We start from the raw sequence: 72,089 nt of genomic DNA, 5'->3' as shown, positions 1-72,089 counted from the left end.
TATCTCCACCATACACAACTTATATCATCACAAAACCACCATCTACACTTATAGCCACAGTATTGACCAAAGTCTTATCATCCTTCCAAGGCTCTCCACATAAAACAACCTTTGCATGATCTGACTGTGTTCATGGATAATTCAACTCCAAGCTCTTGCTCCCTGTTGTGATTTTCAGAAAATCTCTCAATGAAAGTTAAAAATACATCCAACAGCAATTAAGTCTGCATATCAAATCAGGCATACTATATATCCATGTAACTTTTTCCTCTTTAGACTTTAGATGAAGTTGCATAATATGAAATAAAAAGGAAAGTTGAAAGATCTCATCTCAATATGCTGTTTTTCCAATATTCCCAAGTGTTTGTCCACTACATGTGAAAAAATTTACAATCTTTAATCTAACAACCTATTTACAGATAAATTAATGTCATTGTAAATGGTATGGTCTTGTAGCAAGCTATTTACAGATGAAAGAAAATGCAAACCTTCAGTTTACGAAGATTAATTTCGTCAGCAACAAAATACATCTCCATATTCATTAATCATCAATTTTGTAGTCTCGGTCATCAATTTTTTCATCTCAATCCTACATCCAGCCGATTGCAAAAATGAACAAGAATCAAACAATATGAAGAAAATGAGATTGAAGTTGAATGTATACCTAAAATCGAGAGTTGAAGAAGAAAGTGCTCACCAGAAAACAATTAAGGAAAAAATAATTAGCATCAGAGGGAGATTAAGAGTTCATGGCTTTCTGATTGAAATCAAAGGTTGAAGAAAAAAGCCCTCATATGAGGAAGACGACGACATGGCACAGGAAGGCGTTGGAGGAGGTAGATGAAGGAGACGTCGAAGGAAGTAGGTTGCAGGCTATGAAGGGTCGATGGAGAATGAGAGCGTTTGTGATGTCGTTCACGATGGAGGCGTTCAAGGGCAAAATAGAGAGATTTTCAGTCAGTCTCTTTTTTACCTAGGACCGAGTCAGACAAATTTCTATGACCGAATCAAAGCATTGGACTGGGTCAGATGTGTTTAGCCTTTTATCAAACGGGCTGACTGGACCGAGTCACCCAAAAGTGCTGACCGGACCCAGTCAGCTGCATATCAAACAGGCCCTAAGTGACCTACTCGACGAGTCGGAGACTGACTCAGCGAGTAGGCGCTGTTTGGACAAAACCCTAAATCTGAGGGGTTGCACCCTATTTAAATGTCTTAATGCAGCCTCCATCGTCCCTTTATGCTCTCAGAACACCTCATACTGAAACCCTAATTGTTTTGTGAGATCTAAGGCCATTTTTGGTGATTTTGGTGGTTTGTGATCACAAGGAAGAAAGAAAAGCTTGAGGAGCCAAGAGGAAACCAAAAGATTTCGAGTTTGTGCAGCATCTACAGTTCCTTAGAGGTATAAAGCTTATACCTTGTTCATTCATGTTCTAGATCCCTTTTTGGAGTGAATTAGGGCTTTTAGGAACCACTTTTGGTGACCAATCATGAGTGCAAGCATGGTTGGGGGTTAATACTCCAGATCCAGGGTCCTTAGGGAACTACATGGAGTAAAGTGGCCACCTTTGTAGCCATAAAGAGCCACATGAACCTTTAGACCTCATTTTTGGGTCCATTAAGCTTATACTCCCATGCATGCACGGAAAGTTCGTAACTTTACGTGCTAGATCGATCTTAGAAGCCCAGATCTATCTTTTGGATAAGTGTTGTACATCAGAAATCGATAAATAAGACTTGGACAACATCGACTCGACGAGTCGTTCTTGGAACTCGACGAGTCCAGGGCTTGAGTCCCCAGTCTATTGAGGTTCAAAGGGACCCAGTTGAGTGTTAGAAGGGTCTTAGAGGGGTCCAGGGGAGTGACTCAACATATTAGACTTAACCATAGACCTGGGAATCATAGGACTCGGCGAGTGTATGAACAAACTCGGCGATTCCAAGGCAATCTCCCAACTTTTGAAGATGAACTCGACGAGTTGTTCATACAACTCGGCGAGTCGCGGACTGGACATGTTCATAGGATGAAGGAGAACTCGACGAGTTGTGCATACAACTCGGCGAGTCGGATGAAGGTTCATTCGATGATATTATAAAAGGGAACTCGTTGAGTCTTTGCTAAACTCGACGAGTAGAGTCGGGAGGGGGCCAGATGAAAGTAAAGGGACTCGATGACTTGGCGGCCCAACTTGGCGAGTCAGGTCAACTGGAAGTTGACTTTGACCAAGGCTTTGACCTTGACCAGGGGTAAATTAGTCACTTTACCCAAATATTAGTTAGCAGTGTTTGACTAAGTGTCTTTATGGGAATTACAGCCCGGGAGTTACCGGAGCAGCAGTCAGACATTTCCCGATCAGCATTTCAGCAGTCAGCCTTACGAGGTGAGTTACCTTCCAGTAGGGGTGGGTCTACGGCACCAATGCCGGCCCACCAGTAGGTGATTATGGTTGAGATGATTATCTTTGTGATAATTATCTGGTTGATATGATCGTGCTGAAATATGTGCTAGTAGTAGCAGGGCGCACTAGTCCCTAGTTACCGTTTGAAAGATACCGAAGACGGTTACCGGTTGAAAGATACCGAAGGGGTGGACAGAACCCACGCATGCATAGTAGTATGTTTATGATATGTTATTGTATGATTCATTATGCTTATGTTATGATCATGAAACCAATATATTTATGCTATGGATTATGTGATAGGGATAAGGGGGGAAATAGTCCCCAGATACCGGTTGGAAGATACCGAAGGGGGGGTTAGCTCCTGGGTACCGGTTGGAAGATACCGAAGGGGAGGGTAGCTCCTGGTTACCGGTTGAATGATACCGAAGGGGAGGATAGTTCCCAGTTACCGATTGAAAGATACCGAATGGGAGGGTAGCTCCCGGTTACCGGTTAAAAGATACCGAAGATTCTGTGTTATGGGTATGATGGGGGAACTCACTAAGCTTCGTGCTTACAGTTTCAGTTTTGGTTTCAGGTACCTCTTCGTCTAAGGGGAAGGAGTCGGCGGTGTAGCAGCGCATCACACACATACATGGTTTCTGCACCGGATTTCTGGGATTGTACTCTGATTTACACTGTTCTTGATTATATGGTTTTGAGACATGACATTATGTTTTTACAAGTAGTATGAGATTGATGATGTTTTGGTAAATTGATTTGTGAATTAAGTAATTTAAAAACGAAATTTTTGGCCTCGAAATTTGGGGTGTTACAAGTTGGTATCAGAGCCCTGGTTTGAGGGATTCAGACACACCCTCGGGGGTGTCTTGACTCAAACCGAGGGATTAAAAGATTTTTTTTGCAAAGAAAACGGTTTTCTAAAATTTATGTCAAGGAATTTGAGAAAGAACAAGGTGTGTGATGCGTGCGACTGGCCGAGCTCAAGTAAGTTTTCCCCAAGATACCCATATTTGTTATGTTATGTCATGTGATATATGAATCTGAAAACTGCATGCTAGACTAGGGCTAAGGATCTAGGAGGATGCCTTGTATGCCTGATATATGATTCTGAAAACTGCATGCTAGACTAGGGCTAAGGATCTAGGAGGATGCCTTGAATGCCTGTTGTATGAGTTGTATGCTAGGACAGTCTAATCAGCAGTGGGATAGCCCAGTTAGGTTATGCTTGATGTGGTTACTCAATGCACGAATGCTGCTTGCTTTGTGCTATAGGGGTCCTGACTAACTTTAACTAACTAGTGAGCGGATATGTAACAGTATCTGCAATCTTGTTAGGGAAGGGTGGTAGGGACTCCTAGTGCAGCTGATGGCGGAGAGTAGGTCGGAGAGTGCCCTAGGAGAGCCTAGGATGGGATTAGTTGGAAAGGGATATTGGTTAAGGGACTTGGCAAAGTTGAGGCAATCCTTGAGGAAAGTACGGATAAATATGGAAGGTAGTATGTGCCCGTACTACTGGAAGCAGAGGATTCGTACTCGAGTCAGGGAGGGCCGAGATGGAACCAGGAAACTTGGAGAGTGTGTGAGGCCTCTCTAGAATGTGTATGATCCTGACGTTTATGTGTTTGTTTCGGTATGGCTATCACATGACATGGAGCGGGAGGTTCAGGATCAGGATCAGGATCAGGCTCGGGTGCAGAATCTGAGCAGGTTGATGATGGGCTACGCGAGTTCATCGCGTCTGAGATCACGAGAGGCATCCTTGAGTCGACCCCGGTCATTTTCGGGTCGGTCAAGGAGGGGATTGTGGAGCTGATGGAGGATCGCCTCCGAACATTCAGGAGTGATCTGGCGTCTAGCCAGACGGGTACGCGCACACTGTCCTTTAAGGAATTCCGAGGGAGTGGTGCGCCGGACTTTCACGGGGTGAAGGACCCATTGCTGCCAGGAGATGGATCGCAGACATCGAGTCTGCGCAGTTGACGAGCTTCTGCCCGGAAGGGTCGAAGTTCTGCTTTGCCGCGGGATGTTTGAGGGATAGAGCTAGAGATTGGTGGGAGTCAGTTGGTGACTCACTGGGAGCCCCAGCCATCGAGGCTATGACCTAGTCAGACTTTATGACCAGATTCAGGGGTGAGTTCGCGCCAGCTGTGGAGCTTCAGCAGCTGTCCATGGAGTTCTTGGATACGAGACAGACTACGGAGACTGTGGCGGAGATCACCACCAAGTTCCGGTAGAGGGCTTTATTGGTGCCCCAGTACGCAGGAGATGAGGATATGAGGAGGACCCGCTATCACGACATGTTGAGAGCTGATATCAGGGAGCATGTCAGCATCTCGGCATGTTCAACCCTGGACTCCATGATTGCCAGGGCGCGGGAGAGGGAGATAGATTTGGAGCACCTCAGGAAGAGGAAGGCAGGGACTGAGCAGGTTACAGGGGTTTCGGGGAAGAAACCCAAAGGATTCGACTCTAGGTCGAAGGGCCAGCAGGGTCGGGACCGCTGTGGGAAATGCGGTCGGTCACATGAGGGAGTTTGCCGCACTGGGTCGGGTTCCGGCTGCTATAAGTGCGACAAGACTGGGCATTTCGGCAGGGATTGTACTGCCCCCGCCCCCACAATGCAGATATCAGATCTAATTTGCTTCCATTGCAATCAGAGGGGCCATAAGAAGGCCAACTGCCCTAGATTGACAGCAGCGTCAGCAGCAGCGCCAGCGGTGGCGCCGACTCCAGTGACAGCGCGGGTTACAGATGGCCGGAAGGCCAAGGCAGAAGCTTCGGTGGTGCGGAGCTGAGCATTTCAGTTGACAGCCGAAGAGGCACGCACCGCACCCGATGTGGTGACGGGTATGGTTCCTCCTCCTTATTACTTATTTTTATGATTGCTGCGATTTTGATATGTTATATGTATGTGCTCTGTTTAGGATCGTTCCATGTGAACGGTATCCCAGTTGAGGTATTGTTTGATTCGGGTGCTACCCGATCATTTGTCTCTCTTGCGCTTGGCAAGAAGTTTCCTGAGTCTTCAGGCATGTTGGATTGCACTCTAGAGGTCGATATTGCGGACGACCGGTCAGTGCGAGCATCAGAGGTCTACCGAGATTGTGTTTTGCGGCTGTTCGAGGAGCGTTACCTGGTAGACCTGGTTCCCATACCCTTGCGGGGGAACAAGGTTATTATTGGTATGGATGGGTTGACCCCCAATGGGGTGGTGATCGACTGCGCGAAGCAGTTGGTACGGATCAGGACCCCAAGTGGGGGAGAGCTGGTGATTCAGGGCGAGAAGCCACAGCGAGGACCAGCTTTATGTTCAGCAGCGAGAGCGAGGCGCTGCATTCATCAGGGTTGCGTAGGATTTGTCGCCTATGTTATGGATACCCGGGAGGCGGGTTAGGCGACAGTGGGCGATGTGCCAGTAGTGCGAGAGTTCGCGGATGTATTCCTCGAGGAGTTGCCTTGGATACCTCCGGAGCAGCAGGTAGAGTTCAGGATCGACCTAGTCCCTGGTGCGGCTCCGATAGCCAAGGCACCGTATCGGTTGGCTCCTTCTGAGATGCAGGAGTTGTCTACACAGTTGCAGGAGCTGTTAGACAAGGGATTCATTAGACCGAGCAGTTCACCCTGGGGAGCCCCGATTCTGTTCGTGAAAAAGAAGGACGGGTCGCATCGGATGTGTATAGACTATAGGGAGCTGAATAAGGTAACGGTGAAGAACCGTTACCCGCTTCCGAGGATTGATGACCTCTTTGACCAGCTACAGGGAGCATCTTGGTTCTCCAAGATTGATTTGCGTTCAGGGTATCATCAGATGAGGGTCATAGAGGAGGATGTGCAGAAGACTATGTTTCGGACGCGTTATGACCACTATGAGTTCGTGGTGATGCCTTTCGGGCTCACCAATGCTCCTGCCACGTTCATGGATCTCATGAACTGCGTGTACAGACCGATGTTAGATCGGTCCGTGATAGTTTTCATCGATGACATCTTGGTTCATTCCAAGACGCGAGAGCAGCATGAGGAGCATTTGCGAGAGGTTTTGGGTACTTTGAGGAGGGAGAGCTTGTATGCTAAGTTCTCTAAGTGTGAGTTCTGGTTACGCGAGGTGCAGTTTCTTGGGCACCTTGTCAACCAGGACGGGATATCGGTTGATCCGGCCAAGGTTGAGGCCGTGATGAGGTGGGAGGTTCCGAGGTCTCCATCTGAGATTCGGAGCTTCCTGGGATTGGCGGGATACTATCGGAGATTCATTCAGGACTTCTCCAAGATAGTCGTGCCCCTGACCAGGCTGACAAGGAAGGCCGTGGTCTTTCGTTGGGGGCCTGAGCAGCAAGCTGCGTTTGAGACATTGAAACAGAGATTGTGCGAGGCGCGAATCTTAGCCCTGCCAGAGGGCATGGAGGATTTTGTTGTATACTGCGACGCGTCCATCGCAGGTTTGGGCGCGGTATTGATGCAGAGGGGGCATGTTATTGCTTACGCTTCGAGGAAGTTGAAGCCTCACGAGGTGAATTATCCGACGAATGATTTGGAGTTGGGGGCTGTTGTTTTCGCCCTCAAGATTTGGCGTCATTACCTCTATGGGGTTCGCTGTACCATTTACACGGACCACAAGAGTCTGAGGTATCTCATGGACCAGCCAAATCTGAATATGAGGTAGCGTCGGTGGCTTGATGTGGTAAAGGATTATGATTGTGAGATCATCTACCACCTGGGGAAGGCCAATGTTGTGGCCGATGCGCTTAGCCGCAAGGTAGCACCGATCAGGGATATCTGTATGAGGATGAAAGTTGTGACTCCACTGTTGGAGCAGATTCGAGAGGCCCAGCAGGAGGCCATGAAGGAGGAACATCGGAAGAGCGAGCGAATTGTGGGTCAAGTTTCCTCCTTCGACTATGATAGCCGGGGATTGTTGACTCTTCACCGTAGGGTGTGGGTCCCTTATCATGGGGGTGTGCGCCAGGTATTGATGGCAGAGGCGCACAAATCCAGGTTCTCTATCCATCCCGGGGCGACGAGGATGTACAGGGATCTTCGTCTCGATTATTGGTGGCCCTGTATGAAGAGGGACATAGCATGGGTCGTGGAGAGGTGTCTGACCTGCAGGAAGGTCAAGGCTGAGCACCAGAGACCTCACGGCAAGGTACAACCGTTGGATATCCCACTGTGGAAGTGGGAGGATATTACGATGGACTTCATTACGAACCTTCCCAGGACCGCGCGTGGAGTGGATTCGATTTGGGTCATCGTTGACCGATTGACCAAGAGCGCCCATTTTATTCCAATTCAGGAGAGTATTTCGGCTGAAAAGTTGGCCGACATCTACATCAGAGAGGTAGTGGCGCGGCACGGGGTGCCAGTTTCAGTGATTTCAGACAGGGATGTGCGGTTCACTTCCAGGTTTTGGAAGAAGTTTCATGACGAGCTAGGTACTCGTCTGCATTTTAGCACCACTTTTCACCCGCAGACGGATGGTCAGAGTGAGCGGACCATCCAGACTTTGGAGGATATGCTACGGGCGTGTGTTTTAGACTTCGGAGGTAGTTGGGATACTTATCTTCCATTGGCAAAGTTCTCCTATAACAATAGTTATCATGCGAGCATCGACCGTCCTCCTTTCGAGATGTTGTATGGGAGGAAGTGCAGGACCTCGATATGCTGGGGAGAGGTTGGACAGAGGGTTATGGGGAGTATCAAAGTGGTACTCAAGACTACGGAGAGGATCCAGCAGGTCTGGAGCAGGCTCCAGACTGCTCAGAGTCGGCAGAAAAGTTATGCCGACAAGCGTCGGTCAGACCTGGAGTTCCAGGTCGGGGATATGGTGCTCTTGAAGGTGTCACCATGGAAGGGCGTCATTCGATTCAGGAAGCGGGGAAAGCTGGGCGCCAGGTATATTGGACCCTTCAGGGTTGTAGCCCGGGTGGGCAAGGTGGCGTATAGGCTGGACCTGCCAGCCGAACTCAGTCAGATTCACAGCACGTTCCACGTCTCCCAGTTACGGAAGTGCCTGGTGGACGACTCGACGGTGGTACCTTTGGAGGACATTCAGGTGGATGACAGCCTGAATTACATCGAGCGACCAGTGGCGATCCTCGATAGGAAGTCGAAGGACCTGAGGAACAAGAGGGTGGAGCTGGTGAAGGTGCAATGGCAGCACCGCAAAGGATCAGAGCGGACTTGGGAGCTGGAGGAAGAGATGATGGAGCACTATCCCGAGCTTTTTCCAGACTCAGCAGCAGACTTCGAGGACGAAGTCTAAAATAAGTGGGGGAGATTTGTAACACCAAGTTTCTGGTATGTATTTTATTTAAGAATTGGATGTATTTTCTCTTGGACTCGACGAGTTGATGGCCCAACTCGTCGAGTAGAGACGGGATCCGCGGGAAGTTTAAGTGACCTAATCGACGAGTCGGAGACTGACTCGGCGAGTAGGCGCTGTTTGGACAAAACCCTAAATCTGAGGGATTGCACCCTATTTAAACGTCTTAATGCAGCCTCCATCGTCCCTTTATGCTCCCAGAACACCTCATACTGAAACCCTAATTGTTTTGTGAGATCTAAGGCCATTTTTGGTGATTTTGGTGGTTTGTGATCACAAGGAAGAAAGAAAAGCTTGAGGAGCCAAGAGGAAACCAGAAGATTTCGAGTTTGTGCAGCATTTACAGTTCCTTAGAGGTATAAAGCTTATACCTTGTTCATTCATGTTCTAGATCCCTTTTTGGAGTGAATTAGGGCTTTTAGGAACCACTTTTGGTGACCAATCATGAGTGCAAGCATGGTTGGGGGTTAAGACTCCAGATCCAGGGTCCTTAGGGAACTACATGGAGTAAAGTGGCCAACTTTGTAGCCATAACGAGCCACATGAACCTTTAGACCTCATTTTTGGGTCCATTAAGCTTATACTCCCATGCATGCACGGAAAGTTCGTAACTTTACGTGCTAGATCGATCTTAGAAGCCCAGATCTATCTTTTGGATAAGTGTTGTACATCAGAAATCGAGAAATAAGACTTGGACAACATCGACTCGGCGAGTCGTTCTTGGAACTCGACGAGTCCAGGGCTTGAGTCCCCAGTCTGTTGAGGTTCAAAGGGACCCAGTTGAGTGTTAGAAGGGTCTTAGAGGGGTCCAGGGGAGTGACTCAACATATTAGACTTAACCATGGACCTGGGAATCATAGGACTCGGCGAGTGTATGAACAGACTCGGCGAGTCCAAGGCAATCTACCAACTTTTGAAGATGAACTCGACGAGTTGTTCATACAACTCGGTGAGTCGCGGACTGGACATGTTCACAGGATGAAGGAGAACTCGACGAGTTGTTCATACAACTCGGCGAGTCGGATGAAGGTTCATTCGATGATATTATAGAAGGGAACTCATCGAGTCTTTGCTAAACTCGACCAGTAGAGTCGGGAGGGGGCCAGATGAAAGGAAAGGGACTCGGCGAGTTGGCGGCCCAACTCGGCGAGTCAGGTCAACTGGAAGTTGACTTTGACCAAGGCTTTGACCTTGACCAGGGTTAAATTAGTCACTTTACCCAAAGATTAGTTAGCAGTGTTTGACTAAGTGTCTTTATGGGAATTGCAGCCCGGGAGTTACCGGAGCAGCAGTCAGACATTTCCCGATCAGCATTTCAGCAGTCAGCCTTACGAGGTGAGTTACCTTCCAGTAGGGGTGGGTCTACGGCACCAATGTCGGCCCACCAGTAGGTGATTATGGTTGAGATGATTATCTTTGTGATAATTATCTGGTTGATATGATCGTGCTGAAATATGTGCTAGTAGTAGTAGGGCGCACTAGTCCCTAGTTACCGGTTGAAAGATACCGAAGACGGTTACCGGTTGAAAGATACCGAAGGGGTGGACAGAACCCATGCATGCATAGTAGTATGTTTATGATATGTTATTGTATGATTCAGTATGCTTATGTTATGATCATGAAACCAATATGTTTATGCTATGGATTATGTGATAGGGATAAGGGGGGAAATAGTCCCTAGATACCGGTTGGAAGATACCGAAGGGGGGGGGGGGGTTAGCTCCCGGGTATCGGTTGGAAGATACCGAAGGGGAGGGTAGCTCCTGGTTACCGGTTGAAAGATACCGAAGGGGAGGATAGTTCTCAGTTACCGGTTGAAAGATACCGAAGGGGAGGGTAGCTCCCGGTTACCGGTTGAAAGATATCGAAGATTCTGTGCTATGGGTATGATGGGGGAACTCACTAAGCTTCGTGCTTACAGTTTCAGTTTTGGTTTCAGGTACCTCTTCGTCTAAGGGGAAGGAGCCGGCGGTGTAGCAGCGCATCACACACATACATGGTTTCCGCACCGGATTTCTGGGATTGTACTATGATTTACACTGTTCTTGATTATATGGTTTTGAGTTATGACATTATGTTTGTACAAGTAATATGTTGTTGATGTTTTGGTAAACTGATTTGTGAATTAAGTAATTTAAAAACGAAATTTTTGGCCTCGAAATTTGGGGTGTTACAGTGTAAACCCAAAATCACCCTATAATAGCAACTTAGTTTATTATTTCATCTCTTGGCACTTCGAACTACTCACATAATCGTGTAAGTGATTACACGATTATGTAATACTCCAGGATGGCCTAAAATACCATTATATTATTCCTTTTGTGTTTTAAGACCGTCTGTTCCACTTACACAATCGTGTAAAAGCATTTTTGGTCAATGTACTTTACCCCCTATACAATAGTCTTCTTCTATGCTACGTAACTTGCTCATACGGACTCAAATTTTGGTGAATTGTATATTCACGGAATTGTCTCGAAGTCAACTACAACTTTCCTATAGAAAACTTCCACCAAAATATTTTACATTTTTATTTACAATATGATAAACATAAGGATATACGGTACTTTTAACATAATAACCAACAAGTACATACTTTTCTATCAATATCTACCACAATCTAACGTACTATTCACTGTAACTACTAAGTCTTAATACGAGGTATTACAATTATGGATTAATATTTTAGATATTTAACAACGTAGTATAGTTTTCATCAATACAACAACTCTGATGGTTTTAGGACTAAAAGAGATGTGGATGTGTTAAAGCTGCTCACCATTTTCTCTGCTATATTTTAATATTTTTTTAATATATTGTTATTTTTCTCTAATAATTAATAGTTAACTGTAGGTTTTTTTAATTAGATGTGGTTAAATTTTTTCTATTTTGACATAAGATATATATATATATATATATATATATATATATATATATATATATATATATATATATAACATTTTGGTGTAGTGAATTATCTTGTCAAATTTGGTAGCAAGATTATGCATTGTCGTATAATTTGTGGGGTATGTTTGGGGGAAAGTTGTCTTGTTTTGGTAGTTCTGAATTATGATAATTGAGCATAGCGTAAAAATTAACTAAAAAAGGACATCATTTATGGTTAAGGGTCACCAAAGTGTTGGTTGGCTTCTTTTCAAGTTAGTAATTTATTGTAGCATTTTAATTATTCTTCTACATACAAATAATGTTATAGTTTTTGTCGAACTACATAATTTAAAAGTCAAAATATAAACATATCTCTATTTTATTATTTTATTGTTGTTCTTATTTCTTTTATTAATTAGTTCATTATATATTTTGGAAAATCTTCAGAAAAGTCTCAATATTTTGGATCGTTTACGAAATAGTCTCAATTTTTTTTTTTTACAAAAAGTCCTAAAAACCGGTAAAAAGTTGCATTCTAACTCTATTTTCTCAGTTCAGCAGGTAACAAATTAATTTGAAACTATTTCGTAATCTAACCCAAAATATTGAGACTTTTTTGTAAAAACCAAAATCTTGAGACTATTTCGTAAACGGTTCCAAAATATATATGGAAAACGTTTTTATATATTTTTACACCTTAAGAAACATTTTCAAAGTTTTTTTTCCATTTAAACGTATTTATACGTATTATTAAATATAGGTATAAAAATATTTAAATCAAAAAAGAATTTAATAAAAATACGTTTTTTTTATACATGTAAAGATAAGTTTTTATGTATTTTTAAACGTTTTTATACATGTAAAGATAAATTTTTGACGGTACGAACATTATGTAAGCTTATGTGAAGATGGTGATGAAGATTGATGCGAAGACACCATTGACGTTAAATGTTTTGAATATTGATCTTCGTCTGTCTACCGCACTTAAGAATGGTTTGGTCTGTTTGTTGTAGCTTTTTAGTCTATAAACAAATGAGTTAGGAGTTGTATAAATATGTGTTTTGCACCCGCATATGTTTTATACAGAAGTGACAATTCTCGACCCAACCTGTAACCCGACACGAAAATATAGGAAAATCTCCAGAAAAGTTATAATACTTTGGGTCAGTTTACGAAATAGTTCCAAATTAATTTGTTACAGGCTGAACCAAAAAAAATGGTCATAATACAACATTTTATCGGTTTTTAAGATTTTTTTGTAAAATAATAATAATAATAATTTGTGACTATTTCATAAAATATTAAGAATTTTTTGAAAATTTCCGTATATTTTTTAGATTATTGAGAAACTTTATTTTTCACTGTTAACATGTTTTGATATTTGTACAGAATACATGAAATACAATGAATTTTCATAAATTCATTGACTTAACTTTTTATGATAATCGAAATAATGGCTAAATCAGAAAAAATATAAAATGGTAAATAAATAAATAAGATTGAGCAACACATCTAATACAATTTTAATCGTATTTACTTTAAAATGTTACAACTTTTATTAAAAAAATTTATAGATATAAGCATCTCAGCATTTTTTTTCCCATGTTTTGGTTTTTGTTGAACAACATTTTAAGTTAAAACTCTTGGTTAATTTTGTGCTGAAATTTGTTGCTCATATTTGGTGTAAACATATACAAAATCTAAAATTGATGCTTACTTTGGAAATTCTCTCTCACACACACAAACAATTAGCATTTTCATAAGAAAATAACATCCACAACTTACTTTCATTAATTTATCAAAACCAAAAAAAGCCATTAGACAAAAAGAATAATCTCAAATTATTATAAAATAATTGAAGTAACTAAACTGATAAACCGATAAAAATATTTAAGGAATTAGGATTCATCTACTTGGCCCATACAACTGTATCAATCTCACATTGTGCAGCTCGATACAATTCCAATCTTTTTACCGTGTTTTGACGCCTTTGCGTTATCTCCGGATCTTCGTCTAACAATTTACCCAATTGTCTCCCCTATAAACAAAAAAAACAAAAACATATTAAAAAATTATATAAAAATCACATTTTAAATTTCCATTTATAAATTTAAAAGACTAAAACTCACCTCCTTCGCTCCCAACTCAGTAAAAAATCGATCAAGTAAGCTTCGTTTGGCCTCACGCACTTGACAATACACAACCGATTTGGGTATCGAGTGTCTCAAAGTCCCAACCACCATATGCACATACGCCAAAACATTTGATCCTAAAAAAATAATTTTTTTAATAATAAAAATTATATATATATTTATAAGTAGTCATTCATTCATGCATGCTATTATTTATTAATACATACCAACGCGACGAATATAAGCATCGTTATATCTATCATAAATGGAATGTGTTGGATTTCCTCCCTTCTCAACATCTTGCGGAAGGTTCCGGAAGAAATCAACTGTCAGATAACTGCACTCCATGTCAACTAACTGTAAAGCCGCTCTCTTGCTTTCGTTCTTCATTCTTTCTAATGATTCGTAAGCTGCATTCATAACTTCCACTTTAAGGGGTGGATAATTTTTCAATTCCTACAAATATATACAAACCAATTTATATTATTATATTATATATGCTTTCGAAATATAAAACATATTCCGAAAACATCATACTAAGTTACTAACCTTGGTCTCCTTAATTGACTTGCGAACCAGATCCCTCAGTATATCATGAACCTGAAAAGGAAAAAAATAGAAGTAAATTACAAAATCAGAAAGCACAGGGACCATTTTTGTAAATTACTTTGCATACGTACAGCATCAACAACTGCTTCAGTGGGAAGTTTGATGGTGACTAATGTGGATTCAATGAGGCGTCGGTATCCTTGTTCAGGGGCAATTAAATGAGGCTGATATCCATCAGCTTCTGTGATTAGTTTTCTCACATTCTCCATCGAAAGTTGTTTGTCAAACTGTAATCTCTTTAAAGCAGATGGAAGTTGATTCTCAAATACACCATACACTTTCTCGCCACCTGCTCGTCTGGAGGAGGGTATAATCGTCAATAGTTCAAAATATTAGAATAATTAAGAACATGGAATTACCAATTAGGGTATTAATTTGATAATACTTACATCCCATCGAGATGTTCTTTGAATGTTTGATCAAAAGCACGACATATTTCCATAATCATATATAACTTTCCCTGGAATTTTTTTTTTAACAAAAACACCTCTATCAATTTCAAAACAAGGGTAAAATGGTCATTTTGTAAAATTTTACCCCGGAATCAGCAGCAATGGGATTCCCAAGACGGTTTAATTCTGTTTCAAGGTCGAGTATTGCTTTGTTGATGAGAGACTGAAGACCTGGAATCCGAGATTTAATCAGGGATTCCAAATGCTGAAATTTATAAATTATGTAGTGAGAAAGTTATACTATGTATCTTTAAGTAAATTACAGAAATGGTCCCTATGGTTTTATAAAAATAGCAGGTTCAATCTAATTTCGGATTTTCTTGCATGATTTACCAAGGGAAAAATGGCCATATTTAAGAAACCAGGGACCAAAGTTGCAACAAAAGGAAACCGTGAGGACTGAACCTGCTATTTCACCAAACCACAGGGACCATTTATGTAATTCATTCTAAATATGTTTTTAAACTAAAGTGTCATGGTGTACCCTGGAAAGCACTTTGCCTAGATGTTCAGAGCCCATTCTGTTAGCAAGATGTGAGTATTCAGGGGAATTAAAAAAGTATTCACGTTCTTTCCTTCGAGCAGCAATCATGTCAATATTTTGATTAATATCAGCTTGAGATCGATTCACAACACCAATCCATGGAAATTTAAGCCTATGTGATCTTCCTTCTAAAATCTACAATTATATAACAATGTCAATGTACAATAAGTCATATATATTATTAAGTTAAAAAATCCAAACTGTAGAAGTCAAGGGCTACTAGCTTATAATTAAGCTTACATCAACTGCATCAGTACCCTTGTCCATAAGGTCAATCTTTGTCAAAACTCCAAAAGTTCTCTCCCCTGTATATACATAAGATTCAAAACTAAGATATCGAAAATATTAATTATTTGGAAAAATATTACCTTTTGGATCCACTTCACGTGAAATTTTTATAGCATCAGATGTTGCAAGATCCTGGTTGGCAGGAGAAACTGCTAGAATAATGCAGTTAGGCTGCAAGACAATATCCAAATGCAATTGAAAATGAATATTAATATTATTCTTCAATTCTTTTCAGCATAATAAGATTTGGGTACATTTGTATATAAATATATATATACCTTTTCAATGTAGGACCTCACCATGTTTTCAATATCTTGCACAATGCTATCAGACTGCCCCTCTACAAATATATAATATAAATCAATAATCACAGAGAGAAGTTAAGTTAAATTGCAAAAGATTATAAATGGTGTAAACTTACCAACAGCTATTTTTGTCAAACCAGGAAGGTCAATGAGGGTCAAGTTCACAACTATAAAAGATCAGAATTCAGACATAATAGATTGATTAGTAAGTTATTATGTTTTCTACATTTGATATGATGTTCATGAAACATAATTTGTTTATAATTATATATATCTTACCATTAGGAGAATAGATACTGAGATATATAGGAACAGATGAAATCTGTTTGGTACGACCTGTCACTCTGTCAGTTTCATCACCAATCTCCTTCCTCACAGCAGCTAAAAAAGTATATAAACTTGTAACAAGATCATTCAGAGTGATTGAGAATTACAAAAGGATCATAAAATTTTTAGTCATGATACCAAAATCAGTGAACCATTTTCTTGGAAGGTGAGCAAACTCTGCATATTCTTTTCCTTCTTCGATCTTATGAAGCTGTAGAACAAGAGGACGCCGAGTGACAATTCCTGCAAATAGATGCTGTTAATCATATTTTATATCCACAAATTTGAATCAGAAAATATTGAAGATATAATAATTACCAGAACCACGAGGCAAAAAATCCTTGCCAACGACACTCTCCAACACAGATGATTTTCCAGAGCTCTAAAAGCAATTTATGGAAATTGATTAGAGTGAAGTACATTTGCACGAATAAAAACTGCTTACACAATTTCTCACAGTTTTACACTTTGATCTAAATCAAGAAGATAAATGTAGTCGTGTCAATAGATATTAATAGGGGTTAGAATTACAGATCATCTTTCTCCAGACCGAAGTTGAAATATCAGATAAATACCAAAGAAACACAAACACGATAAACTATATTGAGAACTTAAATGCTTGCAACAAATCACAAGTGAATGAACGTCTTGAATTAACTCATTGATTGGATCAAAGAGCATTGAAAAGAAAAGAAATTATGATCGGCGATTAAATATCTGCATATTTATACCTGACCGCCGACGACGGCGATTGTAGGCAAGGCGTCCCAGAGAGTAGGAAGAGAGGATTCTTCACCGAAGTCGCCTAGGGCTGTGCATGCTTTCTGGAGTTTGTTGACGAGATTAATTAGAGTGTCCATTAACAATTACGATCAATAAGAGATGACAGATTAATCAAATACGATTGGGTGATTAGGGATTTCTGAAATTGCAGATGGAGAGAAACGCGGAAAAAGATGAAACAAATTCCAACGTCAATGAGTGGAAATTGGGATTATTGAGTTTAAAGTTAGTTTGTAGAAGAAACGCATTAGAAGGGCACGTATGCATGTGCGCGTAGGCGCGCGTGTGTTATTCCGTGGGATGTTTTTGAATACCATTCAAAAAATAGAGTAAATTATACAAATCTTGGTTTTAGATAATTTGTGTTGTGGTTCCTAATTTTCTGGACAAATTTTCTTTGAACTCTCGTGCATTAAACTTTATTTTATTGTGTATTAGGTTATATTTCGTGGTTATAAGGATGAGAAATTTAAAAATAATTTTAATTACATTATAATGATATAATGAATAACATTGTAAACTGGTTTGAATTTTGATTGATGATTTGTATTTATGGATATTTAATAAAATCCTGATTATGTAGAACGTAATATAAATTTCAATATAGTGAAAATAAAAAAACAAACACGATCAATCATAGAAATAACTATGTTTTATATTGAAACTAGGCTAATACCCGTACAACCCACGGGTGTTAATTTTAAATAGAATTAAAAATTTAATTAATTATGTAATAAAGTAATATATCATTAATTTAGAAAACTTATGAATTATAATATTGTATTTTTTTAATAATTTTCTGAGTTGTAAATATTTAATTACAAATGGAGATTTTTAAAACCCTTACTTTTGGTACATGATTATCGTTGAACATACAAAGATGATGACACAACCACAAGCGAGCGAGTGGGAAGAAAAAACATTTGTTGGCTAAAACCGTAAAACGCCACTTTTGCCATTATAACTTATCATCCCAATAAATTTTCAACTCCACTAATTTCGTGAGATTAATAAAAATTATTATTGTCTTCAGCAGTTTATTTTCAACATTTTATGTTGATTTACTACATCATGTGTTTCTTTTTTAGGCTTACTGGTCATAACCTTGAAATCCGTGCAATGGTGGTGTTTTTCTTTGGATATGTTCTCTATTTTTGATAACTTTGTAAATTTTAAGTATTTATTTAAATATATAAATCCACATATTTTATAAAAGTCATGACTTTATATAATGCAACATATGTTTGAGTAATGACAAAAAAAACCCAAAAAAACATCGTAATTGATTTGATACAAAAAAAAAACATGGCTGTAATGAAAATAACATAAAAAAAATACAATACGTAATTATAAATAAATAAATTAATTAATATGATGGATGAAGTGTGATTTGATAAAAATGATAAAAGGATGCTACAAAAAAGTTTGTTATAAATTGCGAAAAACTTCCTTATAAACAACATTGGAAGTTTTATTTGTGAGTCTACCATCTTTATCTAAAATTAATAATTTTAATCTCTCTCTCCTTTGAACTCTAGATAGGGCAACATACAATTACCCATGTGAAAAAACTGGATCTTTGAGAAACAAACCAACCTTCGATAACGATTGTCCTTGACTCTTATTAATAGTCATTGCAAAACATACGGCCAAAGAAAATTGTCTTCTTGTGAATTTGAAGAGAATTTTTTTTCTGATGGACTTAAAGACATTCTTGGAATAAAAGTCTGGTTTCCAATATTAGTTCCAGATATTATACGTGCCTCAATTATACGTTTGCCCAATGATATCACCTGTAGTCTTGTGCCATTACATAAGTCGTTTTTCTGATCAATATTTCTCAGTAACATTACTGGAACACCAATTTTTAAAACTAACTTATGATTTGGTAGACCGGATACTTTGAGACTATTTAATACATCAGACGAGAATAAATTTGCATCAAACTGATCATGGACAAATTCAGACTCACATAAGCTATCTGAACTTAAATATTCAACCTCATTTCCTGGAAACTTCTTAAGCAAACGGTCGTTTATTTCTTGAACAACTTCATTCTTTGGAGCAAGTATCGCTCTTTCTTGGAAATAATTTGTACTGCTATACTTCTCCAAAATTGAAGGATATACAAACTCAATTAATGAACCTATAGGATCATCTGGATCATTAATGAGAATATCATCTGGAATATCGATAATCGTTTCGCCATCGTTCGGACCACCGAGTTTGCCTTCTCCTATATCCAATAACTAATTTGCAAAATCTTTTATTTTTTCTATATCAGATTGATCACTTCCCACAGTTAGCCTCATGTTTTTTGTTAATCTATAAACTTTGCAATGTTGCCATAAATATGAAGAACTCAAAGAAGCATTAACAATGTTCTGTCTACTGCTAATCGGAACAACAGGTTGAATATGTATGAAATCCCCTCCAAAGATAATAACTTTCCCTCTAAATGGAATATTTGAGGTGCTAGAATTTCCACACCTTAATACATCTTTCAAAGTTCGATCTAAAGCTTCAAATGCATGCTTATGGACCATAGGTGCTTCATCCCAAATTATCAAAAAGGTTTTTCTTAATAAGCTAGCCAACTCACCATCTGGATTTATTTTACAAACATAATCCTATGTAAGTTCAAAAGGAAGTATAAATCGAGAGTGTGTTGTTCTACCACCGGGCAATAATAACTAAGTAATACCGCTTGAAGCAACATTTAAAACAATATTACCATCACATCTAATTGTTGCAGATATTGTCTTCCATAGAAAAGTTTTACCCGTTCCACTATAACCATAAAAGAAGAAGACACCTCCTTTATTTTCTTTGACAACGCTAATGATGTTAAGGAAAATGTTACGTTGCTCATCTGTTAATGCAAGAAACATACGATCAAAGTCATTCTTTATAACGGGAATGTCGTAATCTAGCTCCTCGGTGATAAGTCGATTGTTTGAAGAAGAAACTGATTCAACATCTCGGTAAGGCATCTTTGTGAACTTTTTTAGAGTGGAGCTGTTTCAAAGTAAAATTTGTTCTATTTTGAACAAAGTTAAGTTCTTAAGTTCATCTTCACCGAGTGATAAATCTGCACCATAAATATAAAATTAATTACAAAATACAAAATATGATATTTAATAATATTTTTAATAACTATTTAATGGGTGTTGAATAATAAAAAGAAATTATTTTAAATACAAATTAAGAAAAAAACTTAATACCTGTAGACTTGAACCTTTGTTGTTGGTTATATAGAATTTCATCCGCCAAATATTCCCATGTATTTTCCCGAACTGCCTCTGGTTTAGACATACTATTACACATCAACAATGCAGCAAATAAGAAGCGTAGATAAAAACCAGATGCATAATGGCTTGCTTCTTTAATTGCATCGATGTATTACTTGTCATCATCTAATAGTCCGAGTGCATAACAAACATCTCTAAAAGAAGAATGTGTTTCACCATTTACCGTGCGAATTTCATCAAATGACGTCAGACCTTTAACTTTATTTAAAAGAACCCTTAAGAAATAAGCTTCACCAAGATTAGGTGAAACCGAATGATTCTACCAATGGCTTTTCCTACTTTCCTTCGATTCCAAAACCGACCATTTAATATCCAAACAAACTTTGTAGGAAATTCAACATATGTAAGTTCTCGTGCTTCACTATTAATTGCATTACACTCCATCCAAGATGTGAAATTTCAAGCAGCAATAGAAGGTTTGTCCAGAACATCGTCAATATCATCATCTTCGCCATATACAATCTGTTGTTGATTAGGAAGATGAAAATGTAGTCTGGCCACAGAAGGATACCTGCAATGAACATCATATTTAAAAATTCGCCATGATGCTTCACATGCAGATAAATATCTACAATCGTAATATTCAGCTATTTCATCGACCACATCATTATTTTCATATTCATTGTTGGCTCGTACAACAGCAACTGTAGCTCTATCAGGACCCTTGTTTGTGTATTTAAACAAATACTTTATAGAAGATCCCTGATTGCAACATTCAACATTAATATGTGCCTGATATCTTTCAATAGATATTTGTTGTATGGAACAACATTTCTATTATCCAACTTGACACCCGATTTTTCTACAAAATGACCATCGTTTCTTTGCCTATATAACGAAAAACCATTTTGATCAACAGACGAATGATTACAAAATTGTTTTGGAAAGTTTTTTGAGCACTTTTTATCCACCATGCATGGACAATTGATATTTTCAGCTCCATGTGGACCATGAATCATAAACTCATTCACAAGTGAATACAATTTTGGATCTTCAATTTTGTCTGGTATCTCGGCGGAAATTATCGGATCGGTAAATTCAACAGTTGGTAGCTTGTTGTCGGAATGCATAAATAGACATATATGACTATGCGGCAAACCTCTCTTTTGAAATTCAATGGTATAAACATCTGTAAAATATTTTGCAAAAAAAAACAAAATATGATTAGATTGTAAAAACATATAAAAAAATATAGAATAATAAGAGTAATATTTATAAATAATGAAAAAATATAGTTTTAATTACATGCTTGAACTTTGCCGAAAATGTGATTCTCCCTTGAGTCTTTAATGAATGCATCAAGCTTGATCTTGAACAACCTACATAGTATATCAGGCCTATCTTCTGGTTCAAGTGAAGTATCCTTAAGAAACCTTTTAATCTCTGGCCATTTGGGATTACACGTAAAGGTTATGAAGAAATCCGTATATCCAAACCATTTACATAGTGACATGGCATCCAAATAGTTTTGCAGTATATAGCGTGCGCCACTAGTAAAGGACGAAGGTAATATGACACGTTGGTCGACATTGGAGATATTAGTGGTTCCTTGAGCTTTTTAGTTATGTAAATTCTCATAAGACTCGCATCTAAGGACATGTTGTTGCCTACGTATGTAGTACAATCTCTCTGTTTCCATCATAGTATAGGCATCTACCAGAAACTGTTGAAACAACCTTTTTGAATTAAGAATGAGAGAGAACGAATTATCTCTGTCTTGAATTCTATAAGCGAAATATTCTCTCATTGTACATTTGGCCCGCTTGCTGTTGGTCGTAAATGACACACCTCTATGAAGAATGTCAAAACTGTAACCATCATCCCATATGGAAATAGCAGTAGATAATGGAGAGGAAGGTACGAATGATGCAATTCACTGATACGTTGTAGAAAACCAGTTTTTGTTTGAACAACAATATCCCTCTTTTCAATTGAATCACAAATGTCACCGACAATTAAAGCGGCAACCTCAGAAGCAGTTGGTAGGTTATATGTTCTTCCATCTCGCTCCCTTCTCCCGATAAGTCGTAATTTCATATCAACTTCAGGATTTTTCAGAAAAGTATCTCTTACCATTCTATAAGATCTAACCAAGACATTATTTGAATCCAACATCAGCTTAATATCTTCAATAATATCACTATCAACTGATGTTGATTGATCCTTTTCCCTACTAAAGAAATTGACCTTATACATAATATTAGTATGTATATATATATATATATATATATATATATATATATATATATATTATAATTAATCATGAATAGAAAGTTTGAAAAAATACCCAAAGCATTTTTGTCTATTTGAAATTTCGTTATCAGTATCATAAATGTATAACTGAGAGAATTTTGGTTCCGTCCCTTTTGCTGCTAAAAGGCTTCCAATACTATGATAATTTTGACCACCCAGTCTGAAAATGTATGAATCGTTTCCTCTATTGATTGGACAATCAATTCTACCACCCATCGACGTAAAAGAAAACATTGAATTGTAACGTCAAATGTTTTTCATGAAGTGTTTACTTTTAGAATCTGTTTCTCGAAACATTCTTTCATAACTTAGGGGTGCTTTCTTTAAATCTGGAAGTTGAACTTTGCCATAATCACAACATAATGAATAGTCTGTGTTCCCTTTTTCTTTACCTCTAATGGATTCATTTCTCCATAACTTTGCATGACATGTTTGACATACAACATTTTGATCACCATGATCCAAATATTCTATAAAATAAAAGGCATAGAAAAAATATCAGTTAATTTTATAAGTATATACAACACAGTATTTGAATTGTAAAAAAGTGAAAATGGATATTATTATTTGATTACCTTTTAAGATACCAGCTATTACGTTTTCATATATGAGTTGATATATATTTTCTAAATCTTCTGTCAAATCAATCAACGGGATAGGGGATAAATGTTTTGACTTCCTTTTTAATTTATGACATCCTGGATTTAACTTCATTGTTGATGAAGAACCAGTTATTGTAGATGCATTTTTCGATGTCATATCATTTGAAACTACATAGTACTGTCTTTTGTTTGGTAGGTTGGAAGTGGTGTAGTTATCAAAACTAATATTATCTGAACAAAATAAATAAAGTCAGTATATATATATCCGGATTATATATAAATTGGATAATAGTATATTTTTAAAACAAAAAATTATTACAATTTGTAATGTTAGATAACGGAGTTCTAACATTTGGAAAAGAAGGAGAATATTGTACGGTTGTAATTTGGATTCCTGGCTATTTAAATGAATTGACATTTTCAGTTCGACGAACAACGTTGGTTGATTGATCTGTAAATAACAAAAACTTATGAAAATTGAAGACATATCATATAAAATAAAGTAATAAGATGAAATCATCTAGTATTGCAGGCTAATAAAAAAATTGAGTAATCATGTATTGTATATAAATGTAAATTAAGCGTAAAACATGGAATATAAAATAAGAATTTTACAATTATCCATGTTTTTTAAGAGATGTGATATTTATGTACTTCGAACGTTGGATCTTGTATTCAATTTCTTCGATCTTTTATTTTCCAAATATAAATTTTTTTGTCTTCTTTTCTCTCTGGCTTGAAAGTGGTATATGTTATTGTTGTTTTCTGCATAAACGATAATAGGATAGGTTATAAAATGTATAATTAGGTAAAAAAATATGTTTTTTATAATAAAATTGAAGAAATAAGCGTACCTTTGTAAACATCGGTAACCAGTGTCGAGGAATACTTATTTGCAGCGGACGAAAATTTTTCCGATTTATCTATTTTTTTATGTTAATACATGTGTATGTAATTAAAATATATATTATGTGAGTTTAAAAATATGAAATAATAAAAAAAATTGTATGATGAAACATACCTTCGTAAATCGATGTATTAACAATTGTAGTTGTTGAAGATAGATGTGTTGATGTAGTACCCAAATTAATATTATTTGTATTATCTAAGTAGAAACTATTTAATTTTCTAATCTTATTAGAAGAAATTGAATGCATTGTATGTCTGCAACGTTAACAGATAACTCGAATTACTTTATAAAATAAGATGCCTAACAGATAACAATAAGTAATTCATATATAATATTCATATGTTGAACAAATGGGTAGAATGTCTATATTGACAAAATATGAGTAAATTACAAATTACAAAGAAATAACATGTAAACCTACAATTTGGTAATATGTAATATGTAATTGCAATATTTTTATAAAACTTTATAATATGGCCCGTTAGTTTCACATATATACATGTTCATATTTTTTATACAATTAATATAACATAATAAAAAGAGTATACATATTAAATATTAAATTAGGATATGTTTAGGTATGTGTAAGTTATGTTTAAAAGTTTATAATGAAAATAATTGAACGTAGTGATATATAAAAGTAAATATATTATACAAATATTGTTATTATATCATATAAATATGAGAAATTAAATATCCTTCTATTTTTCCTCGTAATTATCTTCCTACTCACTTTAAATGATGACAAGTGTCTTAAAATATAATTAATTTTATCAAAATATGACACATGTCACCATTTCAAATGGGTAGGAAGATAAGTAGGAAGAAATGGTAGGAGGATATTTAATTTCTCTATAAATATTGTGATAAACAATTATGTAAAAGATATATAAAAATTTAAAATGCCTTTTATATTCCATTCACCGTAAGATTAGATTTTAGAAAGGGAATATAATTTCAATATAATAATTAAAAAAAGTATGTAATATTAAATTATACAAGAATAAAAAAATGAAAAGAAAAAATCAGATTTTATCGTATATAAATTCTTTGAAATGGAACCAGTTCCTAATCTACTCATCCACCATTAACAAATCTAACTGTTCACTTTCTAATCTAATCCAACATCACCAAAAGCAAAACTGAAGAAACAGTGATGAGAATGGCTCCTTCGTCGCAGGCGGTGGTTAAACAGTCGCGTCGTGGCATACACCGGTCCCATACTTCTTCGGAGGTTTAGCTGTCGTTTTGGGTCTCATTGCGTTTGCTCTCTTGATTCTCGCCTGCACCTACTTAAATATTACCGACGATGACCAGATTGACGGCGACGGACAGAGAGACCTTGAAGTCGGAGATGCCAAATCCGATAATCAGAAGATGGAACTCAATAAACTTTCAGACAGCCTAATTTCATTGCTTCCGACCACATCTCTTATTTTTTTTCGCCGTCGTTTTGTTTTTTTCGCCATCGTTTGCAGGCCAGCACGATTCCTCACTGAATCTATTTTCTCTATCACATTCATATTATCCATTTCGTCTCTCCTGATTCGTGAATTGGAACTCTCAGTCTAATCGAAAACCCTGGCATCCGTTTCATTTTATCTCGAAGGTTACTTGATCGTGCTTATAATAGTAAACACAGAAAGTATACTCGTATGTTACTTGTTGATATTATGACTTACATTGCTAATTTTTCATTTTTGTTGTTAAATAAGGGTTTTTGTTGATACTAATTGGTTCAATGAGAATGTTCATAGAGGCTGTTTAGGATTCTTTCTGTTTAGATTTGTTTGTTGATTGTACTCTATAGTCGCTCTCTTGAGCTAATCTTTCTTCATAGACCAACAATATAAATTAAATATATTTATAACATGTTTGTGTTAAACATTGACAATCACAAAGTCAGCCTACATTGTATCCGGAACTGGCCTTGAAACATCCATAAAATACGGTCCAAAAATTTCGTTTTAAAAGTCATTTAAGAAAACCGTAACCCATCAAACATCACAATAAAATCATAAGTTGTGTATCTCAAATCATCATACAAAATTTTGTATCAAAATCATGTCTCAAAATATCAGATTCTAAACATCTCAGGCTGCAAGAATGGTGTTTGCACTGCAATCATCCCGAGCTCTTTCCCTTACTACCGGAAGTACCTGAAACCAAAACTGAAAACTGTAAGCACGAAGCTTAGTGAGTCTCCCTAAACTACCACATACCATACACATAATAGCATACATTGGGCCTTCCCCACTACATCAGGCCACGCCCGGCATCGGGCCCCACCATGCATCGGACTGAAGTCCGGCATCGGGCCCCACCCGGCATCGGACCGAAGTCCGGTATACATATAACATATCAACAAACATATAACATAAATACATAACATAACATGTAAGCTAGACCTTCCTCGGGCTTGCCCCGGCATCGAACCGAAGTCCAGAACACGTAAACAAACACATGCAAGAATCACGAAGACAACAAGCATAGAAACATTCCTCGGGCTTGCCTCGACATCGGACCGAAGTCCGGAACATATAATCTACATCGGGCTAACCCCGGCATCGAACCGAAGTCCGACACATGCTAACATACATAAACGGGCCGACATTGGTGCCTTCGACCCATTCCTACTGGAGGAAAAACTCACCTCTCAAGCTAGCTGCTGAAATCTCGTGTGAGGAATCTCTGATGGCTGCTCCAATCGACTCCCCAGCTATCATCATCACAATAAGCACTTAGTCAAAAACTGATCATTCTTCTAAAGGTAAAATGAGCATTTTACCCTTGGTCAAAGTCAACATTCTGGGTTGACCAACTCGCCGAGTCGACCTGTCAGCTCGCCGAGTTCTTTAACTCAACAGTCCTGAAATCGCAGCCCAACTAGCTGAGTCGTCCCCCGACTCGTCGAGCTCTATCGGGCTGCTCATAGTCGCGATTTAGCGAATCAACCCATCGAGTCATCCTCAGACTCATCGAGTTCTACCATAATCAGTAACGGGACAACACGACTCAACTCGTCGAGTTCCTCTATGGACTCGACGAGTACCCCTGGTTGTTTGGGCCATCTTAATGGGTTAAGCCCTTACTCTTCAGATCTAAGCTTCTTATCCCTCATGCACACTGAGAATGTCCTTTTAAGGGTAAAGTTTCCAACTTTACCCATTAATACCACTACTTCATGGGTTTAGATCAACCCTAACCCTTTAGGACTTAGATTTTGGGTCCACTAGGCGTCCATACACCAAACTAATGCTTACTAACACAGATCTGGACCCAAAGCATTCCATGAACACGCAAAGCTTCTGCCTTTTTCCTCCATGCGTGGCCTTTTGGGCTAAAAACGCCAAAATGACACTCTATTGCTTGCATGGGGACTCCTATGGCATAAAGTTTGCACCTTTATGCCATAATAGTCCTTCAAGGTCCTAGATGTAGGAGAATACCCACTCGAGTCGTCCATTCTTCACATGCTAAAATACTTGGACCAAAACCCTCATAAAGATGAAAAGAAGAGATCAAAGGAACCATTGAGCAAGGTTGGGACTTGCTTACCCGAAAATGTAGAAAATGATGTGTAGTTTCTGGATCTATTCTCTCCCTCTTGATCCCTCTATCTTTCTCTTCTTCCACAAGCTTCAAAAACACCCAAAGATCACTCAAAATGGCTTACAACCTCAAGCAAAGCACTAGGATTTCGTGGATTAGGGTTTGGGACTTGGAGGTTGTAAATGAAGTTGATGGGTGGGGATTAAGATGCTTAAATAGGGTGCAAAACCCTGAATTTAGAGTTTCATCCTGGCAGCCCTACTCGTCGAGTCAAGTCCCTCAACTCGCCGAGTAGGTTACTTAAGATCCCGCATCAAATCTGATTTCTAATCGATGAGTTTGGGGCTTCCAACTCGTCGAGTAGCTCTACAAAAGTGAATAAAGTATAATTAAATGTGCACCAGGAACTAGGCGTTACAGACCTTGTATTTTGTTGATTGCATCAAAACAAACAGAGTTGAAGATGAAGACTGCTTGATACTGTAACTCCGCAATTAATTGAGATTTCTTGGCAAAAGGTTGCTGGAAATATTAATCTTCGATGAGTTTCTGAAAGTTATGCTGAGTTGGTGTCAAAAAACATAGGTAATATGGTACGTTTTTAAAATAAAAGTGCAAAATTTATGTTAAATGAAAGTACATTGCTATGAATGGTAAAAAAACAATTAGCATTGTTTGAAATGTAATCAAGAAAGAAAGACGCCGTTGATAATTTCAAATCATATTTACTAATCTAACATGTCTAAAATTTGGAAAGTATGAAAAGTATTAAGAAAGAAGACATTCTACTTTGAAAGTAGAATGTTATAATTGTAATGGTTTTTTATAAAATTAAACATATGTACTTCTATTTTTTTAACCATTAAAGGGAAAATTCTAAGGTTAATAATCTGATTTGCATATTTGGTCCCCAATAGTTGTTCCGAAACGATTTCACACACACAGACACACACACACTGTCACACCCCGACCGTCGACGAAAACACCGGGCGGTGTAACGTCATTTCTCGTATCAACTTCCTGAAAACACATGCAATTTAAAATTATCAACTTCCTGAAAACACATGCAATTTAAAATACGTCAACATAAAGTTGGTGAGTTCACAGGTTTTGACTCTAAGTAGAAATAGTACTTTTTCTCAATTCAAAAGTATAGTTTTGGAAGTATCATTTTGACTCTCCAACATTTAGTGTGTGTATATATATATATATATATATATATATATTGTAATGCCCGTGTTTCTAGGCTAGACATTAATATTGACATTATAGTCTAGGTTAACCTTTGTAAATCATTTTGAAGAAATAAAAAGGAATTATGTGAATATTATATGAATTATGTGTTTTATGCTTAATTATTAGGGTTTAATTAATTAAGAATAAAAATGAGCGTCAAAATTAATTATTAGATAAAGCCGATATCTATTAAGAAACTTGTAGTGGGCGTGACAAGGATTACAGATATATAAAGAATGCCGAAATCCGAGTTATAACGAAGAAGTTATGACATGTCGAATGTCGTAAAAAGTGAGTTTTTGATAAACTACTTTTAGGCCTTAGTGATCTAAACGAAACTCGTAGTGTTCGTTAAACCGAGAGTAGGTATAAAAAGAACGCCCAAATCTGACTTCGTATGAGGAAGTTATGATTTTTCGAAGTTTCAGCTTAGCAGTAGACAGCTAAAAACTTGAATTTTAGATCGAGTGATTTTTATCCGACACGACCTAAACGAGAATCGAAGGTCTCGTCATTAGTAGCACAACGGTAAAAAGTCTGACGAAAACGGACGTCGGATGAAGAAGTTATGAATTTTTAACGGATTTCCTGTCCCGGTCTGTTAAAAATAATAATATAAAAATTAAAGTCAAAATTAGCCGAAGAAGTCTAAATGAAAGTTGTAGAGCGTAATTTTACCTACGCGTGCATATAAAGAACGTCAAAAACGGAGCTCGTATGCGAAAGTTATGGATTTTAGAAGTTTTGGCACGAAAACCGAGAAATTTCGCATAGGTGGCTTCGGCCACGTCACCTTCGCTAAGAGCATGCCACGTGTCCGAAAAATGGCTGAGTCATCCGAGCTGCTGAGTCATCCGAAGCGGTCCAATACCTGTCCGACGCGTGCCCTTATCACGTGTCCGAAGCCCTCGCAGCGAGCCACGAACCCTCTACCTCGGACCACTAGGCCTCGGTCCAATCAGGAGCTGCCAACAGCCCCTTCGCACGCGCAGCCCATGTGCGAGCACCTGCGCATCCTCGCCTGCGGACCCCACCACCTGAACCGACTTCGGACCCTATAAATAGAAGGGGTATGCGAGCCTTCCCGGTTACTTTTGGAATTTTGCCATATTTAGCCCCTTTTTCCATATTTTCTTCATCTTAACATTCCCCAAAGCCCCGGTATCAATTATAACCCCCGGAATACGCCACGAAGAGCCCGAGAAGTCGGGAAAGTTTATCTTTTCGGTTTCGAAGCCCGACCCTCGCAGAGCCCGGTTTCTGAATAAAACTCCCGGTTTTATTAGAAACGAACGTTTTAGGAAACGAATTGCTGCCCGATTATCATCAAATCATGTGAGTGTATAGTCACCTTCATCTTACACCTAGATATGAAGTATTTTATATGAAATACGTGCTACGTGTAATTATATTAATTGTTTAACTGAGGTGACTGTTGAATTGATGTTTTATACAAGTTTTAAACTGTATATGTATTTTTATCTACAAATATGTTGGGTAAAACATGGGTAGATAGTGATGTGTGATAAAATAAAAGTGATGAGAGGCCTCGATGTGATTTAAGATCCAGTCATCTAGCGAAGTTTGGATGACGACCACAGACTTTCTAGATAGTCCAGTGGAACACTGGCAGGCCCGCAACCTGTAGGTGTAATGAACTAGAGTGTTCATTCGCTGTACTCCATCCCCCTCATGGTTGCCTTTAGGACATGTATGGCTGAGGAAACCCCTTAGCAGTAGTGTCCATCCCGATGATATTCTTTAGGCTAGGTCCCTTGTGATAAGTGTTTAGGGACGTAAGTGAGGATAACGGGAACGGGTAATCAGGGTTATTGTTGATTGGTGAACTTAATAAGTTTATTATTATTGTGGGTTGAAAACCCTATATGCTCACCAGGCTCCCAAGCCTGACCCACTCAGCTTTTTATGTTACAGGTAGTGGACCCCGAGCATAGTCGGAGGACGATGAGAGATTTTTGGATTATAGGCCAGTAGTTGTAAATAACTGTTGAAAGGCTTATAATGTCTTGTTTATGCTTTTGATCTGTATCGGAACATGACATCCCGATGTTTTGATATGAAATGAAATTATATATTTCTTAAAGAAAGGTTTTGACAAACTTTTATCATATTTTGTATTGGGGACCAATTCCGCAACATCTTTTAAAAAGATTTCTCTGATTTTATTTTAAAAAGCATAAATTAAATCGGTCTTTTCTGGCCGAGAAATTAGGGGATGTCACATATATATATATATATATATATATATATATATATATATATATATATATATATATATATATATATATATATATATATATATATAGGGAAAAGTTCAATAGAGAACCATTATTAATCAAGGAACTATAAAACCAATCCAAAGCGTCGGAATTTAAAGCGATCAACGGCAAAATGAATGGTTGTAAAATTTTATAATGGACGCACATGTACTGGATTATAACAAACCCACTTCCTTTTTTTCATTTTAAATTTTTTTAGGCCAAGTTTTTTATGGAAAAAAAAAACCGAATATATTGTTGTTTACGATTTTTCGTCCTCTTTCCATAGAGATCCATGATGATATATAAAAAACGAAGTTTTTTTTTCGAAAAAAACCTACTTAATCGTAAACAACAATATATTCGGTTTTTTTCAAATAAGTAGAAAAAAGTTAAGGTCTATTTTTTATAAGTCTCATACAAATGTTTGTAATCCCATACAAACTAAGGTTGTTACGTATAAATCTTATTTCAATTCTATACGAGTAAGTAGAATAGGTATAGTGGTCTCATACAAATTTACAAACTAAGGTTTCGGTTTGTCCAAATAAGTAGTATACCTATAAGTCTCATACAAATGTTTGTAATCCCATACAAACTAAGGTTGTTACGTATAAATCTTATTTCAATTCTATACGAGTAAGTAGAATAGGTATAGTGGTCTACTTAATATACAAGTAATATACCTACTAGATTCTTATACTTAGAGTATAAGTCTTTGAGAAACTTATACTTAACATTCATACTTGTATATCGACAAAGTATAATGCTTCTCAAGTTGTGCTACCGTGAGTCTGTAGCTGCGACTGTATGACTTAGTTTTATACCTCTTATTATTATTACAAGGATCACACCTTATGGTAGTTACAAGGATCACACATTGTGGTAGTTACAAGGATCACACATTGCGGTAGTACAAGGATCACACCTTGCGGTAGTTTCCGCATGCTTCATCGACGTCGGAAGGTAGTAAATTTGGCAAGTTCGTCACACGAATACCGTTGGGTTGGAGCTAGCAACCACGAGTGGGGTTGTCAACCCGTATAGATCCATATACAACTTCCTCGCTCACACGGGATTAACAGTTACAAGTCAGAGGATTTCCACTAAGATTTCCAATCTTAGTTGATGAATACAATAGCTCATGTAAACTTTGACGACGTTCTATAGTTCTAACAACAAAAGCATTTTCGTGTCTAAAACCCTAAGTTACTAGACTATGATTTTAAACATTACTCCTAACTTCATAACATTTAGGCAGTATAACAGCTATAACTTGAGGTAAAACCAGATTTTATCTTGACATAAAACCAACAATAATAACATATAACATACCAGGTTTTATCTTGACATAAAACCAACAATAATAACATACTTAGAAATCAATATATATAACTCTCGAGTATAGCATCGAGACTATATCACACATAGTATATATAGAACTCCCGAGTATAACTCAAGATCTACATTAGTATAATAACATGCTAACAAGTTTACGATAGTTGTATGTTTTAAAAATATCATATATACTTTAGGTATATATGAGGCAAAACAACTATATCCCGGTTAATATAACTATATATGTTGATACGAACATACTATCATATAAACATAATATTAAATTTTATTCAATATTTAGCATGCGTTTTCCCCCGAAAATATTAGAAAGTGGGGCAGTGAAACTCACCTTAATATCGTACTTTGACGGAATCTAACTGAAAACGTTCAGCGGTTCGCGATCACCAGGCTCGGGAAGCGAAACGACTTCAGCAAACGAGAGAGAGAGAGAGAGAAGAGAAATGGTGTAAGGAGAGAGGAAGCCGGACTTGCTATTTATAGGAAGATTTTGGCCCATTCACGTCATGAACATGATAGGTTCACGTCGTGAGTTATGGCAAGAGTCATCCCGTAGCCTTAACGCGTGTTTTCTAGCTCCGATTCGTGTCCTGCAGCGTCCTCACGTCGTGAGAAAACCTTGCTCACGTCGTGAGCTTTTGGGTTATCGTTCCGTAGACTTCTAGCTTCGAAATGTGGCATTTTGACTCCTCACGTCGTGAGTTTTTATGCTCACGTCGTGAGTCCATTCAGATTAGGGTTTCTGACAGCTGTATCTTCAGAAGGTCGTAACTTTTGCATACAAACTCCGTTTTTGACGTTCTTTATATCCACACGTAGGTATTTACGAGCACTACAACTCTCTTTTAGACTCCAATAGCTAATTATAAGTCTATTTTAAATTCCTCTTATTATAGAGATTTATAGTGTTCGGTTTATAATAACTTCTTCACGCGAAGTCAGATTTAGACGTTCTCTATATTTTTGGAATCGTATGGACGTATACTTTGAGTTGTATCATAAAAGTTCATACTTGTATTAGAATTTATCACGAATTACATAGTAATTTTATCACATTACTAGTTTAACAAAATCACATTACATGATTGGTATAATCACATGTGATTGTTATTGACCTATTTTTACTATTGTTACACACACACACACACACACACACACTACTTTGATAAACAGGTTGTTAAAAAGTTATGTGTTCCATAATATATAGCAAACACTAATTTGGAAATAGTATCTATATAGCATTCCACTTTTGAATAAATTAAGTTTTTTGGCATACCATTGTTGTTAGTATGAACTTTTATTGTAACGCCCCGTTCCTGGTATGTATTAATTTATTAAATGTCTTTTATAAAGAGCTACTCGGCGAGTAGTAGCCCTAACTCGCCGAGTAGATAACAGGTTGGACGCGGGTTTTAAGTGATCTACTCGGCGAGTCCGCGCTTGGACTCGACGAGTAGGCCAGTCTGGATGAAACCCTAATCCTTAGGGTTTGTACCCTATTTAAACGTCCTTATAGCCCCCATCCCAGCCTCCAGCACCCTTAGAGCGTTTCCCCCTCAAAACCCTAGCCCTCCATTGGTGAGTTTGAGTGATTCCTTCTTGATTTTGAGTGTTTTGGTGTATTCTTGGAGGTGTAGAAGAAAAGGAAAGAGAGAAGGTGCAAAGGAGAAGAAGGAGATCAAGAAGCTAGTTTCCATTTGCTACTTCATCTGGTAATAAAGCCTCTACCTTGTTCATTTTCCTAGTAGATCTTCATATATGCTTGTTTTGCCATTTTTGGGACATTTCAAGGTCCAAACTCGGGATTGGAGCTCCCTTAGGGTAGTGAGCTATAGATATGGACATCATTGTGCCCCAGGAGCTCAAAGTAGCTACCTTTATGCAAAGCAAGGCCTTGTTCCAAACCCTAGGTTCCCATTTCTAGCTTATTTTGGTGTTTTTGCTTCATACCTCTATGCATGTACGTAAAGTTGGCAACTTTACGTGTTATATCGGCCCTAGAAGCTCAGATCTATGAATTGGATGCACTGGAATCGATTAGAATCAACTGTTTAGTGAGGACATGCATAGGAATCGACGATTTGTTCTTGGACTCGGTGAGTCGGAGCGCAAACTCCCGATTTCTCTGATTTTAGAGTTGTGAGTTGAATCAGCGAGTGGAGGAGGACTCAGTGAGTTAGAACAAGGGTATGGAAGTAGAGGGACTCGACGAGTCTACGTCCCGACTCGGCGAGTCGAGTCGCGAGTTAGAGAAGTATGAGTCCGGGAACTCGGCGAGTTCATAGTAGGACTCGACGAGTAGAGTCAACCAGGAAGTTGACTTTGACTAGGGGTAAAATAGTCATTTTACCCTGAAAACAGTTATCAGTATCTGATTTAGTGTTTATGGGATTATAGCCGGGGAGTTCCGGAGCAGCAATCAGCCAGTTTCAAATTTAGCATCTTAGCAGCCAGCGTTACGAGGTGAGTTTCCTTCCAGTAGGAACGAGTCTACGGCCACAATGCCGGCCCGTTTAGTTAGCAGTAGTTCTGGACTTCGGTCCGATGCAGTAGTTCAGTGTGCTTGATGTCTTTGTGATTCAAGCATGTCTTCGTGTTATGTGTTCCGGACTTCGGTCTGATGCAGTATGTTTATGCTAGTAGTTATGATTATGCTATGTTATGTTCAGTCAGTTCCGGACTTCGGTCCGATGCAGAGGGCAATGCCCTGGTTAGTTCCGGACTACGGTCCGATGCAGTTTCCGGACTTCGGTCTGATGCAGATGGCAAGGCCCTGGTTAGTTCCGGACTACGGTTCGATGCAGTTTCCAGACTACGGTCCGATGCAGAGGGCACGGCCCTGGTTAGTTCCGAACTTCGGTCCAATGCAGTTTCCAGACTTCGGTCCGATGCAGTGGGCAAGGCCCAGTAGTTGCTTTATATGTTATTGTATGGTATGTGGTAGTTTGGGGGAGCTCACTAAGCTTTGTGCTTACAGTTTCAGTTTTTTGGTTTCAGGTACTTCCGCTAGTAAGGGGAAGAGCTCGGGATGATGGCATGGCACACACCACAACTTCAGTTTATCCTGGGAGTTTTATTCGGATATTTGAATATGTTTTGACATCAGTTGATTTGATACATCCGTTTTTACATTTTGAGACATGCGATTCGTGGTTTTAGTATATGATGATTGATTTCATGGTTTTACTAATGTTTAAAACAAAAAAAATTTGGGTTGTATTTTTGGGAGGTTACATTTATAGCGAATTGTTAGTATAAGATTACATTTCCATAATTGGGTAAAATAATGTAGATTATGTAGTTTATTCAAAAAACAAATTTTAAATTACGAAAAAATTGAAATAATTAAAGGGAATATATACTTTAATTGATTAGTTTATTACATCATTATACTTTAAATTATTCCAATTACAAAATTATACTTCAAAAAACTACACATTATAGCAACCCACTGAAATACAAAGCAATTTTTATGTTATATAAATACAAAAATGGTACCTGTTAAGAAAAGTGCAGAAATGGAAATGCGAAGATGAATAACAGATAAATATACACAAACAAACAAATACATATACACACCGAAACAAATAGATATACACACACACATAGATTAGAAGCCCAAGAATAGAAAGAGGAAGATGAATAACAGATAAATATACCGACACAAACATCTATATATACACCCGCTAACAGATACCTATACGCACACATCGATTAAAAGACCAACGGATGAAAGACGAAGATGAATACATCGAAAAATACCTTTCATTCATATGTTAAATAGACATACCAAAAAGTAAATCCAATATGCATCGTATTTAATAAAGAGAAGAAACAGGAGAATGCAGAGTAAACAAAACCCAAAAGATGTTATAAAAAAAGAGAGAGAAGTCGTATAGGAGGATAGATTATAGATTAAAGAAAACAAACCTTAAACCTTCTTAACAACGATTGAATGAAAACGATCGAGTGAAACGGATTTGAAATGAATAATCGATGATTGGATGCAGAGTGGTGTAGGAAACAGTGAATGAATGTAGTATTGAATTATATGGCGAGATTATGAGAGAATAACATGTAAGTTATATTTAGATAAAATGCCCCTTTAAAAAAGGAATTGATAACAACTTTTAGGAGATAATTAGGGATAGTAAATGAGGAATTCAATTTTGATTTATATGGCAGTAAATATTATTTAATGACATTCCATTTTAAAAAGTATTGCAGCAAAGAAACCAATTTCCTATTTGACAATTAAAATTTCAAATTTTTCGGATTTAATAAATTTCGTAACTATTATTTATATTTATTATGTCCTTTTCTATTTTAAAAATGGTAATAAAAAAACAAAATGTTATAAAAAAGTGTAAATTAGTAAGACACAAGTCTTGTTTAGAATTTATACTTTTCTATCGATTATTTAAATTTTTATTAAAACTATCATTAAAATGATGATTTTATAAAATGATGATTTTATGAAATTAATAAATATTGATTATTTAAAATTTTATTAAAATTATTAAATGTCTACACAATCACATGCATAAAGGTCTCTTTGCTTATCGTTAGGGTTGAGTTGTTGTTTAGTTCATATGTGAAGGCAATGAATTAAAAGTATCTTATATATTCTATCATCAATGAAATTATTCAACAAAGGTTTCCTAATAGGATATGAAATATGATTCACTTTTAAAGTACATTGCTATAACCGACAACAAGGAAGGGGAACATGCAAATTTACGAATTTGACCTCCTTTGGATAAGTTTATTAAAAGGTGTCAAGCGTCAACAGTTAGATAACATGACAGTTAGTAATGGCAAAAGAGTCAAATATTTTTTTCTCAAAGTATGATATGGCATAAATCTGAAATCTGAAAAGAAAAATAAAAATTAGAAATTAGAAATGTAGTATGGGATTAAATTTTTTTCTAATATTTTTTTTCTCAAAGTATGATATGGCATAAATATGTCATATCATGAATTAGTAGTGGAAAAACAATCAAATTTGCTTATAAAACTAATATACATAATCAGAAATGTATTTAGCATCAGTATGTAGTAAAAATCCATGTGATTTAATTATAGAAAAAAAAGGAATGAAACAAACCATTAAAAAAGCAATCATAGTATTTTTTTTTTTAAATTCCAAACCACAATGTGAAAGTACAAAATGACAAATAAAAATTTGAAATGTAATATGAGATTAATTTTTGTTCTGAAAGTATGATATGACATAAATATGTCATATTATAAATTAGTAGTGGCAAAAGAGTCAAATTTGTGGAAGTGTTACAGAAATGGTCCATATAGCACATTTTTTTAGACAAATTGTCATTTTTGTGATAAATTATTTTACAATAGTGCATGTGTCCTGATATACATAAGAGGAAATGTATTTAGCATCAGTATATAGTAAAAACCCATGTGATTTAATTATAGAAAGAAAAGGAATGAAATAAACCATTAAAAAAGCAATCATAGTAATTTTTTTTTATTTCCAAACCAAAATGTGAAAGTACAGAATGAAAAATAAAAATCTGAAATTTAATCTGGGATTAATTTTTTTTTCCTGAAAATATGATATGTCATAAATATATCATATCATAAATTAGTACTGCAAAAAACTCAAATTCGTGGAAATGTTACAGAAATGGTCCCTATAGCACATTTTTTTAAACAAGTTGTCATTTTTTTAAACAAATTGTGCAATAAGATAACAATAAGTAATTCAACAGTTATATATAAATATTATATATTGTTATTGTTAGGCATCTTAACAGATAACAATAAGTAATTCAACAGTTAGACCAATTAGAAATTTGTATACAAAAAATAATTGTATACAATTAATGGTCTCATTTAATATTTTGTTGATAAAAAAAGTTTACAAAATGATCAAAATGATATTTCCTATTAAAATACATGTTTATAATATAAGAGAAAGTTATAGAAACTGGTCTTTAAAATATAATGAAATAGTATAAATTTTCCCAAAATAAAGATACAAGTTAAACTTAAAAAATCAAAATAACCTTATAAAAATTAAAATCGCAGCATTAATTATATGTAGCAAACAAATCCTTTCAAAATACTTTCCAGACTAAAGAAATTTCAATCGGCACACACGAACCATGATTAAAGAAAAGAAATCATTAATCTGAAGTATTTCGTATTGTAGTGGTTGATGAACAGTTTTTCAAATGCTCTATCCTATACAACTAAACAAAATAGAAACTTGATTTATTGAATCCCTTATGTTAAAACATAGTAAACACATAAAACTGAGAATGATTGAAGAAGATTAACAAATATAGTAAACAGATAAAACTGAGAATGATTGAAGAAGAACACACCTTTTTGTTATGAAGACGTCGGTGAAGATTGAAGAAGAATTGAAGAAGAATAGCGTTTGCAAATAAAACTCAGAACCAGAATCGTGGATTATGTATCGTATGGATCGTATAGTCGTATAGATAGATGATTAATATATGCGTATTCATATATTTTCACCTGATTATTTGGGATTTAAAATTAAATTTCGAATTTGGTGCATTTCTGTTTTGTGAAGAGATTTACTTTCCTTTGCCTTAAAAAATTACGTGAAATTAATTGAAGACGTGTTCTTATTTTTTGGGAATTTTCAGGGATTTTCAGGGAAATGATATAAATTGAAGATTGAAGATTGAAAATCGTTTACAGGTAATTTTGTAAGGTAATAAATATAATTTATTGTCATTCGCATTCCTTTTATAAAAGCATCACTGGAAATCACTGGAAATTAATCAATTTCCAATTTAAAAAACAAACTTCCATATTTTTCGGATATTACCGATTTTGAATTACCGATTACCGATTTTGAATATTATTTGGATATTTATTGTTTATATGAATTGAAGGCCATTTTGGTAAAATCAGTTGAGTAAAAGAAGAGGGAAAATATGATTATGGGGGGCTTGGAGATTGACACGTAACGAATTAGTACTTATTTATTAGATTAGGGGATAGGGGATATATTTAATGCATGGTTGTAAAAATCGGTCTAGGCGGTCGATTAATCGGCGCCTAGGCGCTTGGCGGACTCCAACTGCTTACGAATAGCTGTTATCGGGTAAGCTAGTCGGCTATGGTCAATATCGGTCAAAAACGGTCCAAATCGGTCCAAATCGGACTAATTCGTCCCAACTCGGACCTAAAATCAAACCAAAATGACTCCAACCAGCAAGCTCAAAGGAGCACGCTTGCCCAAAATATAGTTGGGTCGGGTTTTCTTAACCCACCAAGTAGTTGGGTTTGATTTTTTGAAGGAACTAACTCTCCTTTTATAAGATATGTGTGTCTTCATCTATTATCCCACCAGCGATGTGGGATGCAAACACAAAATTTCCTTCTTCATTGGAAACACGAGAGATATAGGATACTAACACGAAACTTCCTTCTTCACAACTCCGTCGAACACCCTCTACACCACCCTCCATCTTCACTGGAAATGCGAAACTTCCCCATGATTAGGTCGAGATGGCATTCGTCAGTTCAGAATCCAGGATTAGGTCGAGATGAAACTTCCCCAGGATCCGTCGAACAATTACCTTGAAGATGATGATCGTCGACCATGGAAGTGTGGTGGTTGTTTTGATTTTGTAATTTCAGGCTTTGTGGATGCATCGACGACCTGATTCCAACACCGTCCGCCTATTGACCTAATTCCTGATATCATCGATGACTTAATTCACACTTCACCGCCTCCGTTTGACGACCCTCTGCCCCTACCGCCTTATTGGAAGATGTATTACCTCAGAAGAAAATCTACAGATCCCTGCTAGCAAATCTGCTACGAGGGTAAGCCATCTCTTACAGATTGGTTTTTCAATCTTAGTTTCATGTTTCTTAGTACTTCAATCTCGACACAGATTGGTTTTTTGGAAGTATGGTGGTTTAGATGATTAGGAAATCACTCGATTGGTGTATGAAACCATCTGCCCACCAAGTGTTCGATCAATTGCCTGAGTGAATCTTGTAGTCTTTATTATCAAATAGTCTTGATTATCAAATCAAGGTATTGGTATTCATGGGTTCTTGATTAAAACTTTAGCGATAAATACGTATTGGGTTTAACTGTTGTTGCTGGAATATATACTACATATAAGAATGGATTGGTTATGCATACAAACACTGATAGACAAACATGTAATATGAATTGATTGGTGAAATCATGCCTCACAAGAATGGATTGTGCATTGCAGGACATAAGAATGGATTGGTGAAATCATGTCTCACAAGAATGAATGTGTTAATGCTGATAAAGTGCAACAACATGCTGACAAGGTGAAATCATGCCTCACAAGAATGGATTCTTCCTGTTTTCATTTGATAACTTAGATCCAAATGTAGTAGTTGGTTATTTAGATGTGATGTATTAAGGATCAAAGAGTTTTTTTTGTAATCATAGTTTGTTGTTATAATGTTTGCTGTTATAATGTTATCTTTATTAATTTTTTAATAATTTTTTTAATTGATATAATGTTATATTTATTAATGTTATAATTAATGTTATATTCTTAGGATTTATTAATTTTTTTAATAATTTTTTTAATAATTAAGGGTCCCCGATTAATCCCCGCCTAACCGATTAATCGTTTGACCCCAATCCACCGCCGAGCGATTTCTGCAACCTTGATTTAATTTTAATGTAATGTAAAAACATAGATGAAGAAACCATAAAAAATATAAATTGCATGTAAAAAATGATGTATAAATATATATTATCGTTAATAAATATTTGACAAAAAAATAAACAAACTTTCATGTGTATTGAGAAATTAATATATATATATATATATATATATATATATATATATATATATATATATATTATTTTTCATTTAGTTTTAACCTTTTTAATCGTCATGTGTACAAAGTATTTATATACTCAAAATAAATATTGATTTTTTCTTTTTGTAATGATATATAATTTTTTTTATCAAAATAAATGAAAATATAAGTACAAAATGATTTTCAAAAGATAAACATATTTCTTTGTACAAGAGGTGTTTCAATACTTGTAAAAAAAAGCCAAAAAATTAAGAAATGACTCAAATAACCAAGTGACCAACGAAATAACATGTAGCCCTTATTGGGAGGCGATTTCAAATTACGAGCTAAGATTTCAACTTAAGGGTTGCGATTTCATTATGAGCCAATGGGCCAATAGTTTTAAGGTTGGAGAAATTGATCTTTGTTTTTATATTTTTAGTTGAGAGTCAAACAAAAAGGGTAAATGTCACTGTAGCCCTATGAAGTTTCACATTTTGATTTAAATGGTCCCTTTCGTTTTTTTTTTTGGCATTTAAGGGGTACAAAGTGTAGTTTTACCGGCTAAAATGGTCCATTTACCTGTTTTAAGAGGTTTCCAAGCCAAGTCATAGTCCATGTCATCTAATGAGTTAACTCTGAGTCAACTCGTCGTACACGTCACCGAGTTGAGTTGAATCACTTGCTTGGCTCCTAAGGGTCACTGTGGACCCAAGATATATAAAAGGGATGGTTTATTAAATCAAACCCTAAAACATTATACCCATTTTCGGCCAAACATCTACCGACAAAAAGGAGACAATCCCTTTCACGAGATTCACGAGATGACTACCCCACCACCGTCACCATATTCGATTTCCTTAAATTCTCGAGACCGGATGAACTTCAGTGACATACACACAATATTCTGCGATTATGGGGAGAGAATGGCGGAAACACAGGTGGAGATGGATCGCATTAAGGAGGAAATGGGGCGTGATTCTGTGATATGAAGGGTCGAAATGCTTGTTGTGCAGCGCCGATTAGACCGTAACGATAAGAAGATGCTAGCTATGACTGTTGTGGTGGTGACGATTGGTTTTCTCGTGGAGAAAATACACATGCTAATCTAATATTGAGTCCGGTGGTGTTTGTTCTCGATGTATTTATTTAGATTATCTGTGTTTTATGTGTTGATGTGCAATGTTGTCTATTAGGTTTAATGTGGATCGTTGTGTAACTCCTGAAATCGTTTTTTTTGGTGTAATCGTTTGGAAGTGGATGATGAAGTCTTGTCTTAGCAGGCATTTTGTATAAATAACTATGTAACCGCGTTTAATATAATGGAAATCATGACCTTAGTTAACATAACATTTCTCCAATAAACAATTTTAATAACACTAACCTTAGAATTGTCCCTTTAGTTACTGAGGACCTTGGGGGTATTTTCGTCCTTTCACATTGTAGTCTCCAATATATACCACTCAGATAGATCTGTTACCATTTTATCATTGTTTTTGCTTGCTTCTTCTCTCGTTGGAAATTGAGGGTATGAAGATGGAAGGAATCATGAAATCAGTGGAATGTTCTTGTGGGTATGAGGCTATAATACGAACCTCAACCACTCGAAGCAACCTAGGACGACCCTTTTATGCTTTCCCCAAAAAGGTAAAAAGTGACTGCAACTTTCCTTCAACTTTAGACCTAGATTTGAAAAGGGTTTTCTGCACAATTCGTTTGTTATTCACAAATATCTAATCTCAGGATCCACGAAAAGGGTTTATTTGTTGGGTAGATGAAGTTGATACAACGAGCACAAGTGGTGAGGCTTTCATTATTGCAACTTTGCTTAGGTCGAATAAGAAGCTTAAGTCCGATGTTAAGAAGATGAAAATTTGTGTATTTCTTAGTTGGGCTATTTTCTTTGTCATAATAGTGTACAAGTTGTAATGGGTTGTTAATGGTCTTTTTTGATGCTTTGTAATAATTTACCAATGTGGTTGTATACTCCTCTTGGAAATTAATGAAAATGCTCATTATCACAACACCCACATTATCACTATTATGCATGCTCATTTTTAATTGCAAATTAGTGCAATGGACCACAAAAGGGACCACATAGATATATAATAATACATGAAGTTATTAGAATAACCATGCACGTCCATTACATAATCATAAGTTGCAAACATCGTACCTCAAATAACATAACAAGACACAAACAAATTTAGTAAAAAAACATGCAACAAACATCCATACAAATATCCATACGTAAATCCAACAACTTAAACAGAAAATAAACACATTATCCTTATTCAATATCTAGTGGATTAGCACTTGTATTGCCTTCTCCATTTTTTCCTTCAACCATTTTAGCCATTTTTTTATAATCCTTTCAGAATATTTCCTTTTCCTTGTAGCCTCTTTTCCTTTTGGTTGTGTTCCACTGCCTCCTTCACCTCCATTACCACCTCCATTTTTGTTTGTTCTACTATCTCCTTCACCTCCATTTTCTTTCTTTCTCCTTTTGACCTTAAGTTTTTTGGGCTTGTCAACTTTAGGACATGTAGCTTTGTTATGTCCAACTTCTTTACACACACTGCATAAAATTTTCTTGCCAACCTTTGAGACCGTGTGCCTTGTAGTCTTTTCAGTTGGGTCCTTTCTTCTAATCACTTTTGGTCTGCCTGGCATTGTTCTTCTCAATGGTGGTAGTGGTGGACTATAGTTAGTACATGGCCACATATTGCTGCCATTCATCCCATGCATTGGATACTTGTAAGTGTTCTTGTAAACTGCTCCAAAGTACATTGTATCCACATAACTTCCAACATCCCTATTAAGAAAGGAAATGGTTGCAACTGAATGCACACAACCATACCCATTTAGTTGCCACACTCTACACGAGCATGTCTTCTTGTCTAAATCCACCACGTAAGCCTCAGTCAAGTTTCTTGTCTCGAACTGGTTTAAACTAGTTGGTAGAACCTGCCAGTATCTAGAAACATTGGTTGGAAGTTAGTGTATGTTTATAGTAATCAAAGTAAACATATTACATTATATTTACCTTTGAGCTTTTTTAGTTGATTAAGTAAGGTTGTAATTGCTGGACATGGTTTTAAATCAGGCCATGAACTACCTTTGTTGCTCAAATTAAACTGCCTTTCCATAACATACAATCTAATTTCCTCTAACATTGTGATGATTGGTTTTTTACTTGCATCTCTTATGACATTGTTAAAACTTTCAGATAATCCATTTTCTACTGTATCACACATCCTACCCTCCTGAAAGAAAGCTCTTCACCATGATTTAGGGTTCTTCTCTATAAGATATTCAAAGGCTGCATGGTTTAGGAGTTGTATTTCTTTCATTGCTGCATTAAAAAAGGCTCAGTAAATGCTTTGCATGCCCTCCAAAACATCCGCTCATAATGTACTCCAGTGAATCTTTTCCTAAAGTTGGCTACAATATGCCTTGCACACTGTCTATGTTCTGCAGTAGGCAAAATGTCTTTCACAGCCTCCAACAAACCCTACACCATAAAGGGAAATTATTAAAACAAACAACTACATTTAGAGTAAAATGATAGGATATGGTAGTTAACATACCTTATGTTGATCTGACATCAAAGTAATACCAAAACCATTTTCCATTCCTAGATCATCCCTTAAATTCTCCAAAAACCATTTCCAATTCTCTTTGTTTTCCACCCAAACAACTGCCCATGCAATTGGAAATATATGATTATTAGCATCTCTTCCAACTGCACATATTAACTCTCCAGTACATAAGCCTTTCAAGAAACACCCATCCAGATTTATTACTCTTCTGCAATTACCTCTCCATCCTTGCTTTAGTCCCTCAAAACATACGTAAAAGTTACTAAAATAAGTCTTCCCATCAGGCATACTATTGACACCAATCTTGACAGTTGATCCAGGGTTTGATCTTCTTATCTCTTCACCATAAGACCAAAGGTTTGAATACCGCTCAACAAGTATGCCTTCAATTAGCTCAATGACATGTTTCTTTGCTCTCCTACACTGTCCCATACTCACATCTATTTCAAAAGTTTGTTTCACCTCTTCCTTAAGCATCCTAACACTCTTTTTTTTTCTTATTTAAGAACTAAGTTGTAAAGTGGCTGCCAATCCAAGCATAGCTAACAATTGATCCCAATTTGAAATTTCTTGCACAATTGTGCTCATCTATGAGTGACTTAATCTGGAAAGATTGTTCTTCACTCATCCATGAGGCCCAAAGTCTAAACTTACACTGCCCAGAACAACATTTCACTAAAAGTCTCCTACTATCATTTTTCTTGTAGCACAACTGATAGCCATTAGCAACAACATAATTACAAACATATGTTTTAACTGTTTTGGACTTTCAAATCTCATACCTAGGACAGGTTTTTGTTTTTTCCAGTTAACATTCTCATTATAAGTTGTTACTTCCTCAACAATTGTGTCATTGTCGTCCATACGAAAATAACCGTCCTCATGAGGAGGACTTGATGGGATTGACTGCACCTTGGGGAATAACTTGCTCAAAAAAACATCATTTATGGTCTTATTCATAGGAGTGGAATCAACATGTCCAAGGTCGTCATGTACATTACCTTGCAAGTCATCAATGTCGTTCTGAAAATCTCCCATGCTATGTAACTCCTCATTGTTCCCCCTACACCCGACTGCTTGTCTTCAAGACTGCATACTTCCGCTTGGTCATCCACTATCCATTGATGGACATTGACACCAAGATGATCCATGTATATTTGGATTACACATCCGCTGTCGTACCCTACTTGAATAAAATCCTGGTAGTCTTTCTCGATGGCTATTATCCTCAATCCATCATGAAAATTCTATATCGGGCATGCAAAAGTACACATTCACACATTCCTCGTTTGCGAATCTTTTAATACACAGTAGAAATTCCTTCAAGTCCATTCCTGCAAAATCGACATCTTCAAAGTGTTGCTCTGCTCCATCTGAGTAACTTATTGCGGGGTACCTAGTAAAAAAGTAAGCAAAATGAAGATCGACCTTCATATACACTGCCATAGCAGCGATTTGGAGAGAAACAGTAAAAGAAGAAGAAAGGGGAAGAAGATACCGACGAGTGAATATGTCATTTACAAAAGGGTTAAGTAGGTCAAAAGGTCATTTATTGATGTGGCAACAGAAATAGCGAGGTGGCAATAGTTTAAATGACGTGTGTCTTCTTACCTCCTGACTAGGATGGGTTTAACCGGCCGACCCCTTCGCTTTCTATAGAATGGCTTTAACAATCGGTAAAACTACACTTCATACCCCTTCAATGCCAAAAAAAAAAAACGAAAGGGACCATTTAAACCAAAAGGTTAAACATCATAGGGCTACAGTGACATTTACCCAACAAAAAATCCTCTAATTACGGACGAAAACACTTAATTTGTAACTTTTCTAACATTCATCTAAAATTCAAGTTAGATAATCCCATATAAGTATTTGTATAGGTTATACGCTAATTTTCTTTGTACATTCTTATTTAAAGTTAGAGGAAATCACAATGAGGAGAGCTCATCTGCAATTATACACGTGTCTAATGCAGATGATTATGCATTAATGGTAGAAATCCTAGATGAGTTAGAAGAAATCTCAAATGAGTTAGAGAAAATCCTATATGAGTTAGAGGAAATCGCTAATGTTATAGGAAATCCCATAGTAAGTTATACGATGTCCTAATAGAGTTAAAGGAAATTGCAAATGATTTCCTCTAACTGATATGAGATTAGAACTAGATGGTTTCATAAACATTAAAATTAGTTACATAAACATTATTGAGGTAGAAGATTTTTGCTCGACTCTCAACTAGAAATATAAAAACAAGGATAATTTTTTTCAACCTTAAATACTATGGGGTTAATGGGCTCGACCTATGAAGAAATCGCAACTCATAAACTGAAATCTCAACCCAATAAGGGTTATTAGTGGCTAATTTGACAATTTCTTAATATTTTGGCTATTTTTTTTAAATGTTTAGAAAATTAAGCTAAATTGTCTTTTTTCTTTATATACTAGGTGTGAGGCCCGTGTATTACACGGGTTGATTTAAAAAAAGATTAAACATTAAAGTGTAACAGAAAATATTTTAATGTATTACTTTTAAATAAGAAAGGAAGAAATGTATTTCTTGCAATTTAATATAATACATATGATATTTAATACTTTACATATATAAGTATATGATTTTAATTTTAAAAATTGAAACAAACCAAAAATTGACAAGTCGATAATATTTATTTCAAAAATACCACAAAATAACAAGTGTCAAAACTCATGAGAGATTGACATGTGGCAAAAAAACCTTCATTTATTAAGAAAAATTACTTGCGAGTAAATGCACCAAAATCATAAAATCATGTAATTGCATTTAAAGTCCATAATTCATAATTAAGTCGACCAATTTATATGTGTAGTCTTGGTCTTTTCGGACATCAAGGCAAACTAGATAACTCATAATTACATGTTTAATGTTTTTCTTATGGCATACGAATAGAGCGTTTGATAAGAGTAACAATTCTCTTAGGCTGTTAGGTGTGGGAAACGACCACATGCGTTTTTAGAAGGAAACAACGTTTTTAGGATGTTGTGGTGGTAACGGGAAGCAACAGGTAGGCTTATAACGCACAAAAACGGTGAAGGGGGTGGTGTTTGTGCCGTCATAACGCACAAAAACGCCCCAACAGACGTTACACATACCTAACAGTCTTACAAATTACTAGTTTCAAATACGAGGTAAAGTAATTATAATATGAAATCAATATATTTAGAAAATATATAAACACTTTATGCTAAAGATCTAAAGTTATGAAAAAGACTCAATTCCTTATTGTTGAAATTGATGAAGAGTGATGACATCATGATTTTAGTAACATGTTTCATTCATTGACCCTATATCTATACATGTTTTTAGTGACTTCCTCTACGAATCATATGGACACACAGAGACTATTGAATTTTATAAAACTTCATACTCTAAGTATATTATTATATATATATTAAAGTTGTGGAAGAAAGGAATAGTGAAGTTGGCATACTTTGTCCAGGTTTGGTCCCTTATTTATATATCCGGTCTCTGTACTTCTTTAATTAATTTATTCATGTCCTTTTGTTTGTGTTCCATTCAACTTTCCATTTTTTTGGCAGAATTGGTCCCTGTATTATTGTTGGAAGTTAGGAATACTAAATTTGGATGTTTTTTTGGCAATTTTGCTCATTATTCTTTACCCATTTTGACACTTTTGGTCCTTGCAATCAATATTTTTACACTTTTTTGGAACCTTTTAATATTTAAAGTTTGGCCACAAAACTTTAACGGTTTGACAACTTTGATCTATTTTCTAAAAAGTTGGTAATTCCTATCCCTTTAATTCTGTAGCCATTTTCACACTTCTGGTCCTTGCAGTCAAAACTTTTACATTTTTTGTCCGGGGCAAAGCCCGGACTTTTCATCCTTGCACTTTTTATGTTTGTCATATTTATCAATTCGGAAACAACATTGAAAGCTTCTGGCCGCCGCGTAGCGGGGTAACCTTTCTAGTTTGGATTAAAACAATATTAAGATAAACAAACCTTTTAAATCCTTATATTGTAAAAATTTGGTCCGAGGAGTTTTTATTTTAAGAAAAAAAAACGATATCATATCGGTCATTAAAGAAAGCAAGATATTATTTGATTTGATTTATTAGTATTACCGACTCTTAGACATCAAGTCACTTGGACTTCAATTATACCATACTTAAATCTAACACTTTATATGAAAAAACGTCAATTTTTGGAATAAATTAATCATCACCTTTTGAATTATGTCCTAAGTAAATTTGTCATTTTATATTGGAAAAGTAATATAATTTTCATATGCAAATCTAAGTAACATTTGTTGTACAGTATAATTTAATGAAAATAAGTGTTTGTTGAAACTATTAACTTTCATATGATAAGAAAAAATCAAGAAAAATAAGGAATTAAGTCAAAGTTACAATTTTCAAATTGTGCTCATTAAATGGGTGTTTGGCATTATTTTTTTTTAGTAAAAATGTTTATTAATTTAGCTGGTGTCAAAAACGATATTTAAAAAAACATGTGCGAATCAGTTTATACAATATTAAAACATAACAAACTAATAAGTTATTTTTCAGTGCGAATCAGTTTATACATTAACTTGATTTAAAAAAAAAACTTTGATTTTTTTTAATTTTTTTTACCTTTTCTGTTAATAATATTTTCAGTTTCGGTTTCATTTTTTTTAACGTGTATAATTTTTTACGAAATTTGTAGACATCGTTTGCAGTACTTTCTTAATTTTTTTTATTATTATTTTTTTTACATTTTTTAAAATTAGTTTTTTTCTAGAATAAAGTTGTTAGCTTCTTTTATATTTTTGTAAGTTTTTTTTAAATAGTTTTATATTTTTGTTTTTTATATGTTTTTTTTAGTACTCTTTCAATGTTTTAATACTAGAATTATTAAAATTTCGGTGTTGAGAACTATTTTCAGTTTATAAAATTAGTTTATTTAAATTTCAGTTTACTGCAGCAGTCTGCAGATGTTAAAAAACAAACATGCTTCTTACTATGGACTGCAGCCGTTTGTTCCACCTCTTCTGCTACAGAAGATTGCAAAGATGGTCTGCAGACTTTATGAATTTTCGCTTCGAAAAAACAAACAACACCTTAATAAAGATGTAGAAAATATTTTTGTCAAATGATAGTTTGATGCATTTAATATGCAATTAAATAACAAAATAAAAAAATAACTTATTCAGTTATATAACAATAAAAACAGTAAAATGTTCGATATATAAAAGAAATGTTGGAATGAATAGATAAAGGTTCAAAACAAAAACACTCTTCCACACACTTTCTCCACCTCTGTTCCCATTTTATGATCTTCTTCCTCACCCACTATGGTTCGAGGAGATTCAGAGGTTGAAGCCATGTACGAACCTCACACTCACAGTCACAGCCACCATAGATCCAAACGGGGGAACGCTAATCTAGCTTCATGCATCGTAGCAACCATTTTCTTGCTCCTCATCGCCTTTGGAGTAGCCATCGTCTACTTCCTCGTCTTCAAGCCAAAGAACCCCAAGATCGCCGTCGACTCCGTTCAGTTCCCGACGTTTTCGATCTCCAACGGCACCGTCAATTTCACCTTCTTCCAGTTCGTCTCCGTCACAAACCCCAACCGTGACGCCTTCACTCACTACGACAGCTCACTTCAGCTTGCCTACTCGAATGCACCTGTCGGATTCATTTTCATCCCCGCCGGGAAAATCGATGGCGGTCATACACAACACATGTCGGCAAAATTCGCCGTTGAGTCTTTTCCTATTCCCGCGAGACCGCCGCCGGTGACAGCGGAGGCGATTGGTGGTGGATCGGAATTGGGAATGGAAGGAGCGACAATGGAGATCGAGACAAGGATGAAGTTGGTTGGTAGGGTTAGGGTTTTGAAGATTTTCACTCACAGAGTTGAAAGCGGGGTGAATTGTGGAGTAGTGATTGAGGTAAGAAGTGGATCTGTGCTTGGGCTTCATTGCTAGCTTAGCGTTGATTTCTGGTTGATTGATTCCTGTCTTTTGTGTTGATTCGGAATTAATTCCAATCCCTAATTGTATATAATGATTAAGAATCTGCTTTTAATGCCACTCAATCAATCAAAAAGTGTTGTTTCTGTGCATAAATCGAACCAAAATTCGATTGATTAAGACAAAATTACAGAAAAGTTGTTTATTCAGCTTCAGCTACAAGATCTGTGCATATATCAATTAGTCCATGTAGGAAGATCCACGTTTTAAATTGGAGTTCATGAAGAAGATTTGAATCCAAGTCAAATTGCAACCATTTTTGGAATTTTAGATGCGTTTTTTCTTCCCTACCAGGCTTGGGCCGGTTTCCTTAAAAAGAAGCAACAAGCTTTATCCGACTCGTTTTGAACTTTTGAATATGATTCTTCGTGAACTTCCAATTGAAACAGATGAATGTATGATTATGATACCAAGTTTACTGGGGTTTTCCAGATATCTTGATTTGAAACCTCTATATATATATATATATATATATATATATATATATATATATATATATATATATATATATATATATATATATATATTAAAAGTCCCCAAATTTGGTAGGGAAACCTAGTCATATTATGAAATTCATCAACTACTATGGTTTCATGATGAAACCGAAAAAATCATTCTGTACCAACACAAGGACTCAACAAAGAAACACACAAGTAAAAAATTGAAATTATTGAAGCACACTCCAAATCGAGTTGCTTCTTCTTCATCACTTTGGGGAAAGTTTTTTCCTTTTTCTTTTTGTTGTCGATGACAATGATACAAAGAAATATCATCAGTGGGGTTTTTGTGGGTTCACCGGTGGTGGGGTTGTTGTTGGTAGATTTTGAGGGAAGGAAGTGGGGATAAAACATCCGTGAGTAGGGAAGGGAGAGGTTGTGGCGTTGTCAATCATCATCAATGGAGTAGAATCATCATCAATGGAGTAGGCCAATGAGAAGTATGGCGGGGTAGGGATGGGGTGGTCATTCAGTTGAGTTTAAATGTTAGGGACATGAACCATAACTTAAGTTACATCCCATCCCAAAACCCACCCTACCCCTATCATTTAAACTCAATTGAATGACCACCTACCTCTCGATCGTATGGCCATACTAACAATGTCATCCCCAGTATATTTAGACACTACAAACAAAACAATATTTAATGGCACATACTTATGTATGCCCGTACTAGAGAACACTATGACAATATAAGAGAACAATACGACAATACTAAATTTTATCCGATGAATGGTATAACGGCCATACGAGACATTTTCTAAATCATATCATAAGGTGAAATGACAATACCGTGATTCTTCAAGCCATACGAGCCATGTTTTGGAAAATTTGTTATAGCCTTCATTAGATTATATGTAAGCTTTATATTCGATTGTGATGACTTATAACTATATGAGTGATCAAAACCTTTATTTTGACATTGTACTTATGTATTTTACTATTATGTACATAACTTGTTTGATATACAAAATGTATTTATTTGATGCGTTCATTAAATGTGTTGAGAAAGAATTTTGAAATGGGGAAAATTATTTGATTTTCTAACGAGTATAAATTATGATTATGTACATCTATTTATTTGGTGGGAAGTTAGACTTATGTTTTGCAATAATAGTGGAATATCTTTTGCAATGTTATCTCCATGTTTTGATAATTTTTTGAATTTTTAGAAAGACGGGGTTAAAACCTTTTATACATATTTGTTTGTTTCTTTTTGTCAAATCCCGATATATCTTACTAGGCATTTCATGCTTAACCAACTATTTTAACATGTTCTTACGTTAGTTAGTAGATGATTTAGTAGCTTTGAAGATGGAAGAGCTTGAGGAAATTTACAAGACTTTGGTTATGTTTGAAATAGTTAGACAATGTTATTATACCTTGTTTTTTTTATATTGATTGTGATGTCCTTGTATATTCTTTTGACAAATTATTTATTGTTATAATATTTGACGTTTTCAAGATGTTTTCCCCACAAATTATTTATTAATTGGTTTTCAAACCATTTTAAAAAATATTTCAAATTGTCCGTACAATGGGAGTATCATTGTGGTACTAGATTAGTTTCCTAAGGACCATGATGTTTATCGAGGTTGTAACCGATTACTTCACAAATTAAACGACTAAGCTCTTATTTAAGCACATGGTAAAGTATTGGGAAGTATACCAAGTGATAATAAGCAATATAGATCCGCTATTCACATGATGGTTTCAGATAGAGTTGTTTATACAAAGTTATTCAAGCAATTATGGATGATTTTGTCCCTGCGATTTTCCACCCTAAACAGACGACCAAACGGAAAGGGTACATTCTTTACTTGATCTATATTAGCGGAACTATGTCAGTGCCAACCAAATAAATTAGGCTAAACTTCTCGATGTGGCATACTTTTCATACAATATGCAAAGCAGTGAAGACCCTTAACCCCAAATATTTTGGTTACGAGATATGAGGATACTAGCTACTAGTCCAGTTTATAGTCGGTAAAAGAATGACACGAGCAAATGAACATTACCCAACTTCATATAGATAAAATAATCAACAAGATGAAGGTATCGGTGGATGAGAAAAGAATATATGTAGTCATGTAGAGACTAGAGTTCAATGTTTGGGGTTATCAGTTATGTGATGATGAAACTTTTTATTACATCGATTCAGTTCATTGTTAATGAGACTTTCTATTACATCGATTCAGTTCATTGTTGAAGGTACACGATTAACAATACGAATGTCCCTATCATTTTGTCTTACATGACAAGTAGTAAAGTTCATTATAATCCTTCTTTGAGTTTTTACTTCTTATAAAAATGGTAACAGTGCCATTTGGACGGCCTCAAACACTACGCTCTCATCGTGGGATCGACTTCCACTTATACGGGACAAGGAAAGACAACGTTCCTATATTCTTCCACAATAAAATTCCAACAAAGAATGTATCATGAAGTCCTACTTCAAATCCTTACCAAACAAAATTAATCCGGTTTTCAAAGTGTCCTTAAGTCGTATCACGAAGATATGAAAGACCGAAACGATGCATGTCCAAGGCACCAAAAACAGCGGCAATAACCTCTTTTTATTGAGAGATTGAGGAACCACCAAAACTCATAGCGCCTTGAGGAATACTTGATTAAGAGGCGGAATTTGACTAAAACTAAAACAAGGTGGGAGCCGCAAGAATCAATGTGACAGTTTGTGGACAAGATCAAGAAGTAAAAAAGATAAAGGCACGACAAGGATGTCGGCATGTTGCGAGCTTAGGTGAGGAGATGCCTTGGGATTTCTCTCACCTACTTCTAGAAGGATAATGATTAATGAATAGCCAATATTATACAAACATGACCATTGAGTTTCTTGTTTTTTTTCATGTTCTACAAAGTCCTCATGTATAAGTTGAGTCTCCCCTTTATTTGTAAATCACCTTAGCATATGACACAAACTTTCGTTTCTAGGCGTTCTCCGATGGAAGTAGTCTCTTTAGCATCATCAAATGAATGTATTATGGTTATTGATTGCCTGCATCCAATCTTCTTACCCCATGACCTTATGGGAATTAGATATTTTGTTGTTGCTTACACATTGCTAAAAGTCTCTCAAAGGTACTAAAAACATTCACTTAAAATTCCCTTGTAGCCTCCTTTACTTGCAATATATGTATGTGATCCAATTTAAGCCAAGTTAGTTAAGTACCATGGGTCATACCTTAAATCCACGATAATATTCGAAACTCATAACATAAATTAAAGCATTTCGTAATAACACAAGAACTCAACATAATAACACAACAAATAAAATATAAAAAAAAAAAACTAAATCAAAACCTCATAAAGACCCAAAAAAATCATCCTGCCAGTAGTTGCATGCGACAAACTCTCACAACCTCTCTTATACTAAACTCGTAACACAAACTCATAAACCCTATTATAATGAAACAAAATCAAACCAAAAAAAAAAACCTTTCTAACTACATAGGTTCGGAATACATGTGCCACTATCAGGATTCAAAGGTTCTTTCCAAATCCGACCAGTAACTCTCAACTTGAGCTCTTTCCGATCACCACCAGAGAAGAAAAGAGCCATATTCCGCTGTATTATGAGTCCATCATGGCTGTCCCTAACTTTCCGGTGACCATCTCTAATGCTTCGTGGGGTTCCCTCCCAAACCAGTTTCCGGCCATTCCCTCCCACCTCCAAACTGTAACTGTAATTCCGGGCATCATTTTCATCTCCCATGAACCTCACAAACGCCATGTAAACCGGAGCCATGCTCAGCTGAAACGCTTCAAAATGGAGACAAAAATACTGCCCAAAACAATTGAAAACCTACATAACATCAAAAAAAGACAATCATGAGCACGACCAACAACTCTAAACGCCATGAAAAACGGTAGTTTTGAAGTCAAGAATACATAGTTAGATACTAACTGTTAGCATCCACGTGGCATTGTCAACTTCGCGAGGATTGGACTTGACATATCGATGATTGAAAGTGCATCCTGAGTGCATGTCGACTTTATGATCATCTCTTAAATGAGCGACTAAATACTTGATTTCCCCAACAACCGAACACTCTGATCCGGCATAAGGGCAGCTATATGGCCTGAAATTGCATAAAGCTTCATGCTTTAGCTTACTGTAGTAAGGAAAGATTCCATGGCAACCGAGTGAGCAGTATTTGCATGGCAATTCGAGGGATTCTGCAACTTTTTCCAAAGCTAGACATCTTATATCACCGAGTTCTTGTCTGCAAGTCGGACACCTGTTGTTCACAAGTGTTTTACAAGTGGAACAAAGCGTGTGACCATTGTGACACTGCACAAATTTAGATCAATCTTGAAATTAAATAAAATTATGTCTGACGAACTATTGAAGTCAATCATTCTATTTTCCAACTTCAAGATTTCCATGAATTCAAAACTTATTAAGGAAATTTCGGTAATGAGATAATGGTCTGTAACAAACAGGGTAAAGGGTAGCAACTTGTATGTAGAAGTACATGATATATACATAAATCTTGAGGCTTAAAAAATTGATATGTTTGACCATGAAAAGTCAACATCATCTTTTTGTTAACGGAAGTAAAAAACGATGTATCACAATCCGAAAACCCCTAAATTCACATCGATTTTGAAAAGATTATAATTTGAATTTTAACATTTTAGAGCATAATCAAATAAGAAAAATGAAGAAAACCTGATGTATTGGAGGGTACATTGAATTGGTACAAACAGGGCATTCGAGAAGCTCGTAAACACTGGGGGTGTGATTAATTTTGGAAGGAACGACATTAACATAGTGAGCTTTTGATGATGAATTCTGGGGATTTTGATAGCTGTTTTGACGATGTTGATGTTGATGTTGATGACGATGATGATGGTATGGGATCTCGTCCTCATTTAATTCGTCCGATGTTGAAACGCATTCAATGTGATCGAAATCCATTATCTCAAAATCAAAAGAAAAAAGAAAATAAAATACCCATAAAGAAAGATCAAATTAGATGGAAGAGCATGTGGGTTTTGTTTGGAAACTCTTTTTCCTCCCCTGTTTTTGAGTTCAGGATGAAGAACAGAAACCGGAGAAGAGGGAAGGGAAGGAAAGTGTGAGAGAGAAACAGGAGTAGCTTTATTGATCATTGAAAAAGGGTGACATTTATTTGTGACAAATGAAATTAAAAAGTGAAAAAGAAGATATTTTTCTAAAGCTAATTTAAATATATTATTTATGTTATCTTCATACTCATAAAAGAAAACAGTATTATTAAGCTCAAAGTAGTTCATATATATAATGGTGTACCATGTTTTTTGTGTTGTCAATTAAAAAAAAAAAAAAACAACTATTACATATTTAGATACTCATAAATACTAAATATAATGGCTTACACCAATATACTTCACATTAGGTTATCCGAAGTGGGAACTATGGTCACTAGCGTTATGTGCGTTCTAACAGTGAGCACCATCCGGGGTAGTGGCAGAGCTTGATGTTTTAATTACCATTCTTCATTTGCCTCGTTTTATTTCATTATTATTTTCTATATAGAATGCAGGTGCAGAATGAGGACTCGTGCTAGGTCGAATGATTCTTTTTTCTAATAGTTCAGTGCATTCCTGTTTGAATTCAGAAACATCTTTTATACTATATGGAATTTTATTTGGAACATTAACTTCATCATTAGGGTTTTTTAATAATATTATTATTTCTTGATTATTTCTATTTTTTAAATGATCTAGCGGGTTTTCGCTACATACTTCTTCAAATTGTTTTTCAGCAATTTCTTTAGCAAATGTTAGTAATATGCGTAGTTGAAAACCAACTTCTTGTTTGATTATTTTAATAAGATCATAATGTTTGATAATTGCAGTTTTTATAATACCTTTTGTCGGATGATTGAGACTTATATGATCATTTGTTTATATAAATGGTTGATATAATTTAAGGAAATTATTTCCTATTACTAAATCTATTCCTGAATCATGTTGGTATATAGTTGGAGTTTTAAATGATGCCTTTTCAATTACTATATCTATGTCTCTTCCTACGAACCAAATTTTGTGAATTGATTTATCAGCAATTGTAATTTTTAATGGTTTTTCTAATTTTTCCCAATTTTTTAATATCTTTCTTCTTCCAAAACATAAAGTAGCTCCTGTATCTGTATACGAAACTAGTTCTTTATTTTGTATTTTAGTTGTAATAAAGGTACTGTTTGGGTTAATATTTGTTTTTCTTTTACTCATTAGAGTCAGTTTATAAATTTCTATATCTGTGTTTTTATTTTTCTTGCAAAGTTTTCATATTAACAAGTTGTGTTTGTTAGAGTGGTTGAAACATTGCGTATTGTTTTTAAATTACGATTTTGTGATTTTTTGTATTTCTTAATTCCTTCTTGTAATCTAGATATCTTTTTTAATTGATTATTATATTCTTCATTTACTGATTGTAATTTTAATAAATAGTTTTCTTCATATGATAAAGCATTTTCTAAATGTTGAATGGTATTAGAGATATTAGAATTTATTTTCCAATGGTTTTTTAATATATTAGTCCAAAGCATGTTGTCTTTTGAAGAATTAACTTGTACTTTTGAATTCATTTTAACAAATTATTAAAGCGTCTGAAAGAAAATTAATTGAATTGTTAATATTTTTTATTACTATTTTAAAATGATTAATTTCAATTTTTAATCTTCTAATTTTAACTAATTGATATGCAGTATAATTCTTGTTTTTAGAGGTTAATTGTTGTATTTCAGATTCTTTTTCTTTTAAATGTTTTGTAGAGTTTTCTAAATCTTTCCATAATTTTTTAAGTAGATTAACTTTATATTTATTATCGTAAATACAATATACTTGGGTTTTATTACTCATAATTTTTATTTTACCATGTGAAGGGTCGTTTAATAGTAAGTGGTTTTTCTTTAAGTAGTGGTTTTTCATTAAGTGGTTCTTCTTTAATAGTTTTTATTTTTAAATATTTTTCAAGTAATATTTTCTGTTGAGTTAAATTTTGTAATAATTTAGGAATTTGTTTTAATACAAGTAAGCTTTCTATTTCTATAATATTGTTTAGTTTTTGACTAATTATATTTAATTTGTCTCATATTGATTTATTTTCTTCAGAACTAAGACCAATATTATATACTGTTCGTTGTGGTAAATTTTGCGGTATTTCTATAATCATTTCTTTATCTGATATACATGGTTTTGTATTTTGATATGAACCGTCAAGTATTTTAAAATATTTTAAAGAATTACTAGATGATTATGTCATATTCTTAAACTTAATGATCTAATCATTTCTTTGATATCTTCTAATTTTTCATTTTGATTTTCAGTGGATGTTGTAGGTTGACATTCCGAGATGGAAGATCTACATGTTATAGTTGAAATTGGTGGTTCTATAATTGGATTTCTTTTTATTAACGGAGTAGTTATTATTGGTTGAAAATTAGTTTCATTAAATATTCTGTTATTAATCATATTTGGTGATTCAAGTGATAATAAAAGGGTAAATAATTTATCTATATAAATTCTATCTTCTGTTTTAAATGTAATACTATGATGAGAATTTGTTAATGCATAATTTATTTGATATGTAATAGTAAACGGATGATTACCTTTTAACATAAAATTTTGTCTTAATAATTTATATCGTACAGTAATACTATTACTTAGATTTTTATCTTTAAGATTTAATCCTAGTTGAATATTAATATCAAATTTTATTTTTCCTTCAATTAAATTACCTTTTCCTTTTGCAATAATACTTTCTTGATTATTAACTATACGATCATCTCTGATTTCTAATTCTATTTGTGTATCTAAATCGCTAAAAGTACTTTTTAAAATTACTTGAATAGTTGATATATGAATATAAGCAATTTTTATTCTATCTACTTCTTTAATATTAGATAATCTATTTCTAATTTGTTGTTTATTTATTATGGGTATAATAATATTTCCTTGAGTTGATTCTATAGGTATTGCTTCTTCTCCTCTAATTTTTCCATAATATATAATATTTTTTCTAGAAAAGAAATTTTTTAATGAGTTATTTTTAAATTTATGTTTTTCTGATAGTGTAAAATTTGATTTTTTTATAGCATCTTTATTAATGTTATTTTTGTTAATTAAAGCATCAAAAGTGTATCCAGATTCATTTTCTTCGTTATTAATAATGATTGGTGAATTTTCTATTTCTTGACACATATTTATAATAATATTAAAACCTTCTTACGACAATTGTTTTAATTGTTGGTGAATTGATTTTTAATAATGATGACTTTTGAATATGAGTATTTATGAACAGATATGTAAAACGATGAATATTCATTATCATGTTTATGATGCTGTATATGCATATATTCTTATAAACGAAAGATTGAATATTAAAAAAAAAATAATAATAAGAACGTTACTTAGCTCTGATACCAAATTTAACGACATGACGAAATTAATAAAAAGATTAGGATAGGATTGTACCTGAATGATGCGTTGGGATGGATTGACGATGGATTGTTTAAATTATATGAATGATTATATGAATATGTTTGGATAGGGCTCTGCTATTCAGAAATAGAACAACTATTTCAACAGAGGAAGAACTTTGAGATCAACTCAAGTCTTAAACACTCAAACTTAACTTGTTTATTTCATATGGGCAAATGCCCTATTTATAGGCTCAAGAGAGTCGGTTACATAATTGAGTTGCAATCGTTTGATTGCAATACGACATATATATTTACATTATAGCCCTCTAGACTATTGAGGGTTACACACTTTATTTCATTTCTAACCGACACTAACTTTATGACTCATGCAAACAATAATTATACAACGACAAATACAAATAATTCTACCGACACAATATTTACAGTAATATAATCCCTTCCACATTGAAAGGACAAGTGTCTTCACTAATGTCTTCAATAATAATGACTTTTTACGTCAGGGGAAGGGGGAGGTATGGTTGTTGTTGACCGTGATTCTCTCTCTCTCAACAACCCAAAGGTAGTGGTGGAGGGTGTTGTCATGAGGTGGCTACCCATTTAACATCTTTATGTTGTTAGCACTCGGGTTAGCCTTAACTACTTCTTTCTTTATGAAGCTATGATTATAAAAGAAAATTCCATTACATGGCAAAATTTGGATCCCAAATTATATACATAAGCATATGATAGAATGACCCACAAGCTTATTTGGTCCAAAAAGTGTCTTGTTAGTTAATTTTGACATAAATACTATCAAATTAATTGAATTATGATCTTAATTTGTAAAGCTTAACAGATAACTAATATATGTTTACTTCTTGTTAAGTATTATATATCATGATTGATTTTTTTTCTCTTTCAACATTTATTGTCTTCCACCAAGTTAGCCAATTATTGTTGAATTTTTCCACATGGATCATGAATTTATAGGGGTTTGAGTTTATTCAACACTAACGTCTAACACATCCATGTTCTCCGTTGAATCCCACACATCTTTTTTCCTGCATCATAGAAATCCTATACTTTTTTTCCAACTACTACGCCCTTTTATGGACAATGACTTTGTCAGGGCAGAAATGGGTAAAACAATTATTATGTATTTATAGATTTTTATTATATATTTAAATAAGATACATTTTTTAATCTTATAGATAATCATTAGAAAAAAATAAACTATTTTCTAAGATTTACTGAAAAATTATCAATTTGATCAAAATAATCATGATTTTGGTAGACGGTACATGCAAAAATATCTATCATGTACAAAAAAAATGAAAATGACATCGTTTTGATGATTTTCATATATGGTTTCTATGAAAATATCAACTATATGCAGAAATTTTGGTCCCATTTGAAAAAAAAAATCACAGATGACCATCTATGAAAATTAAAGAAAAAAAATTCATTTTTTGTAACAGCTTGTATTAAAAGTCCGCACAAATCATTTTTAGAACAAAAGGCTAGTTTAATATTGTAGTCCAGACTAACAAAAATAACTAAAAATAAGATTTCTTGCAATTTTTTCATAAAATTCCTCATATGGATATGAAAATTTTGCAAAGGTGGGGATTTGTTTTTTTTTTTTTTTCTTTTTGTTTTTGTTTTTTTTTTTTTTTTTTGCTATATTACTGATCAAAACTAAATTTTTTTTGGAAGAAGAACCATATATTAACAACAAAAGATAGTTAGGCGCTAGCATTACAAAACTTAGTACAAACAAATTCAAAATTAGATTTTGTACTATCGCATTCCAATTTTTTTCTAACTTTAACGTTTCTAACACAAAACTAATTAAAAGAAAATGCAACAATATTATCGATAATAAATTCCTTCCTATACTTGTTTGGCGAAAAATCAAAACATTGCGGTAAGTCCAAAGAACCCAAATGATTGTCACACACACCGAGTCTAAAAGCACACGCTTCAAATCAGTTGTAGGCTGATTAGCAAACCACTAAGTCATAGTATTACGTCCCAATTTTCAAGATAAAATTTTCATTTTTATTTATTAAAAGATATTAAAATATAATTACATTGTGCGAAAACATGTTATAAATGCGTGTGTGTACAATCGAACTTTGCTCTTCATATGAGTACTTGAAAAACATTTTATTCAACTAGGTAAGCACGAGACTTAGTGTGTTTCCCAAAATACAATATATCATAATACATATACATGCATACAAGCAATGACTCACAATCTGCCAATAAGATATGTATCTTGGAATTGGCTCCCAACTTCTTTAACCGTTTCACCATCATCCATAACTAAAACTACGCGAGATTATAGGCTCTCGGCCTCTTTAACTGTTACACCGTCACCCCCTATCTAATATCACGTCAATTACGCATATAGAGACTACACTTTAGATTCTATTAATACATGCACAGTTATAATTTCCACTCTCCCAGTTTACACTTAAGCACATATACAATATTCTATTTATTCTACTAGTTTTCTATCCTAACATACATGGGCATGTATTGTAATACATACTATAGTAAGATAACTCACCTAGATAGTTTCTTAGAAGATTAACAACCTTCTGGGCGATCCTACTGGTGGTCAACACACCCAACGAGTATGAACCCATAATACTTTTAACTTATTAATCTCTATGACGATTTGGTATTGAAACTAGATCTTTCACTAATACCAATGAATACCGAGAGTTCTATCTAATAAGGATCAGCCAGGTCGGACAGTTGGGAGGTAGGACCATTTCGACGTATAGCCTTTCTGAAATCCAACAACCAAGCCAACATGACCATGTTAGACACCTCTCCCGTAAGTAGATCAATCAGTATTTTGACTTGGAATTACTGACAAATATTATTTATAGGTTCATAATAATGACTATGAACATAAACATAAGTTACACTTGAAATAAAATAAGTGTATCTTCACTTACATAGATTTTAGCGAAAAACCGGAAAATTACGCGGACAAAATCCCGACCTGAGAGCTTCTATTTTTCGGACCCTCTGACGTAGTAGAACCTCGCTACTGACTAACGAAAATCCCTAAAATTGGGCCTAAAGAATTTGGGAGGTTTGAGAGAGTTTTATAATGATTTGGAGTGGAAAAGAAGTGAAAATCGGAATAATTTATAGGAGAAAAGGGGTGCGCGTCGCGCTCCTAAAGGAGTCGCGCTGCACCAATGCGTGCTACTGGCTCCACCCTTCGCTTGCCACGTGTCGCGATCTCATTCATCCACATCTCTTTCTTCTAGAAGCCGCCATGTGTCAACATTTCATGGTTCCATGTGTCCCAATCTTGTGGATCCACGTCGACGTGTCACTTGGAGGAGTGGGCAGCCGACCTTGCCACGTAGCGCACTCCGGTGCCGCCGCGTCATCAACACAGGCGGTTTTTCGCAGATCTTCGAAGGCCCATAACTTTCGCATACGAGCTCCGTTTTCGACATTCTTTATATCTCCGGAATTCTCTCGAAGAGCTCTACAACTTTCAACATCTAATTCTTGCACTAACAATTTTTCATATTTAGATTGGTTTAGACTGTTAAAGTAAGTGCGAACTTCATAACTCATTCATACAAACTTCATTCTCAACTGTCTTTATATCGACGTGTTCATATTTATGAGATCTTCAGTTCTTGTTTAGGTAGTTTCAGATAACAATCAACCAATTTGAATTTTAATTTTTGGGCCCGCACCGCTGCGCTGAAACTTCGAAAAATCATAACTTCTTCTCACGAAGTCAGATCTAGACGTTCTTTATATGCATACTCTCAGTTTTATGACTACTATGACTTTCTTTTAGATCACTTAGTCTAATAACTAATCTATCCAAATTTCACTTTTTACGATACGATGAGCCTTGTCGGTTTAATCGTGAAATTTCGAAGAAGCATAACTTTTTCATACGAAGTCGCATTTAAGCGCTCCATATATCTATGAAAATCGTATCGATGTTTCCTACATTTTTATGAAGATTAATTGGGCCAAAAAGTAATATATTTATATTTGGAATGATGTTTTATATTGAACTCTATTGGAATATGAAAATGGGGTGTTACATATAGATAAAAATCAAACAAAAAACGAGAATTGCAGAAATTCACCCAAACAACAACCCGACTGCAAAGATCATGTGCCAAGCAGAACTTGAAGAAAATATGACCCACATATTCAAGTTCATTTCCACACACTAAACACAAAAGCGACTCCACCTCCATACCATGTCTATCCAAATTCCCATGTGTAGGTATATAATCAAGCATGAGTGTTCAAATAAAGACGTTAATCTTTATATGTATAGACCTATTCCAACGATTTACAAAACTACCAACCAAAAGATGTGTATCATTAATATGAAATTTGGCACAACGGAGTAATAAAACTCCAAAAGGATCTAAATCCCACCCCCAAGCATCAACTCTCAAATTCAGTTAAACGGACTAGAACATAGGCAACATATATGAAAGCTGAGCATCCACAACACCGCCTATAACAAACCTATGCCAAGTAAACTTCAAGTATGACTACTCCAAAAGTCTCAAACCATCCCCTCTTGACTAATAGACAAAGTATGCAGTCTATGGAACCGATTCAAGAAAGGCATACCCCCATACCAAGTATCCATCCAAGAACGTGTTTATGCACCATCACCAATAATTCTAAATATAGAATGCTAGCAGGGATTACACAACTATCATGCAATTGGTTATATGAACCAATGATACTAGCCCATAAATCACCCTGAACCTAACTTGAAGACCCCACACCAAACTCACCATCTATCCATACGATGTCTTAATAAGTTTAACCCATATAGAGTTAGGCTCATTAATGAACGACCAACGTTGTTTATCATAATAGCCGAATTAAACGCTTCTAAACTCCCAACATTCAACCCACCCTTATGGTTATAATTGAGGATATGATCTCAATTCACCCAACTAACCTTATGTTCCTCTGTATTGACACCTTAAAAAAGTCAGGCTCTCTTCAACTCCAACACCCGAAGCATACCTCTCGACACTTTTAACATAGACATATAATAATAGGGATGGAAAAAAACCCCATATACCCATTGGGGAACCCGAAACCCACACTTGTTTTGACCGGGGAATCCTTAAGTTCACCGGGGATAGGGACAGAGATAGGGAATCCCCGAATAAAAAAGTAGGGATGGGGATGGGGACACCCCTAGTCCCCGACCCTGGACCCGACCCCGATATATGTATAATCCCATAAATGTAATTGGTATAAACTTGAATTGATAGTAGCACAGTCATTTTGGGTTGCCCTCAAACCTAGCAATTGGACATATGATTTTTGGAGAGAGAGGTTGATTTATTATTTGATTAATAAATTGAAATAAATAATTTATTAATATATTATGCGAACAGTATATTAATTAGACATAGTAATATTTAATTAATAGTTAATCAGAAATTAATTGGAATTAATTTGGGATTAATAGAATTAATTAAAAGTGCACAGACTAAAGTGCAATTTTTCAATAGTTGAACAAAAGGCTCTAGAACCTTCCACACATGGGGTGGACGGTTTCTAGAGGCATTTTAGGGTTTCTAGAATTATCCTTAGAGGATAATTAGGAAGCTAGATAATTACCAATTCAATATAATATTATTATATTAGTTTTGGGCTTATCTAGGGTTTCCTACTTGCACTATATAAAGGCCCCCTAGCCTTCATATTTCGGTTATCACTTCTTCCTCTAGGGTTGGCTAAAATTATAATCTCCCCTCTCCTCTCTCCTTAATCTCCTTCTTGCTAGTTTGGGTGTGAACCACTAGAGGCACGACACTTGTCGTGTTTGCTTCCAAAGCTTCAACAAGACAAGGATCATTGTTATTTGCTATAATAACAAATAAGGTATGTAATCCTAAACACATTTATTTAATTTTCGAAAATTACCTAGGGTTTCTAGGGTTCTTGTTTTGATGTTCATAGTTATAGGTTCAATAGAGAAAACATAGATCTTGTTTTAGGTTGCGTGCACACTTAAGAGTTTTAAGTTTGTTTTGTTATGCCTAAAACCCATCATTGGTATCAGAGCGTTTGGTTTGTTTTCAATTGAATTTGTTATAATTGTTGAATTCTATCAAATTAGGGTTTATGGAAATTAAACCCTAAAAGGCCTAAATTTCGAATTTAGGGTTAGGGTTTTGAAACCCTAATCTCGCCCCTTACGTTTCGAAATTAGGGTTAGGGTTTTCAAACCCTAATCTTCCTTCCCAAGAATTTCAAAAATTGATAGGTATTAGGGTTTTTCAAATTTTGGTAATTATCATTTTACTTGCCTAAAAAGAGATAATTAAAATTGGATAATTTCAATACCCATTTTCGAAAATTTAGGGGTATAAGGATTAGGATTAAATTATTTGATTAATTTAATTTGATAATCATTATTTGATTTAATATAATTAATTAAATTTTAATTAATAAATAATTATTAAATCATTTGGTTTATTTTTTAAATTTAAATTAAATGCTTAATTTTTAAAATTTAATTATAAACCTAGTATTTTGAAAAAGTTTTAAAATACACCTTATACTATATGTAAAATTAAAAGTTTAATAATTACTATATGTATAAGACTAAGTCAGTCGAACCACTAGTACGCCTCATTCACGAAGCTAGTCTATAAGGGGGGTATAAAAAAATTGTCTATAAAATAATAGTTGAACGGGTGTCCACTCTCATCCACCGCTTGCTTGATTAGTGGAGGGTCATTAGCTGAACGAGTTTGATAGGACAATTAATTCTGATTAATAAGTATAATGAATTGAAAGTAACTAAAACCTTTTATAAAAAAATCTCAATCCTAGTTACTTTAGGAAAAATGTGAATTTGTATGCTAACCCATAAAATTTTATATTATACTTTATAAGTCGTTAGTGGAGCTTGTGTGGTTAACCGACATACTAATAAAGACTAATAAAGAGTGGTAACGGGTATATCATAAATTATCATTGTTGATGGAGCGTGTGTGGTTTACCAGCACATCAATTGAGATGATAAATGAGAATGAGGTTACTAAGCACATTTGCATGGTTATTCACATCTTGTTTGTGATCCTCGGTATCCCAGTCACAAATAGAAGAGCATAATCTGGGATTAAACATGTCATTGAATAGTTTCAATGAATATCAAAAGATCTAGGAATTTCATCAAAACTTAATTTCCTTTCACAATTCCATTTTTTGTTGGTGGAATTGGTAAATCGTCATTTACCTACCTTTATATAATTTACAATTAGATTACGGAATCCCTTTTCTAATTTGTGAATTATTTAGTTGGATCCTACTCTTAATATTTCATTTTTGGGTTGTTATATTAAGGATTATTCTTATCTAACTAAAACTGCATTCCTTTTACAGATGTCTACTCCAAATGATGCTTCTGGTTCCTCCTCCTCCCATCAGAACTTCTCATTGCTCTCAATCTGCTCCAAAGTCACATTAGATGGTTCCAATTACAATGATTGGATGCGGAACATTAAGATGGCCCTTCGTTTCGAGGACAAGGAGTATGTCCTTGAGAAATAACTAACTGAGATTAACGAAGAGAAGGCCACTCCTGAAGAATTAGCCTCCTACAAGAAGCACTACAATGATACAACAAACGTTGCTTGCATCATGGTAGCCACCATGACTCCTAAGTTGCAAAGATTCTATGAGGATTATTGTCCGTACGATATGAACAAGGACCTTATGGAAAAGTAGCATAAGCGAGCTCATCAAGAAAAGTACGAGGCGGTAAAGTCCCTCATAGCAAGCAAAATGAAAGAGGGAGAGTATGTTAGTAGCCACATGCAAAGGATGCAATGATACATGGATCGCCTTGTTAGTCTTAATGTGCATTTTGATGAGGAGTTGGCTATTGACATAGTCTTGAACTCCTTACCAAGTTGTTATGATCGGTTCATCTTGACCTACCATTTGAACAACAGTGAGACCACCTTGGCTCAATTGCACAACCTCCTACGAACAACTGAAGCAGGGATGAAGGGAAAGAGTATTGCCTCCACTCCTTCTAGTGCTCCCGTTCTGGTTATTGGTCAAGGGAAGGGGGAGAAGAGGAAAGGTCCTCCAAAGCAAAACTGGAAGGGAAAGTCTCAAGTTGGGTCGTCAAGCAATGGACCCAAAGGTAAATCCAGTTCTGATGCTCATCCTGTCTCTGATCCCAAAGAGGCCACTTGCTTTTTTTGCAACGAAAAAGGGCATTGGAAACGAAGGTGCCTGAAGTATCTGTACGATATTAAATATCGCAAGGTGAAGCCAACTTCTGTAGGTATATACACTACTTTATCTAATAACTCATCATCTTCTCGTTCTTGGGTCCTTGATACACGATGTGGATTTCACATTTGTTCTGATTTGAAGGGGCTAAGAAGAAGTGAGGAGGTGGAGCATGGTAGAATGAACTTAATCATGGGGAATAGGCGATCTTCACATGTCACTAAGATTGGAGTTTATAGTCTAGTGCTTAGTAATGGTTTCGATTCAGATTTAATAAATTGTTGCTACTCGTCAGAAATGACACGAAACATTATTTCTTTTCATGAATTGTTTAAACAAGGTTTTATATATGCTTTTAATGATTTGAATGGTTCAATTTCTACTTATAAAAATGGTATTTTTTATTTTGAAGCTTTACCTTGTGATGGTGTGTATGAAACTGTGATGTGTTTAGACAGTTTAGGCAATATTATATTTCAAATTGATTCGTCTAATGGTATAGACAAAGCATGCTTGTGGAATTGTCGTCTTGGACACGTTAACAAGAAACGCTTCGCCTAACTCCAAAAGGATGGAGTGTTGGAATCATTTTACCTAAGGTCAGATGATACATGCAAATATTTTCTTTTGGGTAAGATAACAAAATCACCTTTCACTGGATCTTGTGAAAGAGGTGAAGGTTTGTTAGACCTCATACACACAGATGTGTGTGGTCCCTTCAGATCCACCACAAGGGATGCAAATTGATTTTATGTTACATTTATGGATGATTATAGTAGATATGGATATATTTACTTAATAAAACATAAATCGGAAACCTTTGAAAAGTTTAAAGAGTTTAAACAAGAAGTCGAGAATCAATGGGAAGGAAGATAAAGATGCTCTGATCCAATAGAGGCGGAGAGTATTTTAGTATCGAGTTCCATGAGTACCTCAAGGAATGTGGAATAGTTTCACAATTGACCCCTCCTAGAACACCAAAACTTAATGGTGTGGCTAAGAGGCGTAATCGAACCTTGTTGGACATAGTTCGTTCCATGATGAGTCGAGCTTCTCTTTTAATTTCCTTTTGGGGGATTGCCTTGGAGACTGCCATCCATATTCTTAATCTTTTCCAACTAAGAAGGTTGTTAGAACACCTCACGAGATGTGGACAGGGAAGGTTCCCTCGTTAGCATATATCAAGGTTTAGGGTTGTGAAGATTTCGTTAAATGAGAGACTCACGATAAGCTTGAACCTCGAAGTGAGAGATGTATTTTCATCGGTTACCCACAGAAGTCCTTTGGATATTTGTTCTACAGACCTAGTGAGAATGTGGTATTTGTAGCACGAAGAGGAGTCTTTCGCAAGAGAGAGAGCTCATATGCAAAGAGGACAGTGGGAATACCATTGATCTTGAAGAGATTCAAGAATCAAACGATGAAGGAACTACTGAAGACGCTAGGGTTCAACCAGTGGAAGAGATTCCAGTTGAACCACTTGACAATTCATTACCTCTTAGGCTTTCTAGTAAAGTTAGCATGTCACCTATGTTTTATGGTTTCCATATAAGTACAGATGCTGATACGTTTATCAGTGATACTACATCGGTAAATTTGGATGAACCTGCAAACTATAAGGAAGCAATGGCAGGCCCTGAGGCGGCCAAGTGGCAAGAGGAAATGGATAGCGAGATCAAGTCCATGTATTACAACCAAGTTTGGAATTTGGTTGATCAACAACATGGTCAGAAGACAGTAGGTTGCAAATGGATCTTCAATAAGAAGACCGACACGGATGGTATTGTGCACACATTCAAAGCACGACAGGTTAAGAAGGGATTTACTCAAACCCTAGGGGTTAACTATGATGAGACATTCTCACCAGTGGCTAAGATAAAATCTATTAGGATAATGCTTGTCATAGCTGTCTTTTATGACTATAAAATTTGGCAGATCGATGTCAAAACCTCTTTCCTTAATGGGAAGTTGGCTGAGGATGTTTACATGAGTCATCCAGAGGGTTTTGTTGATGCAAAGTTTCCTAATAGAGTGTGAAATCTTGAGAAATCCATCTATGGATTTAAACAAAATTCTCGCAGATGGAATCTTTGTTTCGACAAGAAGGTCAAAGCGTTTGGCTTCTCTAGAAGTGAAGATGATTCCTATGTATATGTTAAAGATAGTGGGAGTATAGTAACCTTCGTAGTATTGTATGTTGATGACATACTTCTTATAGGAAACGACATTCCAACTTTGCAAGAGGTTAAGTCTTGGCTTGGAAAGTGTTTCACTATGAATGATCTAGGAGAGGCTGCTTATATTATGGGAATAAGGATTCTAAGAGACAGGAGTAAAAGACTAATAGGACCTAGTCAGAATACGTACTTGGAAAAAGTGCTAAAACATTTTAGTATAGAAAATTCCAAGAAAGGAGAACTGCCTATCCAAAGTAATACCAAACTGAGTAAGACTCAGAGTCCGAGTACTAATGCAGAGATAGCAGAAATGAGTAGAGTTCCATACGCTTCCACCGTTGGATCTATCATGTATGCTATGACATGTACTCGCCCTGATGTGTCCTTTGATTTGAGCATGGTCAGTCGTTATCAGGGAAATCCAGGTAAGTCTCATTGGATAGCAGTTAAGAATATTCTTAAGTATCTGCGAAGGACTAAGGACTGGGTCCTAGTACTTGTTGGCACTGATACATTGAGAGTAAGTAGGTATGGTGAGGCTAGCTTTCAAATAGATATAGACAACTTCCGTTCTCAATCTGGCTGGGTGTTTATCTTAAATGGAGGAGCAGTTACCTGGAAAAGTTCCATGAAAGAGATAATGGTTGATTGTACCTGTGAATCAGAGTACATAGCAGCAAGCGAAGCATCAAAGGAGGCAATTTGGTTGAAGAAATTCATCGGAGATCTTGGAGTTGTGCCAACCATCAAGGAACCAATGGAAATTTTCTATGATAATGAAGGAGCGGTTGCCTTGACAAAAGAACCAAGAGATCATGGCAGATCAAGACATATCGATAGAATATACCATTTCATCAGACATAGAGTAGAAGAAGGTCAGCTTATAGTGAAGAGGGTATCATCTAAAGAGAATCCTGCAGACCAACCTGAAAGATGATATTAGTTTTAGTAGTTATAGATTTATTTTGAAACATGTAACAAAGTAAATGTAATTGACTTTTGGTGATTAAATAATAGAGAATTATTTATGAGTTTGTTTACTACCTTTTTTCAATTGTTTATTCTTGTGTTTCATTTTTACATGTTTTACTTCCGGAATAATTCGATAATTCAAACTCCACAATCGTTCGTACTTTTGGAAGTAAGTAGTGAATTAAGACTGTTCTGAATTGAATTGTAGATTGTCTAAAGCATTTTAAACATAGCAATGGTATTGTTACAATCTTCATGAGTACTTTGAAATGGAGATTTAAGTATTGGATTAACCCACGCTCAGATAACTACTTCATGGAAATTATCACGAGTAATTCTGAGACAATAATATCTTATAATTTTAAAATGGAGATATATGACTTGTGGTTTACAAGTCAGTTATGCATTGATGATACATAAACTCATCAGTAACTTGATGTTTTAAAATGTATTGTTGTGTATGATTTGATGAGTAAATGGTGCAAGCATATAAGTCAAAGTTTATTCGTTCCTTTGGCCTTGAAAGGAAAAAGCGATATCTTTGGGCCCCTCGGTGATTTGGTGTTAGCTTATAGTGTCGGGCCCAGACATGACTAAATTGACGTGTTCGATTAGAAGTTCTATGTCATTACAAATTAGAAATCGGGAAACAAAATATTGGACAATGAGATTGATTCTATTTCATGTCCGATATCCGAGTGATATCTTGCAGAATGGAGAATTATATGATATCTTAGGACACGT

General features: G+C 35.5%; 6 protein-coding genes across 6 annotated transcripts; 1 reads left to right on the top strand and 5 right to left on the bottom strand.

Moving 5' to 3' along the window:
• Positions 1–13,488: 13,488 nt before the first annotated feature.
• Positions 13,489–17,214, bottom strand: LOC145109781 (dynamin-related protein 5A-like). The gene is made up of 16 exons (XM_079046942.1): positions 16,996–17,214; positions 16,583–16,646; positions 16,403–16,507; positions 16,217–16,318; positions 16,054–16,104; positions 15,911–15,972; positions 15,713–15,803; positions 15,585–15,649; positions 15,285–15,479; positions 14,886–15,005; positions 14,738–14,808; positions 14,420–14,645; positions 14,289–14,339; positions 13,967–14,195; positions 13,737–13,876; positions 13,489–13,645 (listed from the first exon to the last, which is right to left on the bottom strand). Exons 1-16 carry the CDS (start codon positions 17,122–17,124, stop codon positions 13,517–13,519), a joined length of 1,830 nt encoding a protein of 609 aa, XP_078903068.1. The 5' UTR covers positions 17,125–17,214; the 3' UTR covers positions 13,489–13,516.
• Positions 17,215–18,678: 1,464 nt separating this feature from the next.
• Positions 18,679–20,040, bottom strand: LOC145104525 (uncharacterized). Its single transcript, XM_079041754.1, has 3 exons — positions 19,752–20,040; positions 19,341–19,652; positions 18,679–19,283 (listed from the first exon to the last, which is right to left on the bottom strand). The coding sequence occupies exons 1-3, from the start codon at positions 20,038–20,040 to the stop codon at positions 18,679–18,681; spliced, it is 1,206 nt and encodes a 401-aa protein (XP_078897880.1).
• A 2,061-nt stretch (positions 20,041–22,101) lies between these two features.
• Positions 22,102–22,827, bottom strand: LOC145104524 (uncharacterized). Its single transcript, XM_079041753.1, has 2 exons — positions 22,646–22,827; positions 22,102–22,528 (listed from the first exon to the last, which is right to left on the bottom strand). The coding sequence occupies exons 1-2, from the start codon at positions 22,825–22,827 to the stop codon at positions 22,102–22,104; spliced, it is 609 nt and encodes a 202-aa protein (XP_078897879.1).
• A 20,828-nt stretch (positions 22,828–43,655) lies between these two features.
• LOC145104523 (uncharacterized) lies at positions 43,656–45,433 on the bottom strand. Its single transcript, XM_079041752.1, has 3 exons — positions 44,945–45,433; positions 44,810–44,868; positions 43,656–44,331 (listed from the first exon to the last, which is right to left on the bottom strand). Exons 1-3 carry the CDS (start codon positions 45,431–45,433, stop codon positions 43,656–43,658), a joined length of 1,224 nt encoding a protein of 407 aa, XP_078897878.1.
• Positions 45,434–50,202: 4,769 nt separating this feature from the next.
• LOC145104716 (uncharacterized) lies at positions 50,203–51,121 on the top strand. The gene has a single exon (XM_079041909.1). It carries the CDS (start codon positions 50,289–50,291, stop codon positions 50,925–50,927), a length of 639 nt encoding a protein of 212 aa, XP_078898035.1. The 5' UTR covers positions 50,203–50,288; the 3' UTR covers positions 50,928–51,121.
• Positions 51,122–54,687: 3,566 nt separating this feature from the next.
• On the bottom strand, positions 54,688–56,613 carry LOC145104715 (E3 ubiquitin-protein ligase SINAT5-like). The gene is made up of 3 exons (XM_079041908.1): positions 56,163–56,613; positions 55,395–55,781; positions 54,688–55,292 (listed from the first exon to the last, which is right to left on the bottom strand). The coding sequence occupies exons 1-3, from the start codon at positions 56,409–56,411 to the stop codon at positions 54,930–54,932; spliced, it is 999 nt and encodes a 332-aa protein (XP_078898034.1). The 5' UTR covers positions 56,412–56,613; the 3' UTR covers positions 54,688–54,929.
• Between the last annotated feature and the right edge of the window lie 15,476 nt (positions 56,614–72,089).

This window comes from Lactuca virosa, chromosome 4, assembly GCF_052849685.1.
Source record: "Lactuca virosa cultivar CGN04683 chromosome 4, Lactuca_virosa_CGN04683_v6, whole genome shotgun sequence".
Classification (NCBI taxonomy): Eukaryota; Viridiplantae; Streptophyta; class Magnoliopsida; order Asterales; family Asteraceae; genus Lactuca; species Lactuca virosa.
Note: the sequence above shows the minus strand (reverse complement) of the source record. Positions and strands in the feature narration are given on the sequence as shown.

Excerpts from the sequence above, each read along its gene's own strand:
- LOC145109781 (XM_079046942.1), bottom strand. The coding sequence starts at position 17,124 with ATGGACACTCTAATTAATCTCGTCAACAAACTCCAGAAAGCATGCACA. Across the intron at positions 15,804-15,910 it reads TGAGGTCCTACATTGAAAAG|CCTAACTGCATTATTCTAGC; the intron begins GTATATATATAT and ends ATTGTCTTGCAG. Across the intron at positions 14,809-14,885 it reads CCATTGCTGCTGATTCCGGG|GGAAAGTTATATATGATTAT; the intron begins GTAAAATTTTAC and ends AAAAAATTCCAG.
- LOC145104525 (XM_079041754.1), bottom strand. The coding sequence starts at position 20,040 with ATGCCTTACCGAGATGTTGAATCAGTTTCTTCTTCAAACAATCGACTT. Across the intron at positions 19,653-19,751 it reads TTTAAATGTTGCTTCAAGCG|ATGGTGAGTTGGCTAGCTTA; the intron begins GTATTACTTAGT and ends AAATAAATCCAG. Across the intron at positions 19,284-19,340 it reads CATGAGGCTAACTGTGGGAA|GAGAAGGCAAACTCGGTGGT; the intron begins GTGATCAATCTG and ends TATTGGATATAG.
- LOC145104524 (XM_079041753.1), bottom strand. The coding sequence starts at position 22,827 with ATGGGTGGTAGAATTGATTGTCCAATCAATAGAGGAAACGATTCATAC. Across the intron at positions 22,529-22,645 it reads AATAGACAAAAATGCTTTGG|GGAAAAGGATCAATCAACAT; the intron begins GTATTTTTTCAA and ends TTTCTTTAGTAG.
- LOC145104523 (XM_079041752.1), bottom strand. The coding sequence starts at position 45,433 with ATGCTTAAGGAAGAGGTGAAACAAACTTTTGAAATAGATGTGAGTATG. Across the intron at positions 44,869-44,944 it reads TGATGTCAGATCAACATAAG|GGTTTGTTGGAGGCTGTGAA; the intron begins GTATGTTAACTA and ends TTTATGGTGTAG. Across the intron at positions 44,332-44,809 it reads GAACATAGACAGTGTGCAAG|ATACTGGCAGGTTCTACCAA; the intron begins GCATATTGTAGC and ends CAATGTTTCTAG.
- LOC145104716 (XM_079041909.1), top strand. The coding sequence starts at position 50,289 with ATGGTTCGAGGAGATTCAGAGGTTGAAGCCATGTACGAACCTCACACT.
- LOC145104715 (XM_079041908.1), bottom strand. The coding sequence starts at position 56,411 with ATGGATTTCGATCACATTGAATGCGTTTCAACATCGGACGAATTAAAT. Across the intron at positions 55,782-56,162 it reads TGTACCCTCCAATACATCAG|TGTCACAATGGTCACACGCT; the intron begins GTTTTCTTCATT and ends AAATTTGTGCAG. Across the intron at positions 55,293-55,394 it reads ATGCCACGTGGATGCTAACA|GTTTTCAATTGTTTTGGGCA; the intron begins GTTAGTATCTAA and ends GATGTTATGTAG.